A 70959-nucleotide genomic window follows, 5' to 3' on the forward strand; every position below is an offset into this window, starting at 1 on the left:
AAGCCCAAGAAGGGGCTTCTATCCGTATGGCCTCTAAGTATTGTTAATTTTCACATTAGAAACCGATATTGAGAAATTCCCACAAAATAACATGAAGTAAAAAAGCCCATGGTAAGCATCCTGGGCGCAGTCACAATGTCACCGGCCCCCTGCAGAGCTTGTGATGCTCTCGGGGAGTCCCCTGCGTCCACAGCTCTTCTGAAGTCTGCGCACGCGGGTTATGGGTGACCCTGACAGCACGACCCGGGCACTCCCGGCCCCGGCCTGTAAGCCTTGAATGGTTTCTCATCTCTTGGCCGCATAGTCTGACCCTTGAATGGTTTCTCATCTCTTGGCCGCATAGTCTGACCCCGTGAAGTGCCCTCCGGGGCCGTGACCTGCCCGGCCCCACACTCAGGCTCTGGGGCTCCCACATTCTCCAGCTCTTGACCAGGCCCCGGCTCTTCCCTCCACTTCGGTTGTGCTCCTCAGCTCCCTCCCGGGCCAGGCCAACCGCGGTCTCACCTTCTTCTAGCTCCCGGCCTCAGGAAAACCTTCACATCCCCAGTCACCTTCACATCCCCCAGCTGTGACCCTGCAAACTAGTTCAGACGCCTGCCAACCCCGAGGTGAGTTTCAGGCTCAGTTCAAGACAGAACAAGTCGCCAGGGCTGGTTGCGTCTCTACCTCTAGACCCCATTTGCTTGGCGTTGGCTCCATAGAGAAGCTGAGGCCTCCTGGGATTGAGATGGCTGCAGCCCTTCCTGCTGCCTCATTCTCCTTCAGCCCCAGTGGGGAGAGGGGATCTACTTCTCCAAGAGTGACCCGGAATTCAGTCCTGTGGGCTCGGGTTACGGACTCGGGCACTCGCCTGCTTCAGAACCAGTCGTGGTCACTGTGGATGGGCGATGCTCTGATCGGCTGAGACTAGGCCAGGGCCACCCCTCAGGCAAAGAGTTCGTGGGTGGGGTGGGTCCCAAACCTAAACTGGGAGTGCAGGAAGCAGGGGAAATGGGTCCTCAAGAGGCAAACACCGTGTGTCTCACGGGGAGTTTCCTTACTTCACGTTTGCTGAGCACTTGATCCCTCCCTTCCGTGGCATCCGTGATGTCTGTGGGCCTGTAACCGTTGTATGCCATTATTTGCTTAGGGTTTGTCCTTCCCGTAACACCTGCCCTACTCGGAGAGGGACCCTGTCCCCTCCGCTCGCTGTCCTCGTGCGCCGCCAGCACAGCTCTGGGCACAGAGCACATGCTCAATTAGCGTCCGTTCCAGAACTCTGTCCTCAAAACCAACCAGAGCCCACAGCAGACAGTGAGACAGTCACATGACAGGATTCCAGTTTTCGGTTTAAAAAAACGACGTCCCTCTCCTCCTCTGTCTCCACGGAACCGCAAATCTGAGAGGAACTACACCACGTAGAGCAGTGGTTATTCCTTGAGGGTAGGATCAAGAACGGGATTTTAAAGCAACACTTCTCCTGGTTTTCCTCATCTCCAATGAACCTGTATTATCCTTAACTGAACATTTTTCTGAAAATATTCTTTAAAATATATTGGGTAAGGTGCTTCCACTTGGAATCAACATATCCTGTTTTGACAAGAAAACGGATTTTCTTTTTTTTTTTTTAAGATCCTATTTATTTATTCGTCAGAGACACAGAGAGAGGCAGAGACCCAGACAGAGGGAGAAGGAGGCTCCCTGCGGGGAGCCCAGTGTGGGACTCGATCCTGGGACCCGGGGATCATGCCCTGGGCTCCCCCAGGTACCCCGGATATTAATAGTTTCTAAGTTAAATTCCCCTTGTTTTTGAATCAAACGTTCCCCAACATGGGTCACACTATAAGGGAACTTCCTCCCGCTTTTTCTTTTCCATAACCATCTCCAGCACTGAGATGTCTTGAGTTTTCAAGAACAACTTGAGCATCCCAGCTCTTTCCTGGAGCAATAAAACCCTTAAAGTGGAGAGGGCCCTGGGAGCTTGTCCCAGGCTCGGCAAGGCAGGTGGGGCAGGGCTGGGTCCCACACACACAGAGGTTAGAGTTGCACTAGGTAAAGTCAAAGGCCAGAGATAGGGAGCAAACGCACCCTGGGTGACAATGACAACTTTAGAAAGCAGGTCTCCTGAATTCATGGTACATTATGGATCATCTGTCAAGAGACAAACACCCCATTGGCTGGGGTGTAACTATTAAGCACCCTCTTCCAGAACTCTCCGGAAGATGAACCAACCCCTAGGGCGGGAGCCAGCAGGAGGTGTGCAGCAACCTGGGGCGGGGGGGAGCTTTGGGAGAACGTTGAGGCTGCCGTGGGGGCTCGGAGTGTGCACGGTGCCCTGCTGCAGAGAACACCCTCTGCCTTCTGGCCCCGGCCAGCTCTCCGACGTCCTATCATGCAAGTCCTGACACAGAGGCTTAGTCTAGGTTCTCTTGCTTCTGAGCACTGGCTTCTCACCTGCAGGTCTGTGTCACTGCCTCAGGGGCAGCCTTTGCTGCCCACCAAGCTCAAGGTGGCTTCCCCTCAGCCCCTCCCTGCCACCTGCACTCACCTTCCTTATAATCTTCTCACCTACTTAACGCTCATCTTACTTGATAATTATTGTTTCAAATCATTATTTATTCACCTGTTTATTATTTGCTGTCCCACAAGAAACTGTGTGCTTCCGGAGAAAGACAGCCTGTTTGTGCCCAAGGGGACCCCCATCTCCTTCTGTAGGAGGGGCAGGGAGTGAGGGGCCTGGGGGCCTGGGTGGGTGGAGCTTGCCTGGCTTCCCTCACCTCATTCGGGCCCCACCCGCGGAGCTTACACAGCACGACCTCGGACGGGCTCCCAGGGACCACCCAGGTGAGGCCTTGCACCCTCCCGCAGGCAGGGACCTGTAGGTACTGGGGAAACCAAAGGTCTCTCCCCAAAGAACGGATGGATACACTCAAAACTGCCTGCAGCCCGGGGGTGGGGGTGGGGTGGGGGTGGGGGTGGGGGTGGGGGTTCTGGAGACCTCCACGGCCACAGGTAGAAACTGGAGGCTCGAGAGAAATGAAGTGGAGACTGGAAGCCACGAAGTCTTAGGAGAGGCCCTGGAGAGCCTGGCCCTTGGGTTGCAGGGTTGAGAGGGAAGGAGGGAGGGAGGGAAGGAGGGAGGGAGGGAGGGAGCCCGCAGTCGCTTCTGGGCCGCTCTCCGGGCGCTCCCCGCGGTCTGGGCCCCGCCCCGCCCCTCCCCGCAGGTGCCCGCGCAGACACACGGTCCTCAGACGGAGGAACGAGTCGCTCCGGGGCAGGATCCAGCCCCTCGGGGCTCGCGCTCGGGCTCGGGCCGCCGGGGGCCGCGGTGCAGAGGCGCGGCAGGTGCAAGTGCACCTGCTGCCGCCTGCGGGGCGCCGCCGGGAGCCGCGGGGGGGGGGAGGGGGAGGGGGCGGGGCCGGGGGCGGGGGAGGGGCGGGGGCGGGGCGGGGGCGGGGCGGACTCCGCCGGCTCCAACTTTCGGCCCGAGGGCATTGTGGGAAGCAGCCGGGTCTGCGGCCGCTCACCTGTCGCCGGGCTCCCGCGCTCCCCGGCCGTCCGCGCTGGGCTGGGGGGGCCCGACCATGGTGAGTGACGGGGGGGGCGGGGCGGGGGCACCTGCTGCGGCCGCGGGAGCCGCCGTCCGACGGGACGCACCTCGCCGCCCCCGGTGGGCGCTCCTCGGTCCACTCCGCGGTCCGCAGGCGCGGGGTCGGGGCCGGGGTCGGGGCCGGGGCGGGGCGGGGCGGACCTGTGCTGGGCCGGGGCCGGGGGCTGCGTCCTCGCCGCAGGAGGAGGGAGGCGCGGGAGGCGCGTCGTCCACCGGGAAAGGGCTCCCGGGGCCACAGGGAGGGCTCGAGCCCGCGGCCCGGGCGCAGGTGCAGAGGCGCGCAGGGAGACCGCGCGGGGAGGAGACCCCTGGGCACCGGGAGGAGACCCCTGGGCACCCGGAGGAGACCCCTGGACCCCGGGAGGAGACCCCTGGGCACCGGGAGGGGACCCCTGGACCCCGGGAGGAGACCCCTGGACCCCGGGAGGAGACCCCTGGGCACCCGGAGGAGACCCCTGGACCCCGGGAGGAGACCCCTGGGCACCGGGAGGAGACCCCTGGGCACCCGGAGGAGACCCCTGGACCCCGGGAGGAGACCCCTGGACCCCGGGAGGAGACCCCTGGGCACCCGGAGGAGACCCCTGGGCACCCGGAGGAGACCCCTGGGCACCCGGAGGAGACCCCTGGACCCCGGGAGGAGACCCCTGGGCACCCGGAGGAGACCCCTGGGCACCCGGAGGAGACCCCTGGGCCCCGGGAGGAGACCCCTGGGCACCCGGAGGAGACCCCTGGGCCCCGGGAGGAGACCCCTGGGCACCCGGAGGAGACCCCTGGGCACCCGGAGGAGACCCCTGGACCCCGGGAGGAGACCCCTGGGCACCCGGAGGAGACCCCTGGACCCCGGGAGGAGACCCCTGGGCACCGGGAGGGGACCCCTGGACCCCGGGAGGAGACCCCTGGACCCCGGGAGGAGACCCCTGGGCACCCGGAGGAGACCCCTGGACCCCGGGAGGAGACCCCTGGGCACCGGGAGGAGACCCCTGGGCACCCGGAGGAGACCCCTGGACCCCGGGAGGAGACCCCTGGACCCCGGGAGGAGACCCCTGGGCACCCGGAGGAGACCCCTGGACCCCGGGAGGAGACCCCTGGGCACCCGGAGGAGACCCCTGGGCACCCGGAGGAGACCCCTGGACCCCGGGAGGAGACCCCTGGGCACCCGGAGGAGACCCCTGGGCACCCGGAGGAGACCCCTGGACCCCGGGAGGAGACCCCTGGGCACCCGGAGGAGACCCCTGGGCACCGGGAGGAGACCCCTGGACCCCGGGAGGAGACCCCTGGGCACCCGGAGGAGACCCCTGGGCACCCGGAGGAGACCCCTGGACCCCGGGAGGAGACCCCTGGGCACCCGGAGGAGACCCCTGGGCACCCGGAGGAGACCCCTGGGCCCCGGGAGGAGACCCCTGGGCACCCGGAGGAGACCCCTGGGCCCCGGGAGGAGACCCCTGGGCACCGGGAGGAGACCCCTGGGCACCCGGAGGAGACCCCTGGACCCCGGGAGGAGACCCCTGGGCACCCGGAGGAGACCCCTGGGCACCGGGAGGGGACCCCTGGGCACCGGGAGGGGACCCCTGGGCACCGGGAGGGGACCCCTGGACCCCGGGAGGAGACCCCTGGACCCCGGGAGGAGACCCCTGGGCACCCGGAGGAGACCCCTGGACCCCGGGAGGAGACCCCTGGGCACCGGGAGGAGACCCCTGGGCACCCGGAGGAGACCCCTGGACCCCGGGAGGAGACCCCTGGACCCCGGGAGGAGACCCCTGGGCACCCGGAGGAGACCCCTGGACCCCGGGAGGAGACCCCTGGGCACCCGGAGGAGACCCCTGGGCACCCGGAGGAGACCCCTGGACCCCGGGAGGAGACCCCTGGGCACCCGGAGGAGACCCCTGGGCACCCGGAGGAGACCCCTGGACCCCGGGAGGAGACCCCTGGGCACCCGGAGGAGACCCCTGGGCACCGGGAGGAGACCCCTGGACCCCGGGAGGAGACCCCTGGGCACCCGGAGGAGACCCCTGGGCACCCGGAGGAGACCCCTGGACCCCGGGAGGAGACCCCTGGGCACCCGGAGGAGACCCCTGGGCACCCGGAGGAGACCCCTGGGCCCCGGGAGGAGACCCCTGGGCACCCGGAGGAGACCCCTGGGCCCCGGGAGGAGACCCCTGGGCACCGGGAGGGGACCCCTGGGCACCCGGAGGAGACCCCTGGACCCCGGGAGGAGACCCCTGGGCACCCGGAGGAGACCCCTGGGCACCGGGAGGGGACCCCTGGGCACCGGGAGGGGACCCCTGGGCACCCGGAGGAGACCCCTGGACCCCGGGAGGAGACCCCTGGGCACCCGGAGGAGACCCCTGGGCACCCGGAGGAGACCCCTGGGCACCGGGAGGGGACCCCTGGGCACCGGGAGGAGACCCCTGGGCACCCGGAGGAGACCTCTGGGCACCCGGAGGAGACCCCTGGGCACCCGGAGGAGACCTCTGGGCACCCGGAGGAGGCCCCTGGGCACCCGGAGGAGACCCCTGGGCGGCCGCGGGTCCGGGGCTCGCGGGGCAGCGCAGAGGCCGAGGCCGGAGCCGCGGGGCCGGGACCCAGGGGGCGCGCGGGCGGGTCTCGGGGCCACGGAGCGGAGCGTCGGCGCCCACCCGCGGGGCGGAGGAGAAGCGGGGCCGCAGCCCTGCCCGGCGACAGGAACCCCGCGTCCCCGCCCCGGCCTGCCTCGCCCTGCGCCCCCGAGGCCCCCGCCGCGTCAGGGAAGATGCGGGGCCGGGGCGGGGCCGCGGGGTCACGGCCGACCCTGGAGGTTCGCTGCCGGGAGCGGGGCCGCTGCCCCCGGAGGCCTCCCGGGAGGACAGCGCGATGCCGAGAGGCCGTGACCAGTGCAGCAGCGCTGCCGGGGCGCCTTGCTCGGCTTGCTCGGGCCCGGGAGCGAGGGACAGTGCGCCAGGCTGGCCCCGGCCAAGGTGCCCGCAGGGAGGGTGCGCCAAGGCCCCGGCACTGGGCATTGCCACTGGGCATTGCAGAGCAGCCAACCGCGGCCTCGGCCTCCAGCAGGGGCAGCAGCATCCCGGCTCCCACAGCACTGGCTGCACAGGGGTGTCAGTCCTTGGGGTGTCACATGGGCAGGTGGCCAGAGGTGTGTGGGTCCCCGGCCCGTCCCCCAGGCCTTCCCCCACAGCAGCGCTCATGGTCTTGGGCTCTTCTGGAGGCCACGGGGCGCTGGGCCTCCACCCCGGCTCAGGCAACCTCGCAGCAGCCAGATGACACTAGTGTTAGCTCCTTGCGGTTACCTGCTCCGGCCTGTTTCAGCCCCTGTCTCTGGACAGTCCCCTTGACCTCCCCGCGCGCCAGCTTGCTCCTCTGTGAAATGGGGATAGAAACTGTTCCAAACTGGTAAGAACAGGTTCTCCAAGTGCAGTCTGAGGGATCTGAGGAATCCCTACAACTTGTCACAGGTCCACAAGGTCCAAGTATCTTCATAACGGTTCTTAATAGCACTGGGAGACTTTTTGCCTTTTCCACATTCATTCCCCTGTGACTGAATGTGGACCTTGCTTGAGGCTCACACGCCCCAGGATGGTGTGACACTGTGAATGCAGATGCAGCTAGGGGTGTCCGGGTGTCCTCTGTTGAGCCAGACATCAAGGAGATTTGAAAGATTATAAAATAGTGCCACTCTTTTCAGTAATTTTTTTTTTTGCTTTAGAAAATATTGTTACTATTCACTTAAAAAGTTATTTCTGTTAACATGTAATAGTATTTTAAAATGAGTTGGTGAATATGTAAAAAATTTGTTTCCCATTTAAGTGCATATTTAATGTTATTTAAATGCATATTATAGTACATACCAAGGACACAGCCTACGAGAATAGAAGGCCTTTGGGGCTGTTTTTAAGAGTGTAAAGGAGTCATAGGTTTGGTGAGTTAATGCAAGTGAATGCATGTAGAGCTTTGCCCACCGTAAGACCTCAAGGATATGACACCTCATCTGTTACTCCTGCTGTGCATTAGGGGAGAACAAGTGACCCTCCCTGTTGCCCAGCAGCTTGACTTTTGGGCAACGACCACTTTGTGACTTTCTGTCTTTTTTCCTGCTCTGTTCCTGGGTCTTGCCAGCTCTCAAGACTCTAGGAAACTGAAAAGCGCTCGCAGCATCCCGCCTGGTACCTCCACACAGGAAATGGTTCTTCATTCCATTGTGACAGTGGTCCAGGTTTCCAGCCCAGAGATTTCAGACCTCGTGCTTCCTGGGGCTGTGTTTGTATCTGTATTATTTTGTAGGAATCAACTTTGTACTTCTGCACCCTGTCTTTGTTTTAGAAACCTCTGCCATAGAAAACAATGTAGGGCTATTGTGTTTCAGGGACTCCTGTGGTTTCTGAGCCCGGGTGTAGTTAAACATCTTAGTGGGAAGCATTTACCATTGAATGGTCAACAATGTCAATGGAAAAAGGAGGATTTTCTTTTATTTGTTTCTTTATTTTGTTTTCCTGGAAGAAGGTAACAGTGGGGATTTAAAGGGTAAAGTCTGAAAGGCTTTGAAGACACCTTTAGTAAAAATGCAAGTGGACTTTGCTTTATGCAGTCTGCATGCTTCTGAAAAGTTGAAGTGACTCTTAAAACCACATTGTGAACCAGAGTGGAGTTACCGGTCGAAAAGACACCCATGTGGTGCCCCATTTCTGAAATGTGAATCATCATCTTCTTGTGTTACAGATCCAGTTCTCATAATGTATGCTGTTTGTCTAAAGTGAGATAGACTTACAGTAAAAAAAAAAAAATAATCAAAGATTCTTTTGGTGTGATTTTAAATCTTGATGGTTTGAAACAGCATGAGTGCCCTTCTCCTCCTCAATCAAGAAATTCAAAGTTCATGTTCGTTCCTGATCCTGGAAACAGGGAAGAGGAAGAGGAGTTGTAGAGGGTGGGAGAAATCTAACTGTGAACCCGTCGATCCTGCAATGATCCCCCTCTCACCACACACCCCCAGTATCTCACTGTAGTTGTCCAAGGCTTAAGTGAATTGTCATAAGCGTGTAGTTGTTTTGGCAATTTAAGGTCTAGGTCGAGGGTGAGGTAGTTTGTTGCAGTAATGCGTCCTTTCCTGATCTGAGGCCTGGGTTGGGCTGCTGGCCAGAGGTCAGTGTGGCATAGAGGGGATTGGGAATAGAGGGAGCTGTCCCTCTGTGGTGTTCGGTTGTCCCCAGAGGGAGAAAGGTGTCTCAACAACACCGGTGAGACTTGTATTTACCCCTGGCTGTTGGGATTGTTGCTTTCGAGTTTCCATTACTGGCTTCTGTGGCGAGTCCCATCAACAGCTCACGGTTTTTATACGGCAGGTCACTAACAGCAGCTGGAAGGAAATGGTCAGCAGATTGTGTATTTGCCACAGGGTATTTTTAAAAAAATATTTTATTTAGGGACCCCTGGGTGGCTCGGCAGTTGAGCGGCTGCCTTTGGCTCAGGTCATGACCCCCGGGTCCTGGGATCGAGTCCTGCATCGGGCTCCCCGCAGGGAGCCTGCTTCTCCCTCTGCCTGTGTCTCTGCCTCTCTCTCTGTGTCTCTCATGAATAAATAAATAAATTTTTTTTTTAATAAGATAGTTTTTTTTTAATTTTTATTTATTTATGATAGTCACAGAGAGAGAGAGAGGCAGAGACACAGGCGGAGGGAGAAGCAGGCTCCATGCACCGGGAGCCCGATGCGGGATTCGATCCCGGGTCTCCAGGATCGCGCCCTGGGCCAATAAATTTTTTTTTAAAAAGATTTTATTTATTTATTCAAGGGGAGAGGCAGAGGGAGAAGCAGGCTCCCTGCTGAAAGGGAGCCCGACAATGACAACGCCTGACAATGCAGGACAGCGAGGGCCTGGACCCCAGGACCCTGGGATCATGACCCAGGCGAGGCAGAGGCTTAGCTGACGGGCCCCCAGCCCCCTGGCACAGGGTGATTCCGTGTGTGTCCTTTTGGGCCCCGTGAATGACGTCATTATGGACTAAGACATAATAGATGACACTAACCCCCCTCCTCTCCATCCCCCCAACACAAACAAGGAGACTCCTTGAAGAGCCCCAGAGATGAGCACGTGGGGATAGCTCCGGGGGTCATCTGTTCGATATTATTTTGTTGTTACCCCGACCAGAGGTTCTCCCAATGAGAGACGTCACAGGGGTTACTTCTTTCCTGGGACTGGCCCCTCAGGAGGTCTCCTTTCTGGCACATCTTGTTCTTCCCTGATGGAAACTTCTTTGTTCTCTGTAAAGTATCCTCCCTATTTACCAAGGAGCAACTCCCCCGTGACCGCCCGGATCCCCCAGATGGTGTGATTGAGAGGAGGGCGCAGGAACCAGAGGCACAGCCCCTCCTTGCTCGCCCGCACCCGAGCAGCCGGGGGAAATGGGTGAATCCCGGGGCTCCTGAAAGCAGGACACATTGCGCATTTGAGCTGTGATGCAGGAGTGCTATGCTGTGATGCGGAAGTGCTGCAAACTATTTACGTTAGGAATGCGGGCCCCTGACTGTCACGAGGAAGCTGGTCTCCAGAAATCTCCAACAGAGCCGCAGACCTGAGCCCTCGGACCTGGACTGGCTCCCTAACTGGTTTCTGAATCGTGCCTGGGCGAAAATAATCCAGGCCTTCATCAGTCTCTGAGCGTGACGGGGCGCAGAGCTAGTCGCTTTGGTCCGGAACGAGGGCGTTCAGGATTCTACGTTTTAGGATCCTTGCTGGATCTCTTCTAGCAGGACTTCAGGGCTGGTAAGAAATGAGAGCAGTGCGGTGCGGGTCAGTGGATGCTGAAACGCTACAGGAACCTTCTTTCCACACTGGGTCATTGAAGAGGGGAAACTAAGGCTGTGCATGTGCGCGTGGCCTGAAGCTGAGGAGCTTGTACTCATTTTTGTAGGGGGGAGACGGCAAGGGACAAATGCGACTCATACAGATGGCTTTAGATTTAAGAAACTTCTCTACACAAAACCAAGAGTGCATTTGGGTCCAAGATGCAAAGTGCTTACCAACCTGAACGATAAAAACCTCAGAAATAGCTTGTTTGCGGCTAGCTGCCTGGGACCAGCGCACCACCCCTCAAGGCTACCTGCCTTTTTATGCGGTTCCCGTTATTTCGGTAGAAAAAGTTGAGAGATGGTGTTCTGAGGCAGGGGTCAGAAAAGTTTTTCTGGAAAAGGTTTGGTTGTGAGTATTTTGGGTTTGTGGGTCCTGGAGTCTGTGTCCCTGTCACTCTTCTGTTACAGAGTGAAAGCAGTCATGGGCAAGATGCAAACAGGTGTGGCAATATTTTCATAAAACTTTATTTATAAGAGCAGGTGGAGGGCCAGCACTGGGCTCTCCCTTGTGGTTTGCTGACCCATGTCCTAAGGTGACTTCCATGAATTCACTGTGGATTTGGCCAATGAATCGGGTACCCGCCCTCGGGTAGGCGAGCTCCGGGGAGGATGGCACCCAGTACAAAATGAAAATGTAGGACCCCTTGTTCAGAAATTATTGATCATGGTGACTGCGGAGCATCAAACCAAGTCTAGGATCCTTCTGAACTGGGGGCTCCAGGTAAGAACCCTGTGTTCACGGAAACTAGCCCTGGGCCTGCGCCCCAGGCGTTGTGTTGCGTCCACCAGGAGCTCACGCTGTCCAGGAGCCTGTGTTCTCGGTGGGAAGTTCTCTAAACTCTCGGAACACTCTGTGCCAATCACACAGAAGAAGAAAGGATAAAGCGTTGGCGAGTCATCGTCATCGCATTTTTTACTGCACGGACGTCGCAGGCATTTCTGAGGCTGGCGATGTGGGGACTGGTGGGGGCGTGTGGACTGGGGCAGACCCGCCTTGGTGGCTACTTCAGGCCCTGCCATTTCAGCCCTCTGTGGCCTGAGGACGTGGGTCCCTTCATTCTGCCCTCGGTCACCTTGTGACCCGGTCCTGGCTGGACAGAGTCCAGCATCCGTATCCCAGGCCTTGTTCCCAGAGCGGAGCCTGGGGGGTGGGACACCCTGGGTTCCCCAGCCCCTCGCAGGTTCGCCCTAAGGATCCAGGTGTGGTGTAATTTGCCAACGTACATCCTGTACGTCAGGGCCCCATCTGTGTGACATAAGGCAGATGTGCCAGGATCTAAGCTGGAGGCTTCCAGGAGGATATACAAGCAGCAGCGATTCTTTCTGGGAAGGGCTCTAAGCATCCCGTGTGGTTAATTTTCCCTTTTTATTACATGTTCTATCAGACCATGCAGTTTTCTCCATTTGAATGTTGTCTCTTCTGAATTGTGTGAAACATGACTTTAAAATATTTTGCCATTTACATTACTTCTCCAGCAAAACTCTCTGTCTTGTTTTCCCCTGAGTTTCGTGACTTCTGAAGGTCGGATGTGTCTAGAATTGGGATGGAAGCTGAAGTAGTTCCCTGAAAATAAACACGCACACGAGGCTCTGGAGGCTTCTGGAACTTGGGCTCTGGGCTAGACGTGTAGGTTTCTGTTTGCACCTTGCTCTCATCTGGGAACCGAGAATAGCCGAGGGGAAGAAAATGTGCTTCATCTTTCTCATTTCAGCGACCCTGAACTTTTTTTTTTAAGGGTTTTATTCATTTATTCACGAGAGACACAGAGACAGAGAGAGAGAGAGAGGCAGAGACACAGGCAGAGGGAGAAGCAGGCTCTGCGCAGGGAGCCCGACGTGGGACTTGATCCTGGGTCCCCAGGATCCCGCCCTGGGCTGAAGGCGGCGCTAACCTGCTGGGCCACCCAGGCTGGAGGTTTTTGGTCACAATGTGGAATGTCTCTAGTCCCTTCAAGGATGCAGCCGTTCAAGTACGAGATGGTTCTCAGACCCCCGGGGTCGGGCCCTCGGCCTTCCGTTCCGGAAGCAGCCAAACGTTCCAGCGACTTTAAGAAGTCACGTCCCTGAAAAAGTGAGGAAGGCCCCACCGCATGGGGCATCGGATTCCCATTACCGCCCAACTGTTCTGCCCCCAGTTCCAGGGTCGCCCCCCCACCAGCTTCCTTGCCTTCCCTTAAAAAAGGGGAAAAAAGGCATCCGCTCCTCATGATGCAGGTGAAACGATAAAAGGCTTGGAAACATGTTTCTTTTGAGAGAAGTGTCGGAATGTCATCGCGGGCTGGCAGCGGGGCCGTGGGAGGACAGTCCCTGCTCCCCGCGGAGGGGCACCCGGCGCCTTGCAGCCCGGCCCGCGCCTCCTGTGCCCCCTCGCAGAGCCCCGGCGGCCGCCGGTGTGTCCGGGACAGGATGAGACGAGAGGCACGTGGCCCCGGGCCTGCGTGTGAGCCCGGTGACCTGGGGCGCTTTGCTTGGCCCCCTTGCACGGGCCCGACTTCCTCAATTTACCTGAAGATTGAACAAGATAACCCAGAGCAAGCCCTTGGCATGCGGCCTCGCACCTGGAGCGCATTCCATCCACATTAGCTCGGCGATTTTTTGTTTAAAGAGAAACAGAAGAAAAAAAAAAAACCCAGCAAGATGTGGCTCATCAGTTGTGCTTTCCCCGCCCTAGGAAACTTATTTGAACCAATGAACGGAAAGAAACAAAACAGCCCAGACTGTAAGCAGCAGGGAGGTGAGAGAAGGTGTCGGGGCGACTGCACGATCACAGTGTTTCTCCGCTGTGGTTCGAAGCCCAGCGTGTATATGGGATGGGACATTTTTCTGTTATTGCTTAGACCAGTATTTTCAGTTTCTTTATGAAGAAGCCAAGTCCTCTGATCTAAGTGCACTGCGGATGAGGCCTCCCTTTCAGACGTTCTTTGGGCCTCATGACATCCCTGCTTGAAGGGTTCAGATAATCCACTCTACATCCACCGTCGTGGTAAAAATCTAAGGGGGAAGTGACTATATAACAAGGGAGGTCCATCTCTCAGCTTGAACCTGAACTCTTCTTTTTTTTTAATTTTTAAAAAAGATGTTATTTATTTATTCATGAGAGACCCAGAGAGAGGCAGAGACACACAGGAAGAGGGAGAAGCAGGCTCCCTGCGGGGAGCCCGGTGCAGGACTCGATCCTGGGACCCTGGGGTCACGCCCTGAGTGGAAGGCAGATGCTCAACCGCCGAGCCACCCTGGGGCTCCAAACTTGAACTTTTCAAAGAGGACGATGGATGTGCCATGTCCCACCTCCTAGCAAATTTCGTTCACGGCTGTAGACGTCGTTGTCAAGGCATAAAGGCCCCGGGGACAGATTTTTTTAATGAGTGCCAGGTAGGCTGCATTAGGGAGAAAATGAAAGTTCTTCATAAACATCTTAAGTGGTCATCACCAGGCAGGGTGGTGCGGGCAGCATCGCAAGCACAGCCTCTTAAACAAAACTGTTCCTGATTATAGAAAAATTCATATTAAGAAAGACCAAATAAGCATCACTGTGAAATACAAATAGGGTCCCAAGTCCTTAATGTTTCATGCAGCTTCAAAGTCATAGGGAAACGTCGCCTGGAGATGCTACCCCTCTATTTCCAGTATCTTTTTGGTCCTTAAGTGATTTGAAACAGAACCAAAGGCCAGGCTGCGTCTCAGAAGACTCCAGGAGAAAATCCTAATTACAGGCATATTTACCAGAAGACAGAAATCGGATGATTAACAGGTATCGTTGGGATATTCCAAGTCGATCGCTCTGTCCAGAGGAAGTGATACGTGGAGAAATAATATGTGAATCACGTTTCAGGCTGGGTACCCCCCCCCCCCCCCCGCCTTCACTTGTTCTCCTCTTTGAGTTCTTAACCCGGGAGGTTATTAGGAAAGAAAAACCTCCAAGTGTCAGATCTGTTTCTTGAGGGCAAGAAGCTTGTGTCGTCGGGAAGAAATTTCTCCCGTGCGTAGCCAATCTAGGCGAGTGCGGGAGTGACAGCACCAAAGTCTGCGCGAGATTATATAACGGCTGCAGGAATTCCGTGAGGCGGGCCCCGGGAGGGCTCAAGGCCACAGGCCTGAGTCCGGAAGGGCAGCGCGATCCTGCCTCGGGCTCCTCGGAAGACACTGTACTGTGCGTGTGAGTGGGGCGGGTTAATAAGCTGACCGTAGAGACGGGCCGGCGGTGAGGAAGCGCCGATCCTGGGGGAGAGCCTGCTTTCCCGTTGGCCCCCGCACCCCGTGGTCTCACTCTGCTCTCCCGTCGACCCCGCTAGGACAGGATTCCTCCAGTGTCATCCCAGAGCCATACTTCTCCCAAGTAGGTTTCCAGATAGCTCAAGAGCACGGTGTTGTGTGTGTGTGTGTGTGTGTGGGTGTTTGAATTTTAGAGTAAAAAAAAAATTGTCAATACCCTCCTCAAGTATTTGGGGGAAACAGATCAAAAGTATCTTGAGGCTTGTCCAAAGTCAGGGGCAGACTCACTTCATCCCACTGCTTGTTTTTTTTTTTTTTTTCCCACTGCTTGGTTTTAGAGATAAGTTTTGCCTTCTTGGCAGCCAAGGTACAATGTCCCTGAAATCTGCAGGTGTACTTAAGGGTGTGCGTGCACGTGAGTTGTCTCAGGTGGCCGAGTTCCATCGTGTCTCTCTCTCTCAAACACCGCCTGCGGTTCTTTCCCTCTACTGCCCCGTGTGTCTGTCCCCAAACTCTCTTCTCCCACTTTCACATGTTTCGAAAAGGAAAGGTCACTTTAGGGGTACCCGGGGGGCTCAGCGGTGGAGCATCTGGCTTTGGCTCAGGTCAAGACCCCGGGTCCTGGGATCGAATCCCACGTCGGGCTCCCTGCATGGAGCCTGCTTCTCCCTCTGCCTGTCTCTGCCTCTCTCTCTGTGTCTCTCATGAATAAATAAATAAAATCTTGAAAAAAAGGGGAAAGATCAATTTAGCGGCAGCACAGGATGGCCAGCCAAGGAAGACCGAACAGCCTAACGCTCGGCGAGGCTGCTGCGCTGAGTGAGGGGCCCCGGAGCCATCCCCGCCTGCGCTGCTCCCCCACCTTCCCTGCCGGATCTTGCTGTCGCGGGGGCCTGGACCCGGGGCCTGGTGTCAGCAGCCCTTCTGGGCTCTCACAGAGCGTCCTCAGCCGCGAGAAGACCCTGGGCCTCTGCAAACCTGATATACGCCTGTTTTCCGAATGTGCCAGAATGAGAGGCAGGGCCGGCCTGGAGCTCAGGGGTGGACCCGCACGGCCTTGTGTCCTGCGGACGAGGAGCTGGGCCTGTCCTGGGTGCAGCGGGCAGGTGCGGTGCCCGTCGGCCGCTGGCCTCAAGGCGCGGGGCCGCTCCGACGGTGCGCGGCTCGGCATCGCGGGTCATCGCATCGCGGGTCATCGCATCGCTGCTCGGCTGCTCGGCTGCAGGGTGACGTGAGTGTGCTGGGCTCAGGCGGGGCGGGTGTCACAGAGGCCCAGCGCTGTCCTTGCGCTTTAGGTACAAGCCTCCTGAGCGCCTACTGTGGTCTGAACCCAGGATTGGAGATTGTTAGGAGTCCCGTGGGGACCGCCAAGTAGAGCAGCCTGTGTGCTTCCCCCAACTCGGGGTTTCTTCAGAGAATGTCGAAAAGGAAGGTGTGGTCAGCAGGGGCTCGGGACCACGGGGAGGTGGGAGTGTTGAGGTGGTCCTGAAAGGGGGGTCCAGAACTCGGGGAGGAGCGCTTCAGACGTGGGCAGGGAGGAGGAGCGGGTGGCAGGTGGGCCCCGGCAGGAGGGGTCTCAGGGCCTGCAAGCAGGTGACAGGGCCCACGGGGGAGTGGGTTTGGAAAACACACACACACACACACACACACACACACACACACACACACACACTCTCCCCAGATACCCAGATACCTAGTTCACAAGGTGGAGCACTTTGGTGGGAGATGTTGGGAGACAGGAGGGTTTCTCCATGTCCGTCATCTGGGACACAGTCCGAGGGGCTGGCTTTTTAGTTTCCTGTTCAGGAGCGTCACTCCATGGATGGGGACGGGCCGCATGACGGGCTCCGCTTGGGACAGACACCTGGACTAAACCTCTGCCCCTCTGCAGTATTATATAGGGTATTGTATAGGGTAGTCTGTACACGGCACTGATTTGAAGTTTTAAGATGAAATTTTAAAGTTTTATGTTCATCTTTTTTTATGGGATGTGAGTTGAACAACTATACCCATTTCTTAGGAAAACTTAAGCCTGCCTTTGCCTATGATCATTTTAGAACAAAATTCAGGGGCGCCTGGGTGGCTCAGTCCATTCGGCGTCTGCCTTCAGCCCAGGTCATGATGCCGGGTCCTGGGATTGAGTTCCGATCTGGCTCCCGGCTCAGCGGGGAGTCTGCTTCTCTGTCTGCCTCTGCATCCCCCCTCCTCTCAAATCAATAAAACCTTAAAAAAAAATAAACAAAATCCAGGCAGTATTTATTGAGCAGCTCTATGTCAATACCTATTAAAATTCATACGTTAGACTTAACTTAAAAACTCCCAACTTTGGCTCCTTGTGTAACGTTGGAAAAAACTTATCCTTTTGTCAGTTGTTGCAAGATAAACAAGTTGTGCTCTGAGAAAAAAGTTTTTTTGAAGTGACCTTCTTTGAAGTAATGGGCCTGTCTGAGTAAGTGATGCTTATCCATATTTATGAGTAAAATCAGTATCAAAAGTGTCTGTTAAATCATGATAGAAAGTAATTTTTGGAGCAACTGGCTTAGCAAACATTATCCCAGTACAGTTTGCGTCGGTGTCCTCTTTGTGCCACGTAAATCAGTTTCAAGGTCAAAATGCTGATGTTTTAAAGACCACACTAAGTTTTCCTAACACAGTGGCATTAAGACTTTTTAATAAAACCAGCTTCAAAATCCTATTCTCCTGAGCTCTTCCTTATAGCCAGTGAATATGATGATATTTTATCAGTAAGAGTTCAAAGAATAGAAGATTTAAGATAAGTAGATCTGCAATAATCAATGTATTTTCAGCAAATGTCTACAACATGAATGTTTCTAAAATATACTTCTAATTTAGTTTTTTTTATTATTATTTATTTATGATAGTCATACAGAGAGAGAGAGAGAGAGGCAGAGACACAGGCAGAGGGAGAAGCAGGCTCCATGCACCGGGAGCCCGACGTGGGATTCGATCCTGGGTCTCCAGGATCGCGCCCTGGGCCAAAGGCAGGCGCCAAACCGCTGCGCCACCCAGGGATCCCCTCTAAAATATACTTCTAATTTAGAATCATATTCTGTAACTAGTCTTAACTCTGGGAGCTAAAAATTTTAGACCTTGAACAAAAGTGGCCCCTAAGAGATATAAAGTTCTTTTTCTTATTCATGCGAAATAAGACAATCATAAGCAGAATAGGACTTCCTTTTCTTTACAAAGCATCTTTTTTTTTCTCCCCGGTTTTATTGAGATATAATTGACCAACAAATCTTGGGGTGGTATTTTTTTATAATTGGATAAGATTTATAATTAAATATCAGCTTTCCTGCCAACTCACACATGTTTGGGTGCCAATGACTTGAGAGTCTATTCTGCAGCTACACATGGCTAAAATTAGATCTGATTTCTGAGTTTTAAAATAACTGTTCAACATGTTGTGCAAGGAAAAGGAGTGAAAAATAGAGGGTACTCTTCTGACATTGGTAGCTCCTCTACTGGGTGACGTAAAGAATGGTTATTTCCAGCAAACGTGATCCCGAAACATCTGTTGTATCCTCCCTTTCAGAAGCACTTCATGCTATTTGGGAGGGCAGAGGAGAGGGAGGCGGGCTCAGGGCTGAGGATGCGGAGCCCATCTTCAGCCCCGTGGGCACAGGGCGGATGCCGTGATCCAGCCCCCTCCCCCCCAACCTGGGCCAGGCTGGGGCAGGGTGAGGTGTGCCGCTCCCCAGATTCTCGCGGGCAGGCCCTGGAGGCCACCAGGTAGGGGGGAAGCACTTTGGCCAGTGCATCTTTATTTCACCTCCTGCCCTCGGTCACTTACATCTCCCGGAAAGGCATCGTATGATGAGATTCGGGCAGGACGTCAGATTCACTATCAAATAATTAGCCCTGAGGTCACATTAATGGCAATTAAAATAGCATTAAATGGTGTACCTATGACTGAAGCTTACGTCTGTGACAAGGAAATAAGGTCCCCGTGATGCGTGGAGCGTGCAGAAGATACCCGGCTGGCGGTTCTCGACGTCCTCTGGGATAAGAAGCCCTTTGGAAAATCTGCTAAAATTTCTGGACCTGTTCCCTAGAGCAGTTGCTCATGATTCTAAAATTTTGCATAGACTTTTGAGAAGTCTCCCAGCACCCCTTTCCCTTTTATGTCCTCCTTAGGCCTTGGGCGTTTATTATGAAGATATAGAGTCCTACCCGAATTCAAACCCTAGCTCTGCCACCTGGATCTTGTGACTCCAGGAGTCTTTTAAGTGTCAACAACTCAATTTCTTTTATCTTCAAAATGATACATCGCCTAAGTATGTGGATTAAACAATGTATTACATATAAATTTACCCCAAACTGTGCCTGCCATGCAATGGGTCGTTTTTTGTCTTTTAAAATATTTTATTTATTTATTGATAATAAATATTTTATTTATTTATTTATTTATTTATTTATTGAGAGACACAGGGAGAGAGGCAGAGACCCAGGCAGAGGGAGAAGCAGGCTCCCTGCGGGGAGCCCTATGTGGGACTCGATCCTAGGACCCCGGGGTCACGCCCTGAGCTGAAGGGAGACACTCAACCACTGAGCCACCTGGGTGTCCCAGGTTTTTTTTTTTCTTTCTTTTTTTTTTTTTTAAGATTTTATATATTTATTTGAGAGAGATAGTGAGCTCACAAGTTGGTGGTGGGTGGGGTAGAGGGAGAAGCAGATGCCCCAACTCAGCAGGGAGCCAGATGCAGGACTTGATCCCATGACCCCCAAGATCATGACCTGAGACAAAGGCAGACGCTTAACCTGAGCCACCCAGGCACCCCTCAGTGGTTTGTTTTCACTGATAAATATAGTTGCCACGTGGAACACTATGTTCATATCGAACAGTCAGTAGACCCAAGGCTTCCTGAGCAGAAAGGGCCCCTGAGAAGTTCAGCGATGGTCACTTGGGAGAGTGTGGGATCAGAGCAGTGAGACGGGGGCAGCAACGGGGTCTCCAGTGCCGTCTCCGTCAGGTAAGATGATACTATATCCACCTCCACCCTGGTGAACAGGTCAACAGGATACTCAGAGGGGCCAGACAGGGCGTCTTTCCCCCTAGGGATCTGCTGACAAATTCTTCCAAATTGTCCTTTTTCCCCAAGGACTCTGGGCAGACCAGTGCTGCTGACATGTCAGTCTTCAGACAGGCTACTGCTGAGTCGATCCTGAAGGCCCTACTGGTTTCCACGCCAGCCACGGAGCGACCACGCCGTGGTTGATTGGACCGCGTCTTCTACAGAGCTGATGTCACCACTGTGGGCGAGTTGATTCTGGTTTATTCTGGTTTCCAGGTGATGGCGATTCCCTGTGGTCCTCTGCGGGCAGCGTTGTTCTGCAGAGTCACGCATCCACCTCACACAGGCGCCGGCCCCACGGGGTAGCTGGCAGCCTGCGGTGGCCGTGCCCATTTGAAGACCACCTTCGGGTGGTAGGAAGGGTTGGTGTGGGCGCGGGGAAGGCCGCAGGCGTTCTGTGCCGGAATCCGCCTCTGCCATCCTCCGGCCTGTGAGCTTGGCCCCCGGCACGGCTATTCCAGGGGGTCTCTCCGGGGCCTCGCATGAATGTGCGCCCTCTGGTCCTTGCTGTGGTTGTCGTGGCTGCTCATGCTTCCTGCTTCCCTTAGCAGTGCTGCGTGTTCGTGGCCTGGAGCCCTGACTTTGTTCCCGAAGGGCCATGTGATCTCTTGATTTGTTTTGGTCAAGTGACCAACTGAAGTGGTTTTTTCCAAACGTAGGGGGATGAAAGGAATAACCACCCAGCATCTGTCACAGAGGTTTATCGTCACCGCCCAGGTCACCTGACTTTCCTAATCAAGCCAATTAACCTAAGAGGGTCAGGTTTGTTCTGCTAGTATTGTGTTCTGTGCAATATTCACGTAAGAGTGGTTTATGTGCTTTTATTCTTTGCTGTGGACTGAAAACCTTTTTAGATTTCTTAGGAAGCCAGGCCCGTCGCTTTAGTTTTCCTTGCAAGGTTCACGGGTGAGGTTGGTTTTGCAAGCCTGCGCATCGCATCATTCCTGGTAGGTTAGTTCATGCCCAACTAACACGGTCTGAGGTTGGTTCGTAAACTTAGGAGGGAAGGTGATTGTTCTCTGAGGGTTAAATCAGAACCTAAAAGAATTGTTATTTAGGTCTTTCTGGAATTAATTAACCCAGTCTCTCTGCTTTCCCTGGATTGTATCCAAAACCAACCCTGGACAGATTCTCCCAGACTTCCCTCCTCCAGACTCTTCCTCCCAAAGAATATGTGTCATACACGGGAGCCCACGACTAAAATTTACCACACAAGGAGAATCAAAGACTGTCCTCAGTTTTTTTTTTTTAATTTTTTTAAGATTTTATTTATTTATTCCTGAGAGACACAGAAAGAGGCAGAGACACAGGCAGAGAGAGGAGCAGACTCCGTGCAGGGAACCCAATGTGGGACTCGATCCCAGGACCCCGGGGTCACACCCTGAGCCAAAGGGAGACGCTCAACCACTGAGACACACAGGCATTCCGAAAAGTAAATTTTTTTCATTAGCCTTATTACTAGTTTTGATTCCAGTTTACTTGTTTTTGTGACTTGATGGCACATTTCTGGTTTTATCCCTCCCTCTTTTCACTATTTGAACACTGGGACAATGTTGTGCAAGCAGGGCTCCAAGGAGACCCTGAAGCCCCCACATCTCTTTAATCAGAGCTGTTCAGATTTCACTTTTTACCCTTTGTAATTCACTTTTATTTAGACATAGGCATTCTGTGTTTAAAAAAAAACAAAACAAAAACAAAGTCCCTCAAACTTGAAAACCCCTTCTCTAAGGGCAAAGGCTAGAAGAGAACTAAGTTTTTTATTATTGAACTTGCCTTACACCAGGTAAGCAATGACTCACATACCTGGGGGAGAAGACTCTGGTCAGCAAATGTGATACTTGTGTTTTTCTATCATATTTGGTGTCTGAGAAGTACAAAAAAAAAAATGCCTTATGACTGCCCATCGGAGAATCACCCTCTGCCTTCCATTATTTTGAAGAATATATGGTTATCATTGCCTCGTGCGGTAGATATCTAGTGTCAGACTGTTGGGTTTGAAAGGAACTGTGGAAGTTATTCCAGACCCAGCACCCCAGAGATGCTGGCCAAATTGTATAATCGCATGGACCTGGTTCTTGGTAAAATCCGGAATTGTAACCACAGTTTACGCCATTAGGCTGTGTTATTTTTTCCTAAGGCTATTATTTTACTAACTGAACAGTAAATAGGAAGAGAATAAGCAAACCTCAAACTACTCACAGGACACCTAAGAACTATCAAATCACATATTCTAGTTTCTACAACTTATGTCCAAGAGGCCCCCACCACATGAGCACGACTCCCAAGTTCCAAATAGCCATCAAATCAGAATGCCCCCAGCATCTACCACTGTATAGAGATGGAATTGTTAAAAATGGATCCAAAACAACTCAATGAAAAAAAAAGGGACAAAGGCCTTGAATAGACATTTTCCCAGAGAAAACATCAAAATGACAGATACGCACATGGAAAAAAAATGCTCAATGTCATGATTCATTAGGGAAATGTAATTCAGGATGATGGGGTGCCGGGGGGCTCAGCGGTTGAGGGTCTGCCTTGGGCTCAGGTTATGGCTCTGGGATCCTGGGATCGAGTCCCACATCGGGCTCCCTCGGCCTATGTCTCTACCTCTCTCTGTGTCTCTCAGTAATAAATAAATAAAATCTTAAAAAAAAAATCAGGGTGATAATGAGATGGCACTTTACACCCATCAGAATGACTACTATTTAAAAACACCAGAAAATAACAAGTGTTGGCAAAGATGTGGAGAGACTGGGACTCTCAGGTGCTGCTGGTGGGAATGGAAGATGTGTGGCTGCTATGGAAAACAGTTATGGTTGCTCCTCAAAAAAATTAACCATAGAATTGCTATATGATCCAGCAATTCCACTTCTGGGTACGTGTCCAAAAGAATTGGAAGCAGAGACTTGGAAGGATGTGTGCACCCATGTCTGTAACATCACCATTACTCACCACAGAATGGAAGCAACCCTAACGTCCACTGATGGACGAGTGTGCAGTGTGTCCACACAAGGAGTATTACTGAGACTTACAAAGGAAGGGCGTTCTGGCACCTGCTACAGCATGGAGGGGCCTTGCAGACATTGTGCTAAGTGCAATAAGGCGGTCGCAAAAGGACAAATGCTGCATAATTTCACTTACATGACGTACGTAGCCAGACTAGTCAAATTCTTGGACAGAAAGTAGAACGGTAGTTGCCAGGGGCTGCAGGGAAACTATTGTCCCGTGGGGTACAGAGTTTCAGTCTGGGGAAATGAAAAAGTTCTGGAGGTGGATGGTGGTGAGGACTGTGCAACATTATGGATGTATTTCATGCCGCCGAACTGTACATTTAAAAATGGGTAACATGGGAAATTTGATGTCACGAGTATTTTACTACAATAAAATAAAAATCTGATACCCTTAAAATGCAGCCAAAATTTAAACCATAATAAAAGGGTAAGACCCTTCTTAAAAGACTATTGCAGCAAATGGACCAGAAAGAGAGGAATCTTAATGGTCTATTCTACACAAGGGCTGTCTAACGTATTGGGAGTTTTCTTGCCATCACGCGGTATGTGTTGAGCATTTTCTGCGCAGTGTTTCTTTGGTGAGTGGAACCGCGGATCTCTGCAGTTGGGTAAAGTAGACATTTCTTCATGTGTTATTCCAAGAAGGGAAATGACAATGCTTCCTTGGGCAGCTGCAAACGTAAGAGTAGTGACTTTCAAAAACTATAAAAGAAAGGAGTCAGGTATCATATATTTTCCCTCTGTTATGTATTAAGCCACTTAGTCTAAATTTTTACAGCCCAGCTGCATTTTGCTTTGGTCAAAAGACAGGTGTAACCTGGAATTTAAAAGAGACACGTGCGTGCGTGCACATGCACACACACACACACATACGCGGGCGCGCTACAATGATATTTGAGGTCAGGCTCCACAGGCCATCACTCTGACTCAACACCTTACTACTACTAAGGCTTTGGGTAGCACCTTCTCCTCTGGAATTGGGTTTCTATTAGATCTTGTCCAGTGGTCTATTCGGCTTTAGCATTTTGTGAACTTTCTGGTCACATGTTGGGATTTTTAGTGCATACACAGGTTTTAAAACACCTTGCTCTTGGCTCTTGATCCATACAGCTCTTGTCTCATTCCCCAAATCAAAAGAGTCCTTGAAGATTGCTTCTGAAGAAAATGTAGAAAGCCTAGTAGACTCAGTTAATAGCCAAGACTCGAGAAGAGCCACGGTCCAAGACAGAAGCATCGTGACGTCAGGTGGCGTGTTCTATCCGTTGTGCTCAGTGTTGTTACGGAAGCATTTCTGTGAAAGCCACTGTTGAGCCCCTTTGACATTGGTGCTGATGGAATCTGCCATTGACTCTCTGGAGCTGGCCTCTGGTGGGCACTGGTGGGCACTGCCGCCGTCCTGCTGCCCATACACTACCTGGGAAGATCACGGGGACGTGGAGGGGAATGGAAGGTGACAAAGACTTGGATCCCCATCTGAAAATAGTGGCTTGGGAATTAAAACAAAGTTTTCCTAGGAAAATAAGTGAAATGGCTGCTTAGGTAAAGTTTCAGGTGCCCTTACCGGCTTGCTTTCTACCTGCTGTCCCGTGGTCACTCAGGTAACGTAGGTATGTGCCAGACGCAAAGCCTCACCTACTCTTGTGTTGCCAGGACTTTCCCTTTGGCTGTAAGTTCCTTTGATAGTTGGGTGTCTCATTTTCAGGGATGGGTGATATTGAATGTTCTGAAAGAAGAGATACTTGGCATCCAGTCGAAAAGTTCAGTGGGAATCAACTAAACATGACATCCTCTTGGCAATTACTTCATGATTGTTAGTCTTGCCAGTAAATGGGCTAAGAGAGATTTTCTTTGACTATATATGATGGATTATTCCTTTTTTTACTATAAAATTTATAGGGAGAAAAATTCATTGTGTTTTCATGTTGCTTTTTCATCTGTTGTCCTAGATTTATCCACCAAAGATTGACACCAAATATACTTGCGTGCTGATAGTACATCAACATTGCCCGGAGAAATTAATTTGTCTTCTCTCCCACGGGCAAAATTCTGCTGTTTTGATGTAGAGCAGTGGTTGATTTAGACATAATTCAAAACCTATCAATATTATTCTAAGCATTAATCTCCTAAATCCTCACAGCTCTATTGTGAGTTGACTGATTACATTTACACGTTAGCTTTTCTCTCTTTTTTTGTATTATGGAAATACTATTGAGTAAATGACTGCTTCATTGTCTTCTTACAAGAGGCAGATCTGCCACATTCATTCATTCATTCATTCATTCATTCATTCATTCAAAAAGCATTTATTGAGGGCCTACTATGTGCCGGGCACTGTTCTGGAAGCTTGGGACACATCAATAAACAAGAGACTACATGACCACCTCATGAAGCCTATGTTGTATACTGTGGGGTGATGATAATACAGTCATAAAGTAAAATGTTAAGTCACAAATACTTTGAAAAATACTGGAGTAGGGTTGGAGGATTAGGGGTCTTGGGGCGGGCCAGCGATGGCAGGTAGCACATTCCATGTGGAGTGGTCAGGGCAGTCCTTACTGAGAACTGGATGTTCGAATAGACTTGATGGAAGTGGAGAGAGTGACTCATGCAGATACGTGGGGGCAGAGTGCACTGAGTCCGGGGAGGGCTGGTGCCAAGGCCCTGAGGTAGGGTGCCTAGTACGCCTAGGGCAGGGTGAGGAATGGGAAGGGTGTTCAGTGACATCAAAGGGAGGGACGGGCACAGTGAGTAGGGTCATCTCGGTCATGGTGGAGACTTGGTCATGGCTTTTTCTTGGAACATTTTGAGCAGAGGAGTGACCTGTCCTGTGTTATCTGGCTGTGATACTAAGAACAGATGGTAAGGGAGCAGTGGACAACATCGTTGTCAGGACCTGTTTAATCAAGCCTCTTAAAACTTCACCACCTGTTAGAATTTATTGAAGAGAAACTGTTGAGCATCCTAAGGAACTTTAGTTTCGTCTTTTTCTAGCGCTCCTATTAGTCCGGGGCCTCTCGGTTGATTTACCATCAAAGTACCGAAGTGTAGAGGTCTTTTTGGGTCTGCCTTCATGAAAAAGATAAGCTATTTAAAGCAGAAATCATTTGTCATGCAACTTTCTAATGTAAATGTGACTGCAAAGAGCCCTTCTTCTGTGGCCCGGTTTGCGAGATTACCGAAAGGAGAAACAACCCCCACCCATGCCCCCTTCCATGCCGCATTCCATTAAATTCTCAGTGATAACCTAGAATTGAAAATGTATGCAAAGGGAGAGACGGTCACATGGGGAGGATGAGAGGCAGCACTTCCCAGCCTGGGTCCCCAGGACCTCATGGACAGTGTTGGGTGGAAGCTGCTGACGATGCCCTCAGAGCAAGATGGTGCCCCCCAAATCCTTGACGCCCAGTTCTAGCTCTGTTACCTCCCTGTGTTTTGGGGGCTTACCTGCCCTTTGGGAAGAATTTATGTCAACTCTATTTTCACTTTTTTTTTAAAGGAAAGTTTTTTTTTTTTTTTTTAAGATTTTATTTATTTATTCATGAGAGACACAGAGAGAGAGAGAGAGAGAGAGAGACAGAGACACAGGCAGAGGGAGAAGCAGGCTCCATGCAAGGAGCCTGATGTGGGACTCGATCCTGGATCTCCAGGATCACACCCCAGGCTGCAGGCGGCACTAAACTGCTGCGCCACCGGGGCTGCCCTCTATTTTCACTTTTGATGAAGGGGATGCTTACAAATACTGGGCTGTTTCTTGACCTCAAGCTGGCGTCGGCAAAGCCATGTTTTCTTGGGCAGGGAGCTGGGGTGTGTGAGTGCTTGCTCTGGTGCCCCGAGTGACAGCTCTGCTTCCAGCTGCCCAGCGTCCCAGAAAACCCAGTTCTCCCTTCCCTGTGTTATGTGGCAGCTACTGTATCCTATAGCTCCCTATAGCGATCTCCCCTTACATTTTAAAAACTGTAGCTGATACATAATTATTACCGAATATTTGGAGAAAACAAATACAAAGAGGAAAATACAAACCACCCGACATGATGCCTGCGCGAGCCTTCCGATGTTGTTTATACCATTACTTTTTCCTCCAAATAGTGTAAAAAGTTAACATGAACAATATCTGAAATTATTGGGGCCCCAAGAAAGAACATTTAGAGTCTCAATCACATACACACACATATATATATGTAAAAGAATATATATATATTTTAAATACTGAAAATATCAAGTCAACTTTCAAAAGTAAGTAGGTAAAAGGGAGAATCTGAAATGATATGAAATGGGGGCACCGGGGTGGCTCCGTCAGTTAAGCATCTGACTCTTGAGTTTGGCTCAGGTCGTGATCTCAGCGTGGTGAGATCGAGCCCTGTGTTGGGCTTCCTGCTGGGTGTGGGGCCTGCTTGGGGTTCTCTCTCTTTCCCTTTGCCTGTCCACCTCCCCTTCTTAAAAAAAAAAAAAAAAAGGAAAAAAATGACACAAAATGATAGGCAGCAAAAATAGGTAGCTAAAACACAAGTGATAGGATATGAAAATAATCAGCTACACGATATAAAAATATGTACGTAAAGTGATATAGAATAATCCTTCGCTTGTATCAAAAATGGAAGTGTGGCTGTGAATTTAATAAGGCGTGTGTCGGTGGTTATGGGGAGGGGTTCCTTGGGTTTGGCACAGTTAGCAACGAAAGCACGTGGTCGTTCGGAACCTGTCTGGTTTCTTTTAAACTTGGCCAGCAGGCCTGCTGGAGAGCTGTGCGGTTTTTCTGGTGTTTGTAGTCAAGTCTGTGTTTTTCTTCTTCCAGACGTTACATGTTTGACATTCTTTCTCTCTCTAACCCTTACTTACGACGGCACCAATTCTCCTGTGACGTCTGTGGTTGTCGGTCCCATTACACACGGAGGTTTCTGCCGTGCGCAGACTAGCGAAGGCACAGAGAGAGGGTCAATCTTAGAGTCATCGTCGCCTGCAAAAGTTCTGAAAACCTTTGTAAGTCATGTATATTCCTTGGGTAAAAGGCACAGAGCAAAAGGGAAAACAAACGCTTCGACTCCTGGAAACCTGAACACGAAATAGGTACGGGTCAGCCTATGAGATGCCGAACCACATTTCTAAATATTTTTTTTATTATTATTTTTTAATGTTTCAAGTTCTTACTTAAATTCTAGTTAGTTAATATATGGTGTGTTATTACTTTCAGGAGTGGAAGTTAGCGATTCATTCCTTACAACACCCAGGGCTCAGCACAAGTGCCCTCCTGAATCCCCGTCACCAGTTAGCCCCCGTCCCCCCACCTCCCCTCCAGGGACCCCCTAGTTTATTCTCTATGGTTAAGAGTCTCTCTGATGATTTGCCTCCCTCTCTTTTTTGTTCTTTCCCCATGTTCATCTGTTTGTTAAAATTTATTTATTTATTTATTTATTTATTTATTTATTTATTTATATATATTTATTCATGAGAGACGCACAGGGAGAGGCAGAGACACAGGCAGAGGGAGAAGCAGGCTCCCTGTGGGGAGCCCGATGCGGGACTTGATCCCAGGACCCTGGGGTCATGCCCTGAGCCGAAGGCAGATGCTCAACTGCTGAGCCCCCCAGGTGCCCCTGTGTATCTGTCTTGTTTCTTAAATTCCATGTAAGAGTGAAATGACAGTAGTTGTCTTTCTCCGACTGATGTATTTCACTTAGCATCATACCCCGTAGCTCCATCACTGTCATGGCAAATGGCAAGATTTCATCCTTTTTTATGGCCGAGTAATATTCCAAACTGCATTTTCCCCCAAGTATGTAGAAGGGAGATGTAACCCTGAGCTACCATAAGGCGTTAGCATGTACTGAGCGTGTGTTATTCCTCCGAGTGGTTTAGAACACGTTGGCTGGGGATCCCTGGGTGGCGCAGCGGTTTGGCGCCTGCCTTTGGCTCAGGGCGCGATCCTGGAGACCCGGGATCGAATCCCACATCGGGCTCCCAGTGCATGGAGCCTGCTTCTCCCTCCGCCTGTGTCTCTGCCTCTCTCTCTCTCTCTCTCTGTGACTATCATAAATAAATAAAAAAAATTAAAAAAAAAAAAAAAGAACACGTTGGCTACGCATCTCAAGGAGCGTATGGATCACTTAGTTGGCAGGATCAACGTGGGGACTGAGCGCTTTTGTCTTGACTTCAGAAGGGGAGCCCCGTGTGTCGTGGTGGTAATGGGAGGAAACACGGTCTTCACAAGGATTTCAGGAAATCACACGTAAATGTGTGTGACGTTGCACCGGTCCCTGCTTCCTTCTTCCTGAGCCCACCGACGGGTGGCCCGGGCTTCTGCTGGACGCCGGCCTTTTCCTGCCTGGGCCATTCAGAGGCAAACCCTTTCTGTGGTGGCTCCTCCCTATATATTTTCTCCCAGGTTCTTTTGCCATGAATCACCGTTGTACAGGTGTCAAGCCTGCGTCATTTCACGTGTTGGCTGACGGTGATTTCTGAGTAGCCAGCACCGAAGGGTCCCCTGCCCACCACCCTGCTGCAGGGCTGCGTCTTTCCCTAAGATTCAGTGTTCCAGAGGGACGTGCAAACGCAACTGGCACAATTCCCTTCTTTCCGTTTGGCCCCAAAGATCCTGATCTTTTCTGTCATCCCACAGGTTGGAATCAGTGGGCTGGAAAACTGGAGAGAGGGACCGTGCCATTGGCCATGTGCACGGCACCCGCACAGTGACGTCAGTTAGCGCTTTGGCCTCCGTGTGGGCAGCACAGATCCGCAGCCACTAATTCGGAGCGTTCGGGATGTGAGCTCAGCGGGGCCTGATGGGCCTGCGGTCGTGCCTCAGCTCTTGGGGGGCCCACGTTCCGGAGTAGGAACCGAGGCATGGATTGGGGGCGCTGCGGGTCCAACTCCCCCTGGCTCTGTCATCGCCATAATTTGGGGGGTTTATTTTTTGCTTGGTCCTGTTTGCTTTGTTTTTAAAGGGCTGTTGTGCAGCCTGCGGGAAGAGACATACGGGGCAGGGGAGGCAGGATTCAGCCTTCAGCTCGAGTTCGAGTTCTGACAGCCTCGCATCCCACATTTCTGCTGGCTTTCAACGCAAAGGCCAGGAATACGAAGTCCTTCCTAAGTGTCTTTTGGAGCCGAGCCTGCCGTCACCGAGGCTCATCTCTCTGGTTCTAATCACAGCACCTTCCCCGCGTGTTTTCTGAACTCCGGCATACAGTTTGCACAGCAGCGGTCGTGGGTGACCTGCCGTCCTGAGACGTCCAGAGCGGTCTGGCCTGAGGTCACAGCGCGGCTGCACCCATCCCCCTGCCCTCGGGCTGGATGCCCTGCTGTTAGGAGAAGACACTTAACTGTTGCGTGACGTGAACAGCACTGACACGGGGCGTGTTTCATAACACTAAAACTGCATTTTAAAAACTGAAATGGGGGCCATCAGATGCCTCCACAGCGTCTAATTTTCACATGCCATTTTGGCTCCTCTGGATTCATCCGAGATATAAATTTAAAAATCAACGTTTGAATAAGGCTTTTATCTTTCTGGACAAGGAAGACCTAGAAGTGAACTTCTGATGTATTTGAGGATGGCAGGTCTGAGGCTTGGGATGGATTTGTCTTCACTGAGCACCGGTGATTTACAAGAAGAAAATGAAACTTGGCTGCTGGTGGATGAATCTGTTCGCCATTGATAACATCGCTGCGGCTTCAAGTTGCCCTAAACACGGTTCAAACAGTCGTGGAAAAATGTGGCCTTTTGGCTACAAAGGGTGGTTCAACATCATAGGGACTTTAAACGTGGTGAAGCCAGCCCCACTGGTGCTAGTTTCCCCTTCAAGGAGGCGACGTTACATAACCACTTCAGGAGTGGGCTCTGGAATCAAAGCCCAGCTCTGGAGTCTTCTAGGCTGATTGACCTGGAGCAGGTGCTTCGCTTTTTGGGGGGCCCCAGTTTCCTTACCCATTACGTGGGCGTGGGAATAACATTTTGATGAGGATGACACGGGGGTATTGCAGGTGAAGTGCTTAGCGTGTGCCTACCGCATGCTCAGCATACATCAACCATTAAAAGCAGGTCTGGTGTTAGCATGAGGCTCAGTTATAATTATTTGCATAAATAGAAAAAATGGGGAAAAAATGGGCTGGGAAGCAGGAGCTTGTTTTAACTCTGCCCAACTGAGGGTCCAGCCATCAGCTCTCTGCAGGGTCTGCAGTTCCTTCTCTTCAGAGGACAGGGCTTGCCCCGAAGCAGCTCTGTTGTCTTTTCTCACATCAGCATTTTAAGAGTCCAGGAATGAGGGATTATTTCATTTTAAATACTTCACTGTGTAGACACCGAATAAATATTTGCAAAGTTGACTTGAATCTGCTCACCTTATCTCTAGAACGTAGATGATTGGGTTTTATGGCAGGTATTGCTGGCACAGACAACAGCAGAGATGCCTTCTGAGATGAAAAAACGGGGGCGCCTGAGTGGCTCAGCGGTTGAGCCTCTGGCTCAGTTCAGGGTGTGACCCCGGGGTCCCGGGATCAAGTCCCACATCTGGCTCCCCGCGGGGAGACTGCTTCTCCTTCTCCCTCTGGGTGCTGCTCCCCCTGCTTGTGCTAAATCAACAAATCAACAAATGTCTAGAATGATGCGTGTCCTATTGAGGTAGGGGCTCCCCTGGTCTAGTATGACCTCGACTTAATTCATTACATCTGCAGGGACCAAGGTCACGTTCTGAGCTACTAGGGGTCAGGACCTTCACATAAGAATTCTAGGGTGGGGATCCCTGGGTGGCGCAACGGTTTGGCGCCTGCCTTTGGCCCAGGGCGCGGTCCCGGAGACCCGGGATCGAATCCCACGTCGGGCTCCCGGTGCATGGAGCCTGCTTCTCCCTCTGCCTGTGTCTCTGCCTCTCTCTCTCTCTCTATCATAAATAAATAAAAAATAAAAAAAAAAAAAAAGAATTCTAGGATGATGCAGTGCAACCCATAAGGCCGCTTATCCTGTCCTAGAGCTGCTGCCTGGCCCTCCCTCCCTCTCCCCGCCTCCCCTCCTCCCTCCCCTCCTCCCTCCAGTGAACACTACTGTGCGGTGTGGTACAGGTAGGTGGATACCAGGCAGCTTTATGAGGAGTTCTCTTTGCAGAGGGACCTTTAAAATTTTACGTAAATGGTCAGGAGCTAATTCTCCACAGTTAATCCTTTAATTCTCAGCAGTTAATCCTTTAATTTGTGGATTATCTCTACCTTCTGTTTCTGAGATCTCAGATCTCATTCCTTTCTTCCTTCTCTCTCGCTGCCCCTGAGCAGATGCTCAATGCGTCCTGCCGCCGAGGCCCAGGCTGCCGCCCTCCCTGGGCACCTCAGGCCTTCCGAGCGGACTGTCTTGCCACCAGGTGGTGTGCGAGGATCGGGGAAAGAATCGAAGATGTTGGCCTATGCAGCTGCTGCTCTTCAATATTTTGTTTCAGCAGAAAGGCTGACGCAACCAGCCAAGAGAGGTTCTGAGATGGCTCGGATTGCGCTCTCCGCGCTGGATTTACCTTCTACTGTAGAAGCAGTAACCGGAGCTAGAAATCTTGGGGACGGGAAACCTATACGCTTGATGCCTTAAGTTCATGGGGGATTCCGATTCACGGGAGATTGGGCCGTGACCCTGGGCTGAGACGTGGGAGCAGGTTCCCGGGCCCGGGGCCACTTCCTCAGACAGATTCAGGAATCACAGCAAAGGATGCGCCGGGCGGGGGGCAGATGCCACAGAAAGAGCCGGGCAGGAGGGGCTTCTGCAGAGGTGGCCAGCTGGTCGCCGAGGCCGCTGCCCCAGCGGGTCCCAGACCGAGGCCACCCACCTGTGCGTGGCTTGAAGGCCCTTTTGTTGGTATTATTATTAACATTAATTGCCAACATTAGAATAATCCCAATATTTTACATAAGCATCCGGATTTCAGGCTTCTTTTGGAAAAGAAAAAATCTGAAGACCCGGTGACAGGGGCTGGTACTTCCTCCTGGCGGGCCCTTGGCGGGGCTGGTTGTGCCTGTGCCCTTAGTCACAGGGAGCCATTCCAGGCCACTCTGTCCCTCCGCCCTCTATTCTATCACCCGAGACCTTTACCCTCACGTGCAAGGTGACTGCCCTGTGTCAGCCTTGAGGGAATGGGAGTCTGGGACCCTGCTCCCCTCTTGTTTCACAGGTGAGGACCCAGGGCCCCAGAGGGGAGCCAGGGCAGGTTGGTGGCTGCACCTGCCCCCTGGTTCCTGCTGGGGGGGTGCGGCCCCTGTGAAGAGGGCCTGGCAGGGGTGTGGGGGGGAAAGGGGGTGCCCAGCAGGAGCCCAGAGGTTCTGCACACACTAGGGGGGAGTGTTGGGGGGAGCCGCCCCCAGGAGCCCGGAGGGTCTGCACACACTAGGTGGGGGTGTTGGGGGGAGCCACCCACCCGGAGCCCAGAGGGTCTGTACACACAGGGGGTGTTGGGGGGAGCCGCCTCCCAGGAGCCGGGAGGGTCTGTGCACACTGGGGGTGTTGGGAGGTGCCCCCAGGAGCCGGGAGGGTCTGCGCACACTGGGGGTGTTGGGGGGCGCCCCCCAGGAGCCAGGAGGGTCTGCGCACACTAGGGATGTTGGGGGGCGCCCCCAGGAGCCAGGAGGGTCTGCACACACTGGGGGTGTTGGGGGGCGCCCCCCAGGAGCCAGGAGGGTCTGCGCACAGTAGGTGGGGGTGTTGGGGGCGCCCCCCAGGAGCTGGGAGGATCTGTGCACCCTGGGGGTGCGGAGGGAGCGCCCTAGGGCCCGAGGAGGGGAACCCTGGGGGGGAAGGGAGCCGTGCTTGTCCCGCACCTTCCGGAGAGCCCTGCGCTGCCCAGGGGCGGCCCGAGGGAGGGCGGTGCAGGGGCGCAGGCCAGGCCCCAAGGAGGCTGAGCCCCCCGCAGCCTGTGCAGCCGCGCCCCGGGTCCGCGCAGCAGCCCCCGTCCCAGTCTGTGGGTCCTGCCGAGCTCTCTGGGCCCGCGGCCCGAGGTCTCTTGCAGCTGGAGGAAAACCCTTCCCTGTCCTCGTGGGGTGCTCAGTAAAACCCCGGGCTTTTCAGAGGTCATCTCCGGAGAAACCTGAATGTTCTAGAAAGCCCCCGCCCTGAGGCCAGGGGGTAGCCCGCGGCTCCTGCGGGTGTCGTTTCATGTGTTGAAAGCGCTTTGGCATTTGCTTCGTGTCTGGCCTTCAGGCTGAAGGCCCGCTGATTCCGTTGAACTTGCGAATGTCCTTTTCGATAAGCCCTTTTTCCTTCTAATTCTAAAATCGTGAACTTGGGAAATTCCAGGCGAGTGCAGAGAAGAAGATAATGTTTATAATTCCCTCTTCCAGGATGAACAGTATGAACAAGTTCGTGTCTTTCCTTTATGTACCGTCTACGTGAGTACGGTTTCAAAGTGTTGCTGTCGTACTCCGTGTCCTATGTTATATTCCGTTTCTTTTTTTTTTCTTTTCTTTTTTTTTTTTTTTTTTTTATGATAGCCACAGAGAAAGAGAGGCAGAGACAGAAGCAGGCAGAGGGAGAAGCAGGCTCCATGCACCGGGAGCCCGACGTGGGATTCGATCCCGGGTCTCCAGGATCGCGCCCTGGGCCAAAGGCAGGCGCCAAACCGCTGTGCCACCCAGGGATCCCCTATTCCGTTTCTTTTTAATGTGACATTATATTATAGGCATTCTCACTTACCGAAATCATTTAACAAATAGCATTTTAAAATTCCTCTTATTGGCAATTTAGGTAGTTTGCAGTTTTATTTTTTGTATTACTATAAAGAACTCTACAGTGAGCATCAATGCTTAAATATCTGCATTTTAAGGCCATCCTTAATATAGATGTAAGCAGTAGGCTCCTTGGGGCAGAAGGTATGGGCACTTTCTGGACTCGACAGTGTAAGTCAAGGTTGAGATTCTAGAGAGAACTGTTTTTTGGTTTTGGTTTTTGGTTTTTAAGATGTTATTTACTTATTCCTGAGACACACACAGAGAGAAGCAGAGACACAGGCAGAGGGAGAAAGAAGCAGGCTCCACGCAGGGACCCCAATGCGGGACTCGATCCCGGGACCCCAAGATCACACCCTGAGCCCAAGGCAGATGCTCAACCGCTGAGCCCCCGGGGTGCCCGGGGACTGTTGTTTTTTAAACACGAGAGCAACTTAGCATTATTCAGTGCCTATATGTATGGAGTCTCGAAGGGAGGGTGGGTGTCAGGATGCTGGATCCACATGCCTGAAGACATAGGTGAGGTGGGAAGCCAGGGCAGAGGAAGACGTGTGTTCTCTGACACAGGGAGAAAATACGTTGGTGAGGGTGGAGGTGGGGGTGACTGGATTTGTGCCACATGGTGTGCGGGTGGTGGGAGGAGGAAAGGAAATCCTGCAGCATGATTTTTATCTTCTTGACTTTTATCTTCCCAGAGCAGGGAGTCAGAATGGAATAGGAGGGGCTTGGTGGTGACTTGCAATAACCTCTGCAGGGAATAGAAGGGGGAGTTGCTTAGCAACCCTTGACGTGAAGAGGTAGATGGAGAGTTTCCAGGTAACACTGGAGATTTCGCCGAGCTGGACCATCATCCATCGAAAGTAGTTCCAATCTGCAAAGTCCTCTGTGATTTTTCTCAGCAGTACGTGGTGCCTCAGTGTAGCAGCGGAGATGAGGGTGGACGCGCTGATCTGGGTTGGGAGTTGGTCGAGAGGCTGCAGAAGTTGGAAGAGGGGCTAAGGGGGTGAGGACTCTAGCATTAGTGCTGTTTGACTGATGTGTCCTGGGATCCAGGGCACCAGAGGCTGGGCCTGTCAGGTTGATGGAATCGGAGGGAAGGAACATATTCTGTGCGTTTGTATTGGCCGCTCAGATCCTGAAACACAAGCCAGGCTGGAATAGGTGGTGTTCATGAGGTGACAGTGTTGGGGAGAGGGAAAGATTCCTGGATTCCTCTCTTCTGGGAAGGGAGTTGTGGGTCTAATACATGAGTTCAGGTCAGCAGCAGGGAGATTGGCAGACATCATGAACCAAAGTGCTGCTAGTTGCTTTCACCTTGTATCTTCAATGAGAAGGAAGATGCTAACGCTGGTTCAAAGCGTCTAAGTAGATTGGTATTGGTCTGCTCTGTGCTTCCTGCAAAGGCCTACCGGTACCTCCCTGGACACGCTTCAGAAATAGAATCACAAAAATGCCCCGAGCAGTTTGCATTCTGGGTCAAAATGAGAAATTCGGGCTGTACCCAGTGAGGTCAAGGGTTATACTAGCGGAAGCTCTGAGGACAGGGAATTCCAAACGGATTCCTTGGATTCCAAACCTGACATGTTGGATTTAAGGATTTAAAGGATTATCTGGTACAGAACCAGACCCCTCAGAAGGGCTTCTGGGATAGGAATGGGAGGTCTTGGCGAAGCTAAGTGTCCACCTGAGGCCAAAGCATTTGGGCGAAATGTAAGAAGTCAACCTTGTTCAACACACTTCATTGGATTTTATGGTTATTTCTGGCATTTTCTAGAAGAGTATTACCGGTCAGCCTCTCCATTACTCCTGTCGTCTCAGCAATATTATGGAAGGAGGTCTGGGCGTTGTTTTCTGAAGTCATATGAGGATTGTTTATGACATCAGCTTGAATGTCAGTTGGCTCTTTGTAGATATTGAAAAAACTCTTCCAATGGCCTTTTTCCTACTCTCAAGCTAAGGCTAATCAATAAAGGTGTTTGATTAGCCTCTTGAAACCTATTATTCAAATCTGCCTTGAATGACTAAACTGATAAATTGGATAAAATTAATGGCCGGAGGTGAGGAACTCTTGTGCATCACTGCAGTCTAGTCTGCTGGTTCCCTCAAGCCACACCGTTGACTCTGGAGCCGTGACAGCACCAGACACCACACGAGCGAGGTTTGTCTCAGAGCAGAACTCCGGAGGGCTGAATCTCTCAACACTGTCTTAGGCAAGGCAATCATGGGCTAAATTTGAAGCAATTTGTTGTTTCTTTTGAATTTAGATCGTATTTCTGTATTTCATGTGGACTCTACAGACGTGTGTATTATGTCCCCGATGATCCTTTCTGAACTCACTGCTACATAAAGAGTTGCGCTTTGTTCATTGTCCTACATTCTTGATCCATGTTTAAGATCAAGAAGGGAGGCGCCTGAGCTTGAGAGACCCTTAGGATGCAGAACTACAAAGCATCCACAATTAAACGCAGCCCAAGTTCCAGTCTCTCACTGGAACTTTGGGCATCGATCTGAGTGCCCTCAATTAAAAGGAGCATTTAGTAACATTTAGCATTCTGAGGAATCCAAGCAAGGATGATTTTTGAGATCTGCAAATAGAACCGAGAAGAAGATAGCATGAAACCAGGGTTATTTAGACTGAAAGGCCGTCTTCAAATACGTGTGGAGTTGGTTATTACTCTTGGGGCAGTGACTTACTGTCTTAATAGACACGGTGGATAAAATCAGGAAAAACTGGTTTAAACTATAACAGAAGAGGTTAGGTTAGATGGGAAGAAAGACATTTTCTAACAGGAAATGCAAAGTGAACATGAAGAAAATGTGTGGATTTCATTTCTCTAGTGAAAGTCTGGCCATTTGCTGGACATTGGATAGAATAGACTTATCCATTGGCGATGATCCAAAGCTGAGCCTTGCTCTCAAGACTCTGAGATTTTATGGTTCTTTTTTTTTCTTTTTTAAGATTTTATTTATTTATTCATGAGAGACACAGAGAGAGGCAGAGACACAGGCAGAGGGAGAAGCAGGCTCCCTGAAGGGAGGCCATGTGGGACTCGATCCCAGGACCCCAGGATCATGCCCTGAGCCAAAGACAGATGCTCAACCACTGAGCTACCCAGCTGCCCCAGGTTTTATGGTTCACTGTTGAACTTTGAACTTTTAGAATGTCACTTTTAGGATGATGTCTTCTTGGGAGTAAGAATACTGTTCTCAACTTAATTCTTAGAAAATAGTCACTGTGTTCCATTACTGAATTATTTATACCTATGCTGATAGTGAAATTGATATTTGAGAAAATGCTGTGTTCTCAGCAGATATTTAAGATTCCAGACTCAGGGTGATATTTCTTGAAGCTGCTAGATGAGCAGGGCTTTTACACTTGCTTTCTCCTCACTTGTGATGCCTTGGTCTTCGAATCCTTGTTCTAAGAGATGTTTTCTTTCTAAGACAGAATATAACCTTATTAAGAAGACCTCAGATTCTATAGGTTGGTGTAGGGGGACCTCTGGGGCAAGAGCCCTGGTTTCTTTTGGTCCTCAGGTATCACCACCTAGTGAGTTTTTATGACTTATTCCCTGATGTTCAAAGCCAAACCTCTTCAATAAAAGGAGGAGAATATCTTATTTACAAAATAAATAATATAAAATATAAAACTGTAATTATTTTGGCTTTCAGTATATATTGTTCTTCTTTCCATAACACACTTAACCTCTACAATGAACTTTATTTTTTAAAAAAACAAGGGAAAAACCTGATGAAATACATTATGATTCTAAACTTCTCACATGGTACCTTGAGGAAACTTATTCCATCAAATAGAGATTAACATTTAATAATTTCTGAAAAACCTATCTACTTACCTGTAAAGTACCAAAGTAAATTTCTGCATGTTATGGTGTCTTCCATTTGCTTACTGCTTTTAAAATGCATTGAAATATAAACATTTATTTAAAATACACATTTTGAAACTTAATTGGAAATGAGATTGGGTTGCTTCCAAACATAATGAATACACCATCTAAATCATTACAAATCTATTGTGATGACAAAGACAATTGTTATGTGAGATAATCTATTTTAAAGCTCTCAGCCAAGTTACCCACAAAGTGGAGTAAAGACATTTAAGAATTAGTTTGATCTTAAAAAAAAAAAAAAAGGAATTAGTTTGATCTTCAACAAAGATGCCAAGAACACACAACAGAGAAAGGACATTCTTTCAATAAATGGCATTGGGAAAACTGGTTATCCACATGCAAAAGACTGAAATTGGACCCTTCTCTTACTTTCCTTACCTACTTCCCTTCCTTCACCCATATTAAAAAAAAAATCATCTCAAAATGGATTAAGACTTAAATGTAAGATCTGAAACTGCAAATCTAAGAATTTGCAGAAAGGAAAAAAGTGTAAGGAAATAGGTTCATAACATCGGTCTGGGCAGGGATATTTTGGTTATTACCCCAAAAGCAAGGGCGACAAAAACAAAAATAAACAAATGAAGTTACAGCAAACTAAACAGCGTTTTCACAGCGAAGGAAACAATCAATAGAAGGAAGAGACCACCCGGGAATGGAAGAAGATCTTTGTAAACCATGTATCTGTTAAGAGGTTAATATCCAAAATCACAAGTAGCTCAAACAAGTCAATAGCAAGAAAATCAATAACCTGATTAAAAAAATGGAGAAAGGGGCAGCTCGAGCGGCTCAGCGGTTTAGCGCCGCCTTCAGCTCAGGGCGTGATCCTGGAGACCGGGGATGGAGTCCCACGTCGGGCTCCCTGCATGGGGCCTGCTTCTCCCTCTGCCTGTGTCTCTGCCTCTCTCTCTCTGTGTGTGTCTTTCATGAATAAATAAATAAAATCTTAAAAAAAATGGAGAAAGGACCTGAACAGATATTTCTTCAAAGAAGACATGTAGATAGCCAACGGGCACGCGGAAAGATGCTCAACACCGTTAATCATCGGAGAGCTGCAAATCCAAACCATAGGAGACCACGTCGCCTTGATTAGAATGACTGTTACCAAAGAGACGATAGAGTTGGTGAAAGTGTGGAGCAAACGGAGCCTGCTGGTGGCAGTGCGGACTGTGCAGCCGTTACGGCGCTTCCTCAAATAATGACAGAGAGAGCCCCTTTATGTGCCCGCGTCCCGCTCTGGGCACGTTTTCAAAGGAGATGAAGTCAGGGTCTTGAAGAGACACCTGCTGTCCGGGTTCGTGGCAGCCGCATTCACAGCAGCCGAGATGCTTGGCCACTGCAGATGAGCGGACGGAGAAAGTGTGGAATATATGTGCGTGTGTGTGCGTGTGTGTGCGTGTGTGCGTGTGTGTGTGTGTGTGTGTGTGTGCGTGTGTGTGTGTGTGTGTGTGCGCGCGATGGAATACGCTCAGTTCTAAGAAAGGAAGAAATCCTGTCGTCCGTGATACCCTGGATGAACCCGGGTTCGTGTTCACTGAAATAAGCCCGGCATGAAGCCCAGTCCTGCGCCATCCGACTGACATGTGGGATCTGAAATGTCAAAGTCACGGAGGCCCGTGGGGGAGGCCGGTGATCACGGGGGGCGGGCGGGGGGCACGGGGGCAGACGGGGAGCGGTCGGGCGAGGAGCACAAAGGCGCGGCTGTGCGTGTCTGGAGGCTGCCGTGCGCGCCGCTGAGCGCAGGCCGTGACCCTGGGGTGAGTCCTGGAGACCTGCTGGGAGCAGACGCGAGGAGCTGTGGGCCCGCGCCGCGGCCACCATGTGAGGCGGTGACACGTCGGTGGGCTCGACGGCAGCAGCCACCCCGCCACGGACCCGTATCACATCCCTGTGGTGCGCCTTCGGGGTGGACGAGTTTTGCTCCGGAGTGGACTGAGGATCGGTCCTGTGCTGCTCTCCCACCGTCGCCCACACCGTGTCCTACTCCTTCTCTCTTCTCTTCCTCCTTGTCATCGTGTTGCCAGAGTTGTGACCGGGAACTTGGCTGTAGTTTTTAAAGTAAACTCTTCCACTGTTTTTAACCCTTTAGTTTTGCCTCGTGAAGGACCGTTTTATCGTGTTCTCAAAGGAGTTACGTGTTTCTTCTATATGATTTTTCTGCCTCATGACTCCAAAAAAAGGAATCACGTTTTTTGAACTCTTATCTCTCCCCCCTAACATCAATAAGCTGTTTTCCATGCACACACTTCTTTGTTCTCAGGTGGGGTAAACGGAATTTTTGGACGAGATCATTTTCTCGCTGGTGAGAATTTCTTCATCTGTCCAGAGTTACCATCATTTGTAAACCCTGCCGTCTGATTTCCAGTGTCTGTGCAGAACGATTTAGCTGATCAAGTTCTGTTTTTCTCTGTCCTTTATTTGTTCTAGATACATTTCATATTGCTTTTCAGTCGACAGGGGAAATTACGGCTGCAGAAATGGTACACGACGCTCCCTGACAAAGAAAGGAAAAAGATCACCCGGGAGATTGTTCAGATCATCCTCTCTCGTGGTCAGAGGACAAGCAGCTTTGTTGACTGGAAGGAGCTCAAACTCGTTTATAAAAGGTGTGAGTAGCTTTATGAGAACGGTCTTTCTCATCATTGCTTTGGGCTGTTTAATCTGAACGTTTTCAGCTACAACACCCAGTTCTGTCTCTTACTGAAGTCTTTGGAGTCTGGACCCCAAACACTTGTACCAATAGACTAACAGAAAAGAGCTCTCATTCGCCAAAAGGCTTTCCACGTGCCAGGATGGATTCTATGTGTGGATTACGTGCAAGTGCATCCAAGGCATTGCTTCTAGGCCCTTCTAATGACTGTGGATGACGTAGCAAGTGAGACACCACAGTGCAGCTCTTGGGCAGCGTGCTCGCTGGTTAGGCAAACAAGACCTTCTGCGGTAGTGACACTTGCTGTGGGGACAACGCAGGCACCTGGGGGGCTCAGTCGAGTAAGTAGTTGAGCTTCTGCCTTCAGCTCTGGTCATCATCCCACAGTCCTGGGATTCAGGCCTGGGTCTGAGTAGGTGCCCGCTCCTCCCTCTCCCTCTGCCTGCCACTCCCCCTGCCTGTGCTCTCTGTCAAATAAATAATCTTTTTTAAAATGCAGGATAAAATGCTGGAGACATGGGCAGCTCTTATCATTGCTATTATTACTCATATTTGTAGAGGTGGCAACCGAAGTCACAGAGAGTTTCTAAGTGGGCAGTAGCTAAATGGCAGTTGGGAGAGCCAGGATTCAAATCCATATTCTCCTGGCTTTTTTAATTTTTATTTTTTTTAAAGATTTCATTTATTTGAGAAAGAGAGAGCACGTGAGTGCGAGGTGGGGGCAGAGGGAGAGGGGAAGCCGACTCCCTGCTGAGCAGCACCCCCGAGATCATGATTGGAGCCAAAGGCAGATGCTTTACTATGGAGCCACCCAGGCGCCCTTCCTTCTGGATTTAAAGCCTATATAATCTCTCATGATTGCAGCGGCTTGCCGTCACAAGACGGGACTGGCAAGCATCCTTAGTTTATGGGTAAGGAAACTGAGGCCCGGAGACATAGAGCAGTCCCCCCAAAAAGCCCCACGTAACTGATGTCTCAGGCAGGACCCGAACCTGCCGAGCTGGCCCTGCACTCCGCATCCTGCTGCGGCTCCCACGTGGGGATGCGCACTAGGAAGGTTCCTGCCGAGGCCGCTGTAAGACCTGAGAGGGAGAAGCAGAGGCAGCCTGGCAGGTGGTATTTAGCAGAGTAGATGGCCAGGAAGTGCCTGGGCAAAGCTTCTGCTGGGCCCAAAGCTTTCAGTACTAGCGTCTGGGGAGACGTCAGCAAGGGCCCCTTAGGACCAGGCACCCCGGGGACGGAAGGCGAAGGCCCAGGAAGCACTTGTCAACAAGTGCTGCCCTCCACCTACTGGGATTTTCAGACTTGGAGCTCCTCTGCGATATAAAGCGTTGTGTAGACTGGGCCCGCGCTGCCCCTGGCAGCTACTGCAGCTCCCGGCAGCTCCCGCAGCTCCGGGGTGCGCGGTGGGGAGGACGTGAGCAAGGCAGCCTCAGCATCTGCCCGGGGAGCCCGGCCTGCTCGGAAGCCGAGGAGCGCTGGCTGCTCGGAGGGAGAAGCGCAGGTGAGCAGAGCCAGGCGCCCAGTGTGGTTAGGGGCGTTGGAGATTTCCCAGAAGACGTGGCCCCCCAGCTCCGAGCCGGGCCGGGAGGCGTGGACCGGCCGGAGCCATGGGGTAGAGTATCCTGGGCAGCGGAGGCCGCAGGAGGATGGGCCGCTCGGGCCGAGCGTGGGACACAGATGCGTGGGTGCAGCACAGTGTGAAGCGAAAGCCGTGGTGGGGGGTGAAGTGGAGAAAGGACAGTTGCAAGCAGGAGAGGGGCGTGAGCAGACCCTCCTATTGCTGCGGGCCAGGGCCCTGTCTCCCCGTGCGGTCTCGGAGGACAATATTTCAGGTAATTAACAGAAATAACCCAATGGCCACCATATTTTTGTGCATTCGACTTAACATTGGGAGGCTGTGGAGGTGACAAATGATGATTTCATTCTCGGATGCTGGTGGGGAGAGTCCCTGGGGAAGAGCTAACTCTGCATTCGCGCTGTGGGAAACACCCGCTTCAGGTTAGTTGATGTATCGTCATATTTTACTTTTCTTTCTTCATTTTTTTTCTTTTCAAGGTATGCTAGTTTGTATTTTTGCTGTGCAGTAGAAAATCAGGACAACGAGCTCCTGACACTGGAGATTGTGCATCGTTACGTGGAGTTGCTCGACAAATACTTTGGAAATGTAAGTGTCTTTCGGGTGTATTTAGAATCAGTCCTTGTTTCAGCTCTTACGTCAGTTCTGTCTCTATCACAACCTTTCTCTCTCTCTCTCTCTGTCATGTCTAAAATAAGCATTTGTGCAGGGATCAGAATATGAGACCTTCTTCCACTTCCCATAATTCTTTGTAAACAAAGGATCCAGAGCTTTCAAGAGGCAGGCCGTGTCCCCTCCATCTTCAGACCACAACCACACTAGAGGCCTCATTCAATGATCAAGAATTTAATTGTGAAGGATTCCTGTTTTTTTTTTTTTTTTAAGATGTTATTTATTTGACAGATAGAGTCAGAGAACACCAGCAAGGGAGGGGTGAGGCAGAGGGAGAAGCAGGCCGTCCACTGAGCAGGGAGCCCAATGCGGGCCTCGACCCCAGGACCCAGGGATCATGACCTGAGCTTACCTGCCTGAGCCCCCCAGATGCCCCAATTGTGAAGGATTCCTCCTCATTCTTCATTGTGTATCATCTCTTTTCTATTTTTATTTTTTAATCCTCCCTCTGGATTCTTTACTAAGGTTATTTAATATTATTTATACATTTAAAAAATGCCAAACAAATAAACAAGAATACCAAAATCCCTTTCTTTCCTATTGCTATTTAATCTCCATGCATTTAGTGCCAGGTAACATCCTGTATGAGGTGCCGCCATCCTTAGAACCCACGCACTGTGGCAGCTTACAGCTCAGCCTCCAAGGAAATCATAGTTCCCAGTGGCCCCTTCCTCATGGTCAACACCAGTCTTTACCCACCTCACCTCTCTGCATCACTGGTCCTTGCTTGTCACTGATCCTCTTTATTATTTTTTTGCCACATCGCTGAGTTCTGCTGATTCTCAGCCTGTTTCTAAAGGCCTCTCCTTGGTTTCTGTCCCGAACTCCCTTCCTCCCCCCACCCCTCCTACTCTCCTACCTGCCTTCTGCTTCTGGAATCCATGACCAGATGGCTGTCTCTTCCTCTGCAGAGGACGGGCTTCTCCAGGCTTCTCCCGGCCATCTCAGTCTTGACATGCCAAGAACTAAAATCCTCTTCTGCAAACCTGTTCTGTCTTACGATTGAGTTTATTATGTCCCAGGATCCTTCAGTGGTTCTTTCTTTCTTCTTTCTCCACCCTTCACTAAAGGCTGCCCTTATCTATTCAGATGGACTAAAATCCACCCTTCCCCTCCATTCCCACTAGTACAGGTTTACGTGGTTTCCCTTTGAAATCTCACCTCTGGCTCTTTCTGCCTCTGAGCTCATCTCTGCTACCCTTTCCTGGGTGGTTAGTTACCGTCCTCCTGGTGTGCAGGGACCCAGGTGACAGACGTCCCCAGTCACTTTCCATCATCTAAGATGAATAAAAGCCAAACTTCTAAGCTTTCTAGACTTCAGTCCCAGGCCACGTCTCCAGCCTTGTTGCCATGCCCTCTCTTTTTATCCCCGACATGCTCAGCACTCCAGCTGCATGGAACAGCCCGGTATTACCCTTAACTTGTACCGGCTTTGTACGACCACGAGACCCCAAGTCTCTTGAGATAATGACCTGGGACTTAGCTGTTTGATTTTTCAACACTTGTGAGCAACTCTGGGCCAGATTTTAACAAACATTCCAGAAACATGTCATCCAGGCCACAGTCTTCAGAAATAAATCATTGGATTTGGGATGTAATTTCTCTCAGTGATGCTCTCTTTTCTGTTCCCTGGCTCACGGAAGATTTCTTTCTTTTTTTTTTTTTTAATTTTTATTTATTTATGTATTATAGTCGCAGAGAGAGAGAGAGAGAGAGGCAGAGACACAGGCAGAGGGAGAAGCAGGCTCCATGCACCGGGAGCCCGATGTGGGATTCGATCCCGGGTCTCCAGGATCGTGCCCTGGGCCAAAGGCAGGCGCTAAACCGCTGCGCCACCCAGGGATCCCCGGAAGATTTATTTCTATTAAGTGTTGTTGGGAGAGTTCACTTCCACAAGACTTTCTGTGCTCTGTTCCATGGAGTAAGTAGCATTTGCAGTATTGGCCGAAGTGTTATCAGATTTCTTGGAACAGTTTTCACAGGGTGAGTACTTGAAAGGTTTTTGAAGGGATTTTTCTCTCCCTCCCTCCTTTCATCCTATTTCTTCCCCTCCATTTCCCTTCGTCAGTGATGTTAGAAGATGACCTTACACGTTGCTTTGGAGATTTTAGGTCATTGGTCAGTGTAGAGAGTGAGACAGCCGGACCATGTTTTTTTCTCTTTCTCTTGATTCCCCGTGTTTATTTTTAGTTTTTAAAGAGAGGTGTGCAGATGTGTAATAGCATGTTTTTGAACTTGAGATTACTCAATTTTATGCTTTCCATTATTCAAATGAAGCCTGACATTTTGAAACCCACTGCAGATGTGGCCTTTTAGAAAGGCCTGAAGGATTTTCCTGAGGCCCAGGCTTTCCTAGGACCTGCCTCTGCCCATAATTTCTGCACTCTGGTTTGGCCTCTTGTGTTTTTCTAGATTTACCCGACTGTGGTAATGTGAATTGGGGTTAAGTTTTGATCTCAATCTTATCTGGACAGATTTTAGCTATTTCAGAACATGTTGCTTTCTTAAGAGAATCTAAATCACCTTCACCAATGCCAGACCTAGTTAAGATATAAGGAGAATCAGAATGAATTCCTATTTCTCCAACATTAATTTTTCATCCTATTTTGGCATACTTCTAGAAGCTCTGTCTTTGCCATGGACCAAAATTTAATTTGCTAAAAAATTCAATGAATCTTTTATTAAGCTAAGAACAGCTAAGAGCAATTCAAGGCTATCTGCCCAGTAGGTGTTCAGTTCTTATTAATTAACTGTGATGAGCAAAGCCTACCAGTATTCATGCTCACTGACATCATCTCAGGAATAATATATTTCTCTTTGGCTTTCTTTTTCCCTTGTGTTAATACTGAAGGTTTCCTGGAACTCTGTCCTTAATATTATTGAAGAGAAAACTCTGTACTGAGCCTCTCTTATAACATTGGAAAATATTACCTTTCTACGAGAGAGAAATCAAAATCTCTGTCTTCTAATTTATGCATTTTTTGAGAATTTTTTTAATTCCAGGGAGATTTACAAGGATTAGCTAGTTAATCTTTCAATCTTCAGTCAACAGCATTAACCCCAATTTACAGAGGCTAAGGGGAGGTGCAACAGAGTCTCCCAGTAGATAAAGATCTGCCTGAGAATTTAGTCGGCTGCCATATTTTCCCAACATAGACTATAGTATGAGTTTTTACAGATGTGCTCAGAGGGTATTGGTGTTCCTATCCCAGAGACATTTGATCTTGATTTAGGAAGTTTTCTTGGAGGAGGAGGAGGCTTCTGAGTCCTACTGGGTCTGGTGTTGACTCACTCACTAACTAGACCCATGCTTTGGCTCGGAATAGATCTCTAATTTACAGATAAGAAAAATAACACTCAAACAGGCTAATAGAAATATTTACTTTGATAATCTCATGGGGCTGTTGTGAGGATCAAAGAGACTGTGTAATTAATAATACATTACAAACTGCCAATTGCTATGTTATTGTACCATAAACTGTAAGTATTTTATGTATGGTTTGATACTTTAACTGTATGTAATTTAAATATTTTATATTTGTTTTTTTAAAAGATTTATTTATTCATGAGAGACCCAGAGAGAGAGGCAGAGATGCAAGCAGAGGGCGAAGCAGGCTCCCTGTGGGGAGCCCGATGTGGGACTCGATCCCAGGACCCTGGGGTCATGAACTGAGCTGAAGGCAGACGCTCAACCGCTGAGCCACCGGGGCACCCCTGTATTTACTTTAGAAGAGAATTTAGTAAGAGAAGGTTCTTAGACTCCATCTGAAAGTATTTAGTTATTCAAATACCAGAAACCATTTTCTACATCACGTGTTCTGCTATAAGAGAAGACCTGCAAACTGAATTATAGTGAAGCGCAGGCTGAGAGATCCAGGGTATAGATACACAGAAGCAGGAAAAAAAAATCAATAGGCTCATGTGTTTATAAACACGGACACTATTTGTTTTTGCATAATTAGATGAAACGCAGTCATTTGAGCACGGGGGATACGTTCTTGCTGTACTGGGCCGGTACCCTAGAGGCGGAGCCACAAGTATTTGAGTAACTGGTCTGCATTTGGTCTAAGGAATTCTGGGAGGTGATTCCCATTCTTACTTGCAGATACCCCTTGAGGTTAGGCTCAAAGCAGAACCATAAAAGCAGCATCTTGGAGTTGCTGTATGTGAAATGGTGGCTCATTCATAATATTCTCTGTAATTCCAATAGAAGGTCCATTTCCTCATGATCCGGAGATAGTAAATGCATATCCAGGTTGCCTGTGCATGCGTGCGTGTGTGTGTGTGTGTGTGTGTGTGTTGTGTGCACATCCCATGTTACTTGATTCCCATCCCTTGAAACTGGATGCAGTGAACGAAGGCCCCACGGCTGTCAGCCAGCCCGACTGGTCGCTGCTCTGAGGGGGGGTCGAGATGGTCCTAGAGAACTGGATTTAGGGCCTGCCAGGTTCACCTTGCAGGATACTGATTGTTGGTCTCTCCCCACGAGGCTCCTGTCTGTCTCGATTCCTGGTCTCCGCCTGCCTCTGAGATTCCTCAGCTCTTGCTACTCTAGCTCCTGACCTCTCGCCTCTTCTGACGTCTGGTAACTGCTTGCTTCTCGTTCCTTCTCTAATAAGCACAGATGTCTGATATATTGTGTTTCTTTTTGTTTATCTGTACTGTTTAAAAATTGCAAAAGAATGCATTTTTTTTACATCTCCTTGTAGACATACATGGTTTTATTTTTACATGGGATTGCATTATGCATATTATTCTGCAACTTTCTTTTTTTCCCCCTCTCCTTACTAATGTATCTTGGAGTAGTTTCCACGACTGTCTATGGAAATCTATGTCATTCTTTCCAACTTCTACGTGGAATTTCCATGTTGTCACGGCAGACAGAGGCAGGCAGACTGTTGAGGGAGGATGAAGGTAGCTGTGGACATATACACCTGCTGGTTGTTGATTTACCCACCAGATGGTGCTTTCTAACGAATGAGGAGACTGTGACCTTTGCAGATGAGTTAGATGAGTTTTTCTGAGCTGGCCTTTTACGATAGTGGTATTTACCTAACCGTTTACCTTGTGGATTCTGACCTAACTCCTAACGATATGGAGCAGTTGGCTAAAATGTTGACATCCGTTTTATGTAAAGTGGTAGCACTCTGTAGCATCAGAGAATTGCGGATCTGGGAAGCCATTAGTGCCCAACATCATAGAAACAAGGCCTAAGTGGTGATGACTCATTTATCCTGCGGACGTATATCACGTCCTCTTGTGTGCTAGATACCAGGCATAGCAAGATGACTAAGATAAGGTCTGTGCCTGAGCTCGCAGTCCTGGGGGAGAGCGTGGTAAGTCAGTATATATATACTCGGGCCCACAAGATGCAAGAGAGACCACAGAGCAAGTGGTGGGAAATCTGAAATGGGGGAAAGGAGGTTTTGGTGGAAACAGCGTGCCCCTGACTTTTGAATTTGGCCTTGAAAAATGAGCTTAATTTTGCCAGCAGAATAAAGGGAAGGACATGGGGAGGCCATCCCAGGAATTGCTGGGATGTGCAAAGGGTAAAGAGGTAACATGGTGAGTTAGTGGAGTGTGGTGGTGTAGGCTGAGCGCTGACACAAGGAAGCCAGAGAGCCCGTCCAGGCTGGGTGGTGAGACTTCTCTGTGCCAGGCCGAAGAATTACTGCTCTGCCCTGAACATAAGACCTCATACGGGGCAGGCACAAGATCGTCACTTCATCAGAGTGTTAGTGGTTGTTGGCCTTGAGTGGGGCCGGACATCACCCAGAGGGTCAATGCCATGGCCTTAAGGAGAGAGGGTGCAGGCCTGAGCAATGGTGGTGAATGGGGGGAAGACGGGAAAGGCTGGGTTTCATTTACACCATAGAATCAATAGGAATTGGTGATCAAGCAGAGAGGGATGACGCCGAAGGATGGAAAGGGCTGAGGGGGAGGGGAAATAAGTGGACCCGGGGGATGAATTTGATTGAACCACAGATAGACAGACGTTGCAGCTACTAAGCAAAACATCTTTTACTGGGAAAAGAATATGCTTCACTTCACTTTGGCACATGGTGGGTGACTTGGTTGGCCCGAGGAATCTCCAGGCAGAGATGTCGAATGAGCAGGTGAAAGTATCGGACTCGCTCTAGCAGGAGATCAGGGCTAGATATCTAGGTCTGCTAAGACACCTGCGTGCTAGACACGCTCTAGAGCGTCCATGGGATTGTCTATAACACATGCGTTGCAAAGCGGAGAGGCTCTCCTGAGCAACACCAGTGCTTAAGAAGAAGCTGGGTCTTTGGAATGTAAGCACCATGCAGCAGTGATGTTGGTTTGCGGACTGACGCCCCAAGCACTCCATAAATACATCTTAGCCAAATGCAAAGTACGGGGAGAGAGATCATCTGACAAACCTGAGGAGGATTCACCGGAGATGCAGGACAAGAGCTGGCGTTGGATGGTATTGCCAACGTTGGGGAGCAAGAGGGAGAGAGAATTTTCAAGAAAAAGATTGGGGAAGGGTATCCAGTGCTGCTTAGAGGTCAAGGTTGGGGAGGGCTAAAAGCTTCCAGTTGACGGTGGAAACCTTCAAGCGGGTGTGGAACAGGAAAGGGAAGTGTTGGGAGTTGAGGGGTAAGTGAGGAGGAAAACACCAGCAGACTGCCTGAGTGGCCTTTGGTCAGGAATTGGAAACAAGGCCTATTTGGATTATGGGGCTGCTCTTGCCACTTGCTTCACTTAAACAGCAAAATCTATCAGACTCTGCTTTTTTTTTTTTTAATTTAGGATTTTATTCATTTATTTATTCATGAGAAATACAGAGAGAGAGGCAGAAACAGAAGCAGGCTCCCTGCAGGAAGCCCGATGCAGGACTCGATCCCAGGACCCTGGGGTCACACCCTGAGCCGAAGGCACCACTGAGCCACCCAGGCACCCCATCTCAGCCTCTGCTTCACACTGGGACAGTGGTTCTCCCTGGGTGGTCCCCAGGCCCACATCACTAGCATCACCAGGGAACCAGTTAGAAGTTCAGACTCTCTGGCCTTCCCCAGACCCACTGAGTCACAAAATTACAGGGCTGGGGTCCAGCAGCGAGTCCCTAAAGGAGCCTTCTGGGTGATTCACATATGCTCTTGAAGGTTGAGAACCACTGGTTTGTGATATAATTTTGAGAAAAATTAGCACGGTTGAGCTAATTCACCTTTGAGGAGGAAGCTTCGGAGGGTCCTAACGCTCCGAGCCAAGATTTACAGACAGGACAGCAGGAGGAAGGAGGCGTCGTAGCGGGGACTTGGCTTCCATTTGTGCCGAAGGAAACATGAGCCGAGCTGCCTGATGCCTGTCCCAACTCTCAAATTTCTTGTTGTGAATAAAAAGAATATTATTTAAGGAAATGGTCTGCCTAATGGAATGTGGTTTTACTTTCGCCGAAGGCCTGGGAGTCCCCGCTTCTGTGTCTCTGGCCTCACAGCACCATCTGATGGCCTTGCCTTCGGGGTCCCACGTGGGTGTAAGTGTTGAAAAAGCTTGAGACGCTGCCGTACGTTTGCCCCGATAACCCTGCAAGTTTATCGAAATGTTTTGTTTCTGTCCTACCAGGTCTGTGAGCTGGATATTATCTTCAATTTTGAAAAGGCTTACTTTATTCTTGACGAGTTCATAATGGGTGGAGAAATTCAGGAAACGTCCAAAAAGTCCGCTGTGAAAGCCATTGAAGATTCTGATATGTTACAGGAGGTCAGTACACAGTGCTGTGCCTTGGAGAGAGACGATGATGGGGCTGGTGATGGTTGTATATCGGTTGACACTGAGCGCGCACTCTGGGCAGTTTGCAGTTTCTAAGTGACTTAACTGTATTTAAAAAAAATTTTTTTTAAAGATTTTTATTTATTCATGAGAGACACAGCAAGAGAGGCAGAGACACAGGCAGAGGGAGAAGCAGAGTCCCTGCGGGGAGCCTGATGTGGGAGTTGATCCCAGGATCCCAAGGTCACGACCTGAGCCGAAGGGAGACGCCAACCACTGAGCCACCCAGGTGCCCTGTGACTTACCTGTTTTAACTCATTTAATTATCACAGTAGCTCTAAGAGGTGGGTAGCATTTTTACCCTCATTTTGAAGATGAGTAAACTGAGACACAGAGAGGTCAAACAGTCTACCTGATGTCACACAGCCAGCAAGTGTGGAATGGAGATTTGATGGCAGGACCTTGGGCTCCAGAGTCTTCGCTCCTTCTGTTTGGTTGAGTTTCTTTAGTGAGGTCCCCTCACTGTCAGAAAGGTACCAAAAGCTCGGTGCTATGTTTTTCCAGAATTTCATGAAAGGTATGAAAAGATTTTCATTAAAATATCTGTGCTCCCCTGGGAGTGGAGAAGAGGAGGACATCATTATTTCATTTGCGGGAGATATTAGAACTTTATTACTGAAGATGGCATTTATCATTTTAATTAAAATTTCTTGCACTTCCCGGTGAGGCTGCATGTGTGCTCCTATTTGCAGAAATAAATTGGGAAGACTGTGGCTTGCTGCCGAGGCTTAAATGGGCCCTGAAGCATCCTAGGGGTCGTGCTCCTGCCTCTGTGATATTTATATAAATCGCAGCAGGTCTTTTGGGCACAGTGCAGATTTGCCTCATGCACAGTAAGGGAGCTTCCCTGCGACGCCCCATCACTCCTCCAAGGACACCAGAAGGGGCACGTCCCCTCTGACCCTCGGCCTCCCAGATGAGCGACCCCACCTGCTCCAGCGCAAGCTGAGCTGTACCCCAGCTCCACCACCACTGGGTGCTTCTTCACACAGCATCCTGGGGTTTTTCCACCTGCCTATTTTATTTTTAAAGATTTTATTTATTTATTCATGAGAGACACAGAGAGAGAGAGAGGCAGAGACACAGGCAGAGGGAGAAGCAGGCTGCCTGCGGGGGCCCCGATGTGGGACTCGATCCGGGTCTCCAGGATCAGGCCCTGGGCCGAAGGCGGCGCTAAACCGCTGCGCCCCCCGGGCCGCCCTGCCTGCCTATTTCATAGTCTCGGGTCAGGAGATCCCAGAGGATGATAAACTCTCTTTTAAAGATTGGCATTAAAGCCCTTCTTCCTGGCCGACCGATGGCTTGGTGCTGCCCGCTCAGGGGCCCCGCAGGTGGACGGACGGACCGAGGAAGGCCTCTGCGGCAGGCGCGGGCGTTTCCTTGCAGGTGTTCTCGCCTCGGTGCTTCAAACTCTGGTGTGTGCTGGTCTCTCCGAATGCGCAGGAAGGGGGTTGCACGGGGTCCTTGAGAACTCAGTGGTCTGCAAATTCCACAGAAGAACCTTTCTTAGAATACGCCAGCGGTTACTTATGATTCTGTCTTCGGGCCCTTGGCTGTGGAATCTCAGCTTTACGGGAGAAAGGGACCTTTTTTTTTTTTTTTTTTTAACCAGGGTCTTTGGCAGTTACAGTAATGACAGCTTTTTGAACTGGGGCCAAGCCCACCTGGGTCATTTTGAAGTCCTCCTCTGAAAGAAGTGGGGACTCGTAAAGAGCCGGTGCCGCAGCCGGTGCCGGTGCCCCGAACTCTGGGGAGCGCGATTTCACCCTCTGACGGGGAAACCCCAACTGCTGGTTGAGGCGCCTGGTGCGTGAGTGCCAGGTCCGAGGGGCAGGCCTCGGAGGCCCTCGTGAGCGCCGAGGCCCCAGCGTGAGTGGCCCATGTCGTGAGGGCCATGGGGAAGCCGCAGCCCCTGCCGATGGACACCGCGTCATCAGCTCTCTCCTGGACGCCGGGGCCTCCGCTCGGTCAATGAGTCGATGCGCCAGGGTTTAGCGTGAACAGGCACCAGTAATATAATCGTGTAAGACAAAAAGAAGGACTGCTCCCGTTTCTCCCCCGCCCTTGGACCCACGCAACTATCTGTAGCTACAAAAGATTGAAGGAGGCCTTTGTAATACTCCGTTTGCTTTTAGCCCCTGGAACTTTCCTGACTCTTACCTGATAAAGGTTTCTTAGAATAAAGAAGGCTGGCCTGTCCTCACATACTTAGTAAGGAGATACGTACATAGTCTTAAGTCTCCCAAATGCTCGACAGGTATCCTGAGCGTCCCAGGGCTTGACATGAGTGATGTGGATTAAGAAGAGAACAGTTTAATTGGTTGGGGGGTGACTTTAGGAGGGGCCTTACTTTGGGAGCAACAACCTGTGGACAGAGGAGAAGGGAATAGAGCTGAGCTCACCCTGGGGGCTCAGCGGTTAAGCGTCTGTCTTCGGCGTAGGTCGTGAACCTGGGGTCCTGGGATTGAGTCCCGCATGGGGCTCCCCGCAGGGAACCTGCTTCTCCCTCTGCCTGTGTCTCTGTCTGTGTCTCTGTCTCTCATGAATAAATAAATAAAATCTTTTAAAAAATGAAGAAGAAGGGACTAGAAACTGAATGGGGAGATGGTGCTGGTTACCTGTGGGGGTTGCAATTCCTGGCTGCACTGCCAGGGGCAACAGAAGAGGCTCCAGCGCAGAATGAGAAGCGTGGGTCAAAATGCTACCTCGTTAGCAGGGAACCATAGGCTACCTTGCCTGTGTCTGTGTGGATGGGTGAGAAGTGCCTGGGGGCGCCCCAACATCGTCACCCTGAAAAGCACAACCCCTGGTAACAGCCAAGCAGCGCCAAGCTGCAGCACAAAGTTGTCGTACAGCCCACGCTGAAGCCACGAGAAATTTGGTGGTGCGAGATGGGTAACGGAAGGGTCCCAGGGACAGATTTGGGTCCTTTTGTAAAAGGCCGGGGCAGGGCTCTTAGGGTCGTGTCAATCTTAAAACTCTGTTCCAACCTTTGAAGTGCGAGCTCAAGAAAATATTAATCTTGGGTGCTGTTGGTTTCTGTGCTTTGAGGAGGAGCACGGTTCAGGGGGAGCAGTCAGGGCGGCGCTTAGACTGAGCCAGGGCCGTGAGGCATGCCGGTGACTAGGGGCCAGCGAGCTGGGAAGCCAGTAGAGTGACAATTCCAGAGCCTTTTGCTGGGCTGAGCCCCTTCCAAGGCTGCAGGCTCGTATGTCAGGTTTGCAAAGGTAGGATATCTCCGTGCAAAGTGGACATAACACGCGATGAATATCTTATAAGGTATGTTATGTAAAATGGAATATCCACGTTATAAAGTCTTTAGAGTTGGACGCTTCACCGGCTGAGCCACCCGGGCGCCCCTTTGTATTCCTTTTTTAATGGTATTAAAAACTCTAGATCCCACAAAATAGGTGTGGGCCCCGGGCCAGCGTGATACCCCGGCTAACGCCGAAGACACCGGCGGCGTCCGTTAAGAGGAGGCAGGGGAAAGGCCGCAGGATGTGGGCTTCCCTTGGCCGGTGCCCATCCAGCAGGTGTAAGAGCTTTAGGAGGAAATGGGGTGACTGGGCACTGGTATTGCAGCAGAGGAGCCCTGGAATGCTAAACAGAGCTGGTGAGAAACAGTCGAACACCTGATTTTTAACTTTATTTCGTTTTTGTTTTTGTTTTGATTTTTAACTTTATTATCCTGTGAACAGTGTTGCTTAGCCATGGCCTTGCTGTTCGGGCCCTGCCCGTCAATGCCTCCCCTGGCCGGGGCGAGCGAATCCCGCACCCCGCACCCGGTGACCCAAGCCTGAGAACGGGCCGTGCATCGCCGATTCCGCGGCTGGCACGGGAGAGGCGGGGCCGTTGCCCGGGGCTGCCCCCTGAACCCTCTTACTGATTCAACCCAGGAGCCCGGCGTAATACAAATACCTAAGTTCCCAACAGGAAAGAGCGCAAGAGAAAACCCGCTTGTCTTGCACGGTAGAGCGCTCGCAGCATCGCTGTGTATTTTGACTTACCTGTAACTGGGAATCTGTCCGAGCATATTTTTTTTTAAAGTGCTGGGAAAAGATGACGGTCCCGTGGCGCGCTAGCAAATGAGCTGACTGTGGGGATGGAGACGGTTTGCATACTTGGAGGAAAGCCTCAAAATACATGGAGGAGATTCTGGGGAGTCGTGGTCTGTTTACCCTCTGCAGCTTGCCAATAAGCGCACGAAGAGGTCTGGCACAGAATCTGTATGAGGCGTATGTTACGCGAATACCGTGGAGATTGCTCTGATACCTGGCCCGGAGGCGGTTGCACGACCATTTAGTGGGCACGTTTCTCTGAGGTCAGTGGTCATGCACTGGCAGCTGTGGCTCTAGCATTTGTCTTATCAGACATTCTTTTTATGATCAAGCCTGTTGAAAGTTATTTAGTTGCGGCCATATGGTTACGTTGCAAATCATCCTCAAGCTTTGCATCGCCGCTCTCCGCCCGAATGCAGATACGTATGTCCAGGTGTGTTTCGGAAACTTCTGTGCGGCAGAGAATAAGTAAGAGAATGCAAAAGGTTTCCCGTTCTGCCAGAGGCTGTGGTTTAAGGGGAAATTGTTCTGATTTCCTGCTCTCTTTCAGACAATGGAAGAATATATGAACAAGCCTACGTTTTAGCTGCGCGTCGGTTGAAGACGCCCCGTGCCAGCCGCTGCGAGCCTGAACCCTAGCAGCGCCCGCGCCGGCTCCTTGCAGTCTCCAGCATGATGCCAAAAATAACTCAAAAGGGATTTTTTTGTTAACTAGCAGCAAGTTGTTTAACATGTTTAGCACTATTACATGTCTGTGTTGTACCGCACACCCCTACTTGGTGTAGCTCTGGGTGGTAAAATAGCTGCTGCCGTGACTCCGCTGATGGAATATTTGTTCGTGACGTTTGAACTCCACGTGCTATGTCTAAGCTAATTTAAATAAACGTGTCGCAGTATGTTTTTTTGTTGTTGTTGCATTTGATCCTCTACTGACAGCCGAAAACTGTATCGTAGTAACCCATGATTTTGAATGTAAAATATATGTCCCACCAATAATTCTTTTCTAAATGTTTAGCTTTTTAAACTGTGTCATAATTCCAAGTCATGCTAATAGTTCAGAGTTCATACCTAACGCTCGGCATTTTTCACATGCTTAGTAAAACGTAATTCCAGTCTAGATACAATGTATCTGATTTTAGTGTCCTGAATTCCCTTTTTTTTTTTTTTTTTTCAAGGTTGGAATTAAGGAAAATAACCAAAGATAGCAAGGGACTTAAATGGTTTTGCTATCTTGGAAGCTGCTATCTAGTTGAGGTTTTAATTTTTTAATTTTTTACTTTTTAATTGAACATAAAGGGCATTCCAATAAGGCCATGTTTCCTATAAACTCTATGTATTAATTAAGGATTTGCACCTTCTGGAGATACAGTATCTATGACTTCCCTTACTATGAAAACAGTATAATGAAGACTAATACCAATAGCAGCAATTCTCATTTTTACTTCAATTTTAATAATTTTTAAGGTTCCAAGGACTCGTTACTTGAAAGATTTTGCTTCAACTGTGTTTTAATGTGCATCTCCTATATTTGAAGGCTTATTGTTTATTAGACTTAGAGAATTGAATAGTATTACAGCCTATGTGGTAGATGCTCTTCCTTCTTTCTCATTTTTTCATGCCCCCAAATTAACTATTTGCTGCTGACCATTATCATCGTGAATATGTTGTATTCGTGCTTCCTGGAATGAACGTTCTGTCTACAGCAGTAGTAAATGTGATCACGCATTATAGGGAAATAGCTCCTAATACTCGGTCTTGGGTTTCCACTTCCAACGTCCTACCTGTGCCTTTTCATTACCAGTTTTGAGGCCTGATATGATTTCTGTTGAGTTAGGGGTTAGGGGCCCCTCATGTTTTTCCTATGAGAAGAGTGGGCTCGCTGTTGTATTCTTTCTCTAGATGATCCTATATGGTAAATCTTTAGAGGCCATGAAGGAAAAATGTCTTGGAGGGAAAAACGTCCTCTTTGATTCATCTTGCCAGATTTAGGGGAAAATAAGACAAGACCGCAAGAACAGAAGAAAACATGGACCAATTCCTCAACAGAGCCATTGTTAAAAAGAAATAACTCAGATTAGTATATAACAGAATTATTGGGCTTTTAATATCTAATATTTACTCAAATTAATCACGTGATGACAATGATGGCCTCGGATTAAAGTTTAACTGTCATTTTGATCACTTAGGTTTATTTTATGTCTTCAGATTTGTGGTTTTGCCTTTTTTTGTCAATATAGTGGAACTCTTTATTTTTAAAAAGTTTTGTAGAGATGGACTTTATGTAAATCAACACAGTTTCTCTGGTTCTTTTGAAGTTTTCCACCGTTTTGAGGTGAAGGTATTTATTCATGATTCTTTCAAATTGGATAATTCCACCTCAGACCCTGCTGAGCTGTATGTAGGGCTTTTCAGACTCTGTGTCAGTGTCTCACATAGAAAATGAACATAATGATGTAGCACATTGTAAATTTGAGAGATTTGGAGGACTTTTTATGTGAGTCTCGGGGAAAATAATCATTATATTTTCTTTATCTTATATAATTGTAATAAAACTACCAAGCAAAAAATAATAAATACTAAATTTGTATAAAACTTACAAATAAAATGTTTTTAAATTTTTTAATGAGGAACTTGAGTGTGTTTTTATGAGTATAATTGTTTTTTAATCCAATTATGTGCTTGAAATTGCTACCCATAATTCCTGGTGGAGTCCCTTTAATGTGATCTCTCTCTTTTTTTAAAGATTTTATTTATTTATGAGGGACACACAGAGAGAGGCAGAGACACAGGCAGAGGGAGAAGCAGGTTCCCTGTAGAGAGCTGGATGCGGAACTCGATCCCAGGACGCCAGGATCACAACCTGAGATGAAGGCAGATGCTCAACCGCTGAGCTGCCCAGGCGCCCCTAATGTGATCTCTTTATTTTCCTGATGCTTCGAGCAACTTCACAAGCAGGTGACAGCAGATGAAAGAAGAGTATTTGCTGCTTTGCTCCTATTGACTTCTTTCTCATCATCCACCCACATTTTGATAGTCTGATCTCCTTGCCTGTAGTTAGTGATGCCGTCATTCTTTAAATCTAGTAATTTCTTTTCTTTGATGAGCAAATGTAAAATTGGCATTTATTGTGGCCGAATAAGTGAATTTTTACTTTGTTCAAACTTTTTTCCTTTTTTTTTTGCTCAAATCAAGTCTCCTAAAATAATGATAAAGCTTTTCATCAGCTGCTGTTCTTCTAGACCTAATGATTCCTCTCTAGGATTCATATTGTTTGAAACATCACTGAGGAACTGTGTTTACTTTTCTAAGGTTTAATCAATGAACGTCGTTGGTAAATGTTAATGTATTCTTTCCACATGGTCCCTGCAGTTTTGGGTTAAGTCCCATCAGATGCTCGGGGATGTAAGTAAAATAAGCCACCGACCATTTTTTAGTAATTAACAAAGGGAGCATCATTAAAATTTTCTTCAATTCTTATTTCAGCTCTTGACAAACTTGAAAAAACTCTGCCTGTAGACAATGTACTTTGGTATTCAACTGTGATAATCTGTTTTGTCACATAGAACTAAAAACAGGAAGGACTGAAACAAATAGGGCTCTATTAGCTTCACACTTTTTTTTAAAGTAGGCTCCACACTAGCCCAGTGTGGGACTTGAACTCACGACCCTGAGATCAAAACCTGTGCTGAGATTAAGAGTCAGGCACTTAACCGACTAAGCCACCCAGGCACACCAGCTCCACCTGTTGGTAGTACCAGTTGTTATTTATTTATTTTTAAAAGATTTTATTTTTATTTATTATTCATGAGAGACACAGAGAGAGAGAGGCAGAGGCACAGGCAGAGGGAGAAGCAGGCTCCCTGCAGGAGCCCGATGCGGGACTCGATCCCAGGACCCCGGGGTCACAACCTGGGCCAAAAGCAGATGCTCAACCCCTGAACCACCCAGGTGCCCCTGGTAGTACTATTTAATATTGAATTCAGACCTACAGATGTACTTTTATTTCTGATAAATTCTTTGTGAATAAATTCACCTATTAGCTGAATCTCAATTAGCTTTCCCCGTGCATCTGTGCCATCAATATTTTAGGTCGTTTTCCTCTCAACTTATTTGCCCCAAAGTGTTCATTTACTATTTTGTTAACTAGTCTGTTTTGTGACTTCACAAGCATCTCTCTCTCTGGATTAACAGCATAGTTCCCAACAAAGGCAGATTAATCTGAGATGATAGGCTTATGATTTAACCATATTCTAGATTAGGATTATTTCCATGAGTTTGACACATCCTCTTGTCTGTTTACTGGTAGTATTATTAAAAAGCACTTTTGTCTTTCCTTTAGAAAATGTTGAGGGTTTCCAGGAGGCCGGTAAAAGGTGTGGTTCTGCAATTGTGTGAGTTTGGGAGCTTCTGCTATGGTTAGCACCACCTGCCAGCTGACTCTCTGAACTACACCTGATCTTGTTAGAACGTTGCTTCTTGATACTTGCACATGTTTAAAATGCTATTATTGGGGCAGCCCGGGTGACTCGGCCCTTTAGCGCCGCCTTCAGCCCAGGGTGTGATCCTGGAGACCCGGGATCAAGTCCCACATCAGGCTCTCTGCATGGAGCCTGCTTCTCCCTCTCCCTCTGCCTGTGTCTCTGCCTCTCTCTCCCTCTCTCTGTGTCTCTCGTGAATAAATACATAAAATCTTTTTTAAAAAATGCTATTATTGTGTGTAAAATGAATATTCAGTAGAAGGATGCCAGGATAATTTATTTGATAATTAAAAAAACGATTTTATTTATTCATGAGAGACACGCAGAGAGAGGCAGAGACATAGGCAGAGACAGAAGCGGGCTCCATGCAGGGAGCCCAATGCAGGACCTGACTCCAGGACCCCGGGATCACGCCCTGAGCCGATGGTAGACGCTCAACCGCTGAGCCACCCGGGTGCCCCTACTTAGTAATGTTTTGAAGTAAATAAGATATTCAGGCTGAAGAAAAGGAATGAATTTGTTTGGTTTCAAATGTGAGATAATCTTCATTCTGCTTCAGTAGTAACTAAATCTTTTTTTTTTTTTTTTTTTTACTGTGTTTGGGAGGGGGAGAAATCTGTTGAATTTGCGAAGACTCCAGGTTTAATACATCTTTTTTTAATATGGTGGAAAAATATCTGCAAAATCTAAGACTATGTAAATGTGAAAAATAAAGAACTAGTGGACCTGAAGGGTTATCAAGTCTCAAAAAAATTTTCAGCCGTTTGCAGTTTTTAGAATGGTATAAAACTAAATTGCAAAATTAAAGTGTGATAATTTTGTAAAATTGGAAGTATTGAAATATTAGTTTTCCTTTAATGAAATAAACTTCTAAAGACATCTTAAAATATAAATATTACTTTTACATATTAAAATATAAATATTACTTTTACTTATATAGGAGTAACTATGTTTTGGAGAAACTGATGAATTGATTAAATTACAATTTTCTGACATCTTTTTATTTCTGGAAAAATGTCTTTAATTAATTTATTTATTTATTTTAATTTATGATAGTCACACACAGAGAGAGAGGGGCAGAGACATAGGCAGAGGGAGAAGCAGGCTCCAAGCACCGGGAGCCTGACGTGGGATTCGATCCTGGGTCTCCAGGATCGCGCCCTGAGCCAAAGGCAGGCGCCAAACTGCTGCGCCACCCAGGGATCCCTGGAAAAATGTCTTTAATGATACTTTATCAACAATCACACTTTGGCTAAGTATGGCAATTGCACTACTAGGTGTTTACCCAAAGGATACAAAAATATTAATTTGAGGGGATACACGAACCCCGATGTGTATACCAGCATTATCTACAATAGCCGAATTATGGAAAGAGCCCAAGTGCCCATGGACTGATGAACGGATAAAAGACATGGTGTATACACACAACAGAATATTGCTCAGCCATAAGTAAGAATGAAATCTTGCCATTTGCCATGACATGCGTGGAACTAGAGAGTATTATGCTATATAATGCAGTCAGAGGAAGACAAGTACCATATGATGTCACTCGTGTGCAATTTAAGAAACAAAATAAATGATCATAGGGGAAGAAAAAGAGAAAGAGAAACCAGAAAACAGACTCTTAACTCTAGGAAACAAACTGATGGTTACAAGACGTGAGGTGGGTGGGGGCTGGGGGAACTAGGTGATGGGGATGCACTTGTGATGCGCACTGGGCGTTGTATGGACGTGCTGAATCACTAAATTCTACACCTGGAACTAATATTGCATTGGACGTTAATTAACTGGAATTTAAATAAAAACAACAACAACAAAAAAGGCCAAAACTGACACAATGGATGGATGAATGCGTAAACCGAGGTACATAATAAGAAAAATGAATAAAATCACTTATGTTCTACTTGGAATACCTACTCTCATCCGACAGCTGTAACAGTTGTAAAGAAAGCAGTGTGTGCAGACTTTGTGTATTCGTTGCAAACTTTACTTTAAAAGGAATTAACAGCATAGAGCAGATTAAGTTGGAAGAAAATTTACATCTTCAGCATACCCAACCTCGAGCATGAGGAGTCCTAAAGTAAAAATGACACAAATTCATTAGTTTAGAAAGTGCTACATGTGTAGATGCTTTTATTCCATCCCCCCTGCCTTTTGCCCGTGTGTTCTATTTTCAAAATTGTAGGAGCCCAAATACATAATTACTAAATATTTCTGAAGTGATTTTTCTGAGGCAGCCGTCCAAATAGCATTCAAATGTAATTTTGACTGTTGTGAGCTTTTGAATTGGTGGGAAATATGGCTTGATTTTTTTTTTTTTTAATCTATACAAACTTTTCAGCATTAAGTCTCTTGGAGCAAACAGCTCCACTCACTGGTGGAGACCATAACTTTCTGTTGGGAGTTTTTGAACCCTAAGACTCTATCATATTTGTGGTCAGAGCATCAGAATGGACTAGACATTGGAGGCCTTTATGCTGGGGCTGGGTGTCCCGCTTGCTCTTTGGAATGGTTGGAATGTTAGGGTGTATGGGGGGCTCAGGGGCTGAGCATCTGCCTTGGGCTCAGGGCCGTGACCCCGGGGTCCTGGGATCGAGTCCCGCATTGGGCTCCCCGCAGGGAGCCTGCTTGTGTCTCTGCCTCTGTCTCTGGGTCTCTCATGAATAAATAAATAATAACTTTAAAAAAAAGATAGGATTTTGGAAGTGAGGCTGTCTATGCTGCTCATTATACAAAGAAAAAAAAGCGTAGGCAGCGCATCAACATTTATGCTTGGATCAGGTCTCCATGCTAATCGTTTGCTTAATTAAACCTTGTCTTCTTCAAAGGTGTCACCCCATGAAAGTATTGGATGAACTTGTTTTCTGGGTATGAAGTACAAGCCTAATGACATTTAAACATCTTTTCACCCTTTTATTTGATTTTAATTTTAATTTTTTTTATATTCAGAATTTTTTATAACAAATTGTACAAAGTATTTATTTTTATTTATTTATTCCCTTTTCATCGAAGCATAGTTAACATACAGTGTAATATTAGTTTCAGGTGGACAGTATAGTGATTTGGCTCTTCCAAAAAATACCCAGTGCTCCTCAAGACAGGTGCTCTCCTTCACCCCCATCACCTGTTTCCCCATCCCCACTTTCCCACCTACCTCTGGTCCCATCAGTGTGGTTATGACTCTGTTTTCTTGGTTTCTCTTTTTCTCCCCCGTTGCTCTTTTTTTTTTTTTAAATTGGAGTTCAATTTGCCAACATATAGCATAACACCCAGTGCTCGTCCTGCCAAGTGCCCCCCTCAGTGCCCGTCACCCAGTCACCACCACCCCCCACCCACCCCCTTTCCACTACCCCTTGTTCATTTCCCAGAGTTAGGTGTCTCTCATGTTTTGTCACCCTCACTGATATTTTCACTCATTTTCTCTTCTTTCCCTTTCATTAATCACCCTTTTAAATGACACAGATGAGGTATAGGGAGTGCACTCGAATGAGGGGTGCCATGAGAGGCCTAGAAAGAAAGCTAGTGCTGGAATATAGGAAAAGGGGGGATCGCCAGGTGTCTGTTGTGTAATTTTGGGGGTGGAACTTCTTACCTGTTTCAGAGGGGAGGACAGAGGAGGAATACATTTATCTTTTTTTTTTTTTTTTTTTTTGCTAATCTTAAATAAAAGGAACTGATAATCTTGAAAAATCCTTAAATTCAGTGAGAATTTCCTGCATGTCACCCGGCTTATCATTTCAACCCTCTTTACACCCAACTGTGACACAAGGCCTTTGCGTTGGGCTGAGCGGCACGCAGGGGGTGCCGCGGGGCGGTGGTCTCCCCCGCGGCCACTGTCCGTCCAGTGCCAGACGCGGCCAGACCCCAGAGCCGGGAGCGCGGGAGGGCCCCGACCTCTACCCGCCGCCAGCCTGGCCTCCCTGAGAGCCGGGGGGGTGGGGTGGGCACCGAGCGCAAGGGACATGCGTGGCCCCTTCACAGCCGATGCCAGTGACCGATTATCTAGAAGAGGGTGGAGAGCAGATCCTGGGGTGCCACCCGCGCATCGGTCCCTTTTGTAGGCGGACAAACAGGTCGCTCCGGGCAGGCACCCAGGGCATGCATGCGGGTTTTGTTTGGCTCTTACTGGGTAAGAAAACGAAATCAGTTGAGAGACTGCATATGAAAATTAGACTTATTTTTTATATTTTATTTTATTTTTATTTTGTTTTGCTTTACTTCACTCCGCTTTGCTCGGGGAATTGTAAGAGCCTCCGCTTTGGGCCTGCACCCCTGCCTGGGGAGAGTGAGTCCTCACCATTATCCCTGCCCCTTCCCTCAGCCACAGGCTCCACCAGCTGGCGACAGTTTCATTTGGACGACTTCTTCTTCTTCTTCTTCTTCTTCTTCTTCTTCTTCTTTTAAGATTTTATTTATTTATTCATGATAGACATAGAAAGAGAGAGAGAGGCAGAGACACAGGCAGAGGGAGAAGCAGGCTCCACGCAGGGAGCCCGACGTGGGACTCGATCCCGGGTCTCCAGGATCAGGCCCTGGGCCAAAGGCAGCCCCCAAAACTGCTGAGCCACCCAGGGATCCCCACCCCCGCCGCTTCTTAGTCTGACCTTTGGGACCTCTCATGATCTCACCCCTCCTGAATCTTGGAGTCTCCTAACCCACGTGCTCCCTCACAGGGCAGCGTGTTACCTTGTCTTCTCTGCTGCTGCTCGTTCTATTTATTCTTTTACCTGTAAGCGTTGTTGGCTCCAACCGTATCCGGATTCTTCACCCCAAAACCCAAGTGTCACTTTCTTTCTGGCTCTCCCGTCAATCCTTCCTTCCTCCCTATCTCTGAGGCCCCTTTGCATTACGTCCATTCTTCCCAGGGCACTTGTTTTAATTCTAGATTATGGATATTTAAGTACATGTCTTATCTCTTGTTGAAAAATTGAGAGCAAGATGTGTGTGTGTGAGAGAGCGAGCGAGCGAGCGAGCAGTTTTTTGGCTCTCCTAGAGCACGGCTGGTGTCTCGCACACACAGACACCGTCACCGACACACGTCGCATCAGGTATGAAAGCCTCCGCTGTAGAAGGCCCATCTCCGGGGCACCTGGGGCCCGTCGGTCACACGCCTGCCTCTGGCTCAGCCGTGGTCTGGGGTCCTGGGGTGGGTGCTGTCAGGCTCCCCACTCAGCCGGGAGTCGGCTTCTCCCTCTCCCTCTCCCCCTGCCCGTGTTGTCTCTCTCTCTGGGTCAAATAAGTAAAACCTGTTTTTTTAAAGAAGGTGCGTTTGCCTCAACACTCCGTCACTGGAACATTCTGAAGCGCCTAAGGAGAGGTTTGGGCACCGAGCACCCTGCCCCTTTCCAGAGCGCGTCCCACCACGGTGTGTTTTCGGCCCAGGGCCTATGCGCCATCTCTCGTCCTGGATTTGGAAATCACATTAAAATTAAGATTTCAATGTACGGCCGGATCCCCAAGCTCCAGGTGACCCGCTGGATTTCGGGTCCTGGGCAGAGGATGACGCCCGCCGAGCAAGCTGATGGAGCCGGGCCCGCCGTGGGCCGGGGAGGGCGGCGGGGCAGGAAGGCCGAGCCCCGAGTGGGGCCACGCACGTGCTCGCCACGTGCTCGGCGCCTCCGAAGGAAGAAACCGGACAAGCCCGGGGTGCGCCCGGCCGCTGCCGCCGCGGGGAGACAGGCCTGTGCGCAGGTGTGCGAGGGGGGCGCGGGCAGGTGCGCGAGGGGGGCGCGGGCAGGTGCGCGAGGGGGGGCGCGGGCAGGTGCGCGTGCGTGGGGGGGGGGCGGCAGGTGCGCGAGGGGGGGCGCGGGCAGGTGCGCGAGGGGGGCGCGGGCAGGTGCGCGTGCGTGGGGGGGGGGCGGCAGGTGCGCGAGGGGGGCGCGGGCAGGTGCGCGAGGGGGGCGCGGGCAGGTGCGCGTGCGTGGGGGGGGCGGCAGGTGCGCGAGGGGGGCGCGGGCAGGTGCGCGAGGGGGGCGCGGGCAGGTGCGCATGCGGGGGGCGGCAGGTGTGCGAGGGGGGGCGCGGGCAGGTGCGCGAGGGGGGCGCGGGCAGGTGCGCGTGCGTGGGGGGGGGCGGCAGGTGCGCGAGGGGGGCGCGGGCAGGTGCGCGAGGGGGGCGCGGGCAGGTGCGCATGCGGGGGGCGGCAGGTGTGCGAGGGGGGGCGCGGGCAGGTGCGCGTGCGTGGGGGGGGTGGCAGGTGCGCGAGGGGGGGCGCGGGCAGGTGCGCGGGCGGGGGTGGGGGGCGGCAGGTGCGCGGGGGGGTAGCGGCAGGTACAGGGCCAGGGAACCACCGCTGCCCCCACGAGGGCCTGCCTGGATTTTTTAATTGGGTCACGTGGATTATGACTCAGCTGCTCGATTGCCATAGGCAACGGCTTTCTGTTATTGGAAGGTCCCTTTGTCAGGATTTTCTTCTTCTTTTTAAGACTCCTTAAAAAAAAAGATTTATTTATTTATTCATGAGACACAGAGAGAGGCAGAGGGAGAGGCAGGCTCCCGGCAGGGATCCAGGACTCGATCCCAGGGCCCCGGGGTCACAACCTGAGCCCAAGGCAGACTCTCAACCACTGAGCCACCCAGGTCCCCCGCCTCCCACCGGAGGATTTTTTTTTCCTAACTCTCGCAACAGACAGCAGTGACATGCTAAGTCGCCCTCCGCCGCCGAAAGGAGTTGACTTGCTTTTTGGACTCCGTGTAAGATCTGTGCGAATTCAAGTTACGTGAAAACACAGCTAAGGATGCACATTTATAAACAGAAGTGAAAATAAAAACACGGTTTAAAGACGCTTACTGTAGCAGAAAATGGTATTTGCCCTAGGAATGACCGACCACCAAGGACATATCATGCCAAACCTCACCCAGGTATTGCTCAGAAGAGACAAGAAAGACAGTTTCTATTGCATTTATTATAAGAGATTTTATTTACTTATTCATGAGAGACACAGAGAGAGCGAGAGAGGCAGAGACACAGGCAGAGGGAGAAGCAGGCTCCATGCAGGGATGCGGGACTCGATCCCAGAACCCCAGGGTCACGCCCTGAGCCCAAGGCAGATGCTCAACTGCTGAACCACCCAGGCGTCCCGAGGCAGTTTCCATTTTACAAAGATCTTTAAAATTTGGAGCAGCGGAGGGGGCATGGCAGCACGACAGCCATTAAGGAGAAAGTGATCGGTCTCCGCTGGCAGCTGTAAAGATTCTGCATTTACTGATTCTCTCATTTCACGTTCGGGTTTATAGATGGAGAAGTAATAAAACCAGAATTTAGAAGGAAGAGCCACCGTCAAGGAGGCCCGAGAGCCAAAGTGGATTATTTTTCACGAATGCCATGACGTGTACAGGTTGGCCCCTCTGCCGGCAACTCCTTGGGGACCATCAGCCTTATAGACCTCACCTTGCAGGGAGGACTTAGAGGGGAGCCCTTGCCAGGGGCCCGCCCAGAAACCCAAATGCACGGGCCGTAGCCCTGACCTGCAGTGCGCTACCTTCCCCTACGTGCGCGACAGCGCCCGGCTGGCGGCTGACCTGGCCATCCTTGGCCACCATGTAGGCCCCGGGTCAGGTGCCACATCCCGCGGAGCTGCCCCTGCCCCCACCCCCAGGAGGATCCGTGGGGGGCTACAGGGCAGAGAACATCCCTGCCCATGGGCCCGGGGCCTGCCCTGCCGACCAGGAGCTTCCTGGGGCTCAGGCTCACGGCCGAACCCTTCGGCTCGTTCCGTAAACGCACACGTCACACTTTCATCCCTTGGGTGGGAGGACGCAGCCGGAATCCTCGGTCCTGGGGTTCGCATCCGGCACGTCCCCCTGGACACAGCTGAGCACAGACTCAGGGTCGCACTGTCCCTTTTTATTTCTCGATGCCACACACAGACCCGTCGCAGGAGGTGTAACTTTTTCTGGGACCGTAACGTGTACAGGACAGGGTCACCGTGCGGCCTGCTGCGCCGGCTCTTGGCGCCCGAGCCTGCGTCCTTGGAATGCTCTGCGTGGACAGTGCCTCCACGGAGGCCTTGGGCCGCGTGTGGCCGGTGGTGGCTTACGGTGGACACCTGCCCCGCTGTGGGCGAGGGGCCGGAGCCCGGGCCGAGAGCAGCCGCAAGGGCCCCGCCTGCCCCAGAGCCGAGCCCTCACCTCGGGGCCCCAGGCCTGGGCACCTTGTCGCTGGCAGATGACGGTGGTCCCTGTGACGGCGCCGACGGGACACCCAGGGGCCTGCGCCCGGTTTCTCCTGGACCCGGCCCACGGGCCCTGTCCCTTCCCGACCCTACGCTGTGTCCACTTACTGCAGAGAAGCTCCAGCCGGGCTGCAGGCCTTCGGGGCCCGTGAGGCCTGCGCCACCACCCTGGGGCCGCGCCGCCCGCTCGCGCTCAGGAGCCGTCATCAGGCACACGCATGTGACACCAAGTGATTACGGAGACCACAGAGGGCGCCGCCCGGAAGGCGTTTGGGGCCGAACGCGATGGGTTGCACGTTGCGGGGACTCTGCCTCGAGCCAGACCGGGCAGCCGGGAACACACGTTCACTTTGTTGCTTTGGCACAAAACGGATCTCCCTGTTCCCAAGGGAAGGAAATGAGGTGAACAGAGTGTGTGGATAGAGCCAGCGGCTCTGGAGACCTGGGGGCTCTAACTGCCCCGGGCAGCCTGTCCCTCTGCTGGTCCCTCTAGACTTGCAGGCAGTGGCAGGAGGGGCCCTTCTCAGCCCCACGGGCCGCGTCCACCAAGACCAGAGCAATCTCTTCACACAGGCCGTTCAGCGGACTCCTGAGATCAGCACCGAGTTGACTAATACAGTGGGTTTTAGGGACACCTGGGGGCTCAGGAGTTGAGCGTCTGCCTTCGGCTCAGGGCGTGACCCCGGGGTCCCGGGATCGAGTCCCACATCGGGCTCCCTGCGTGGAGCCTGCTTCTCCCTCTGCTTGGGTCTCTGCCTCTCCCTCTTCTTGTCTCTCATGAATAAATACATAAAATCTTTAAAAATATATATAAGGTGGGTTTAGCATCCAGAGTCTCAGAGTTCCTGTCCTGCTGCTGTGACCTGCCTGCCGTGAGACTCTGGGCAGGAGACGTCTGCCTGCCTCAGTTCCTTCATCTGTGCCCAGGACGGGGCCTGGAGCCTGGGAAGTGCTCATTGCATGTTAAGTGCTGTTGGCGTCTTTTCTGGATTTACCGGAGAAGCAGCTGAAGAGCTCTCCTGACTGTCGTTGGTAAGAGGGTTCATGTTGTTGAAAATAGCTTTCTGGGGCCAAACAGCGCAAAGGGCCTAGGGCTGAGAGGGCATTTTGTGAGCTGATGACAGAGACTGCGCCCAGATACCATTTCTTAGATATTCTATGCAGGGAAGATGATTTCTTTTTTGGAAGACAGGTTGGGGGGTGCTCCCCGGGGGCTCCCTCCCCGCCGTCTTCCCTCAGGCTCCTTTCCCAACTCCTGCCAGCTAGGCCCAACTTCTTGCTTCAGCAGACAAAGCGAGGAGGCGGCCAATATCACCCCCGAGGCCAAGAGGGCAAACTGACAAAATAAGAACTTTAATCATAGACAAACTCTAGGTTTAAAATAGTCTCTTTCTTTGACATATTCAGGATAATCCCCAAATGATAAAGCTTATTTTGGGACACATTTGAAAGGCCACAGGCCAGTGTTTTCTGGAGCATGTATCCTCAGTGTGCTGAAGGTCTGATGTGACATGATACCTTGATACCTTGTAGGATACAGCAAGGCTGTCCCTCCACAGAACAGGAAAAAAAAAAAAAAAAAAAGAAGGAAGGAAAGAAAAAAAAAAAGGCATAATGAGGCATTTTAATTCTCTAGGGTTATGTGCTCCATTTTCAGACTCTTAAAAAGTTTCAGGAAGACTGGCAGGTTTAAAGAAACGAATAAGATTTCCCAGCAAATGCTTCCACATAAATTCAAATTATATTTAGCAGAAAAAGGAAAACCAAAAATAATACCCGGTGTTGGGTGACCCAGGTGAATAGCATAGAGAGCCGAGGAGGAGTTTGTTGGTGTGTACACGATGCGGCGATGGTCCTTTGGTCCAGGGATTCTGGGGGTCAAATGCAGGGTTTGGCAAGTTGGCCCTGGGGCCAGATGCCACCTGCGGCCTGTCCTTGTGTGGCCGGCAAAGTAAGGATGGTCTGCAAGGTCTTAACCTATTTTCAGGAGGGGAAGGAGAAGAAAGAGGAAGAGGGGGAGCCCGGCGTGTTTACCCTCTGGCCCTTTGCACAGCCATCTTACGTGCGGGACACCCCAAAACGTGGGCAGTCTGCACGAACAAGGGCCGTCGTGGCCGTGGTTCAAAGTGCTTAGAACAATCCAAGCCCCGGGACAGAAGAATAGTTCGGTGACTATTAAGTAAGTCACCGAAGAGGGTCATTGACCACGGGTGGCGCGGAGCCTCCCCCAGCAGGGCCGCGGAGTCGCCCGAAGGAGGCCGTGGTGGGCCCCCAGCCTCACGGACTCTGTTCTCCTCCCCCCGGGGTGAGCCTGCCAGCTCCCCACGCTGCGTCTGGCCCTTAGGACACTTTGTGGTGGGGAGTTACACTCGGGGTCACCCCCCCCCGGGAGCTCAGGGCGCTCTGTCCTCCCCACCTGCAGAGCTGCTCTTCTCCGGGGACCCCCAGGACCCCTGCACTGTGCAGGTGCGGGCGCGGGGGCTTCAGCGCGCTCTGGGGGCCTGGCGCCTCGTCCGTGGGGCTTGGGCCACGTCCCTAGAGTCTGGCTCGAGCCTTGCCCGGGAGCATCATCAGGGCCCGTTTCCACTCTGTTCAAAGACGTCAGGTCTCGTTGACCCGGTTTGCTCTCCTCAAGGAGGCAGAGAGGATTATTGCGGTGTTTCTTTCTTTCTTTCTTTTTTTTAAATTTTTATTTATTTATGATAGTCACAGAGAGAGAGAGAGAGAGAGGCAGAGACACAGGCAGAGGGAGAAGCAGGCTCCATGCACCGGGAGCCTGATGTGGGATTCGATCCCAGGTCTCCAGGATCGCGCCCTGGGCCAAAGGCAGGCGCCAAACTGCTGCGCCACCCAGGGATCCCCTATTGCGGTGTTTCTAACGCGGACCGAGCGGGATCCCCCGACCCAGGCCCCGCACCTGCCATTTCCTCGTGGTTGAGCAAAGCACAGCTGAGCTACCGGCCGGTCTGTCCCCGGCTGCCCTGAGGCCTGCGGTGTGCCCCGGTGCCCGGAAGGTGATGTCCAAGCTGGAAGGTGTGGAACGAGGTGTGGCCACGGTCCCTCCAGCCGCCCCGTCCCCGGGCCCCGCGGTCAGCTGGGCCCCCAACCAGCGATGGGCTCTGGCTTCCTTCTGCGATTTTGCAGGTTTAGATCCTACAGCTCATGTGTCACCTCCTCAGAGAGGAGATCACTCCCGTTGTCACTTTCAGCCTTGAACT

At 50.6% G+C, this 70959-nt stretch overlaps 1 protein-coding gene across 1 annotated transcript; it reads left to right on the forward strand.

The window, feature by feature from the left end:
• Positions 1-3469: 3469 nt before the first annotated feature.
• AP1S3 (adaptor related protein complex 1 subunit sigma 3) lies at positions 3470-57712 on the forward strand. Its single transcript, XM_072742179.1, has 5 exons — positions 3470-3566; positions 40761-40939; positions 43042-43150; positions 50825-50962; positions 55640-57712. The coding sequence occupies exons 1-5, from the start codon at positions 3564-3566 to the stop codon at positions 55673-55675; spliced, it is 465 nt and encodes a 154-aa protein (XP_072598280.1). The 5' UTR covers positions 3470-3563; the 3' UTR covers positions 55676-57712.
• The last annotated feature ends 13247 nt before the right edge of the window (positions 57713-70959 follow it).

This window comes from Vulpes vulpes, chromosome 16, assembly GCF_048418805.1.
Source record: "Vulpes vulpes isolate BD-2025 chromosome 16, VulVul3, whole genome shotgun sequence".
Lineage (NCBI taxonomy): Eukaryota > Metazoa > Chordata > Mammalia > Carnivora > Canidae > Vulpes > Vulpes vulpes.

What these genes read in the sequence shown, in the direction of transcription:
- AP1S3 (XM_072742179.1), top strand. An exon ending in CTCAAACTCGTTTATAAAAG is followed by an intron (nt 40,940 to 43,041) that starts GTGTGAGTAGCT and finishes TTTCTTTTCAAG; the next exon opens with GTATGCTAGTTTGTATTTTT. An exon ending in ATTCTGATATGTTACAGGAG is followed by an intron (nt 50,963 to 55,639) that starts GTCAGTACACAG and finishes GCTCTCTTTCAG; the next exon opens with ACAATGGAAGAATATATGAA.